This window comes from Serinus canaria, chromosome 2, assembly GCF_022539315.1.
Source record: "Serinus canaria isolate serCan28SL12 chromosome 2, serCan2020, whole genome shotgun sequence".
In the NCBI taxonomy this organism is placed as follows: domain Eukaryota; kingdom Metazoa; phylum Chordata; class Aves; order Passeriformes; family Fringillidae; genus Serinus; species Serinus canaria.
In genome coordinates, this window is record NC_066315.1 from 15,572,299 (window position 1) to 15,628,858 (window position 56,560).

Below are 56,560 nucleotides of genomic sequence, written 5' to 3' on the forward strand. Positions count from 1 at the left end.
ACACTAGGATGCTCAGCCAGGAGTCAGCTGTAGGCCAAGGCTGCAGATTACCTGGAAGTTATAGAGGAATGAGGAACAGTGGCAGCTGCAGTAGAATCTATTCCTGCCCCACTTGTGAGCATCAAACATCTAGGGAAATAAAAATAAAAATCCCTGGCCACAAACGTTAACTTTGAAGTTAATATCCCAAAGCATATTTTCTTGGGACAAGGAACTTCCAAATGTTTTCAGTTTCCCTTACCATTTAAGAGCCAGGAAATATGAAACTTGCACTAAAAAGTATTTCCAGTGAGAGAAAAGGGGCAGAGGGGCAAAACTGTCTTTAATTCACTGGTGTTCCTTACCTGTGACCTCCCAAACAGCCCCCCCATACAATATAGCAGATCAGCACCAGTTTGAGAAGTAACTAAAACTTACTGCCTTGGTCTTGCAGAGACATTGTTTAAAAGTTTCTGGAGCATATGAATGAGCTCTCAAATCTAGATCATAATCATAGTCCTTTCTTGGCATACATCCAGCTCTTTTTTTCCAGTGACAGAACCATATTGATGGTTTCTAAATATCATCAATGTAAGACTGCTGCCCTCAGGAAATGATAATCATACCATCTCTCTTGATCTCATAATACACCCCCTCAAGTCTTGTTTCTCTTCCCACAGGTGGCTTCCGTTTCACTCAGCTCTTCCCCAGTTATAACTCCTACTTTAGGGAAGCTCATGGTCAGCCCCCCACCTCCTCCAGCTACTGCCTCTTCTAGGAAAGCTGCCTGCTGAGCTTATTTACCTCAGCAATGAGAGCTGATACTCACAGCCTCTAGGCTTCAGCTCCCTGGTCACCAGCTCCCTCGACTAGCAGATACCTGAAAAAATAACCTGTGCATTCCACTGCCGCAACTCTGCTTTTGGCTTCTTTCTTGTCTTTTCAGAAATGGGCCTGCAGCCATGACAAGAGTTCAGAACTATTCCCAAAACGGACAGGCAGTCTAAACAGAAAAGTGATGCTGAAAGGCGCTGCATGTACAGTAACCATGGTCTGCCCTGCCTTTTAAGGAATACTGAGCAGCTTGAATACCTACAACCATTTACAAATGAAGCCTGTGTTTCAGCATGGCTCAAGCACATAACCAAAATACAAAATTCACTGTTATTTGTCTACAAGTGTCCTGTACCTGCGTGTCAAAATTCCTATAAAATCTTTCCTACCTATATCAGTGGATCCCTGTGAATATAATGCAATTAGGTACACACTGCCACAGTTCTGCTGCATGCTTCTGTCCCTGGTAACCCATATTCTTATTATTACACTATTACCCATTTAATTAAACTTAAAAAAATTAAATTCTAAAGTATAAAGTACTGTTCTAATCTTCAAAAAGCTACATAGTCTGTTTCTGGGTAAACTGCAGACAATGCACCTCTAGGATCTATAAAGATTAGGGGGCAGCAGGCTCCTTACAGAATCTGTGTCAAGTTTGCTATCAAGCCTTTTTGTTTGCATCAATAGCAAGTTACAATAAACTTTGTACTAGCCTCCAAAAAGAAGTTCTAATATCAGGATTTAGGTAGAAAACTAACTTTCAAAATCAAGGTTCAATCTTGAAGAAGTTAATATGAGACTTAATTCCAGTAACCAAGATAATGAGTATGTGAGTCATTATTTAAGGAAACATTTATGGATCAGAAATGGACACATATAAGTATTATTTTAAACTCTGAATAAACTATTATGGAATTGACTTGAAGGTTTAACCTTTCAGTTTGTCAACTGGTAGAAGATACTTTTCCTTGCCCAGTTTTTACAAGTACTTGGAAGTATGCATTATTACTGCCTACAGTATTTCCAATGAATAATACATCAGAGAAAAGAGAAAACACACTTATAAATTGTTCAGATCACACCATTAGAAAAAAGTCTATACAAGACCATATACCAGTGCAACATTAAAGAGTCTAAAAGTACTGAAAATGAAACAGTAATCATAAAATTGATGTTGCATTTATATGATTATCTCTGAATACAGTAATTTCCTTCATGGAATTTCTGTTAAGATTAAAAAAACACTCTGTGGAATTGATGACAGCATTTAGTCTAATGCATGAGTGGCGCTCAAACTGGACAGGTGAAATACTCACAAATGTACTTTTAAAGTTTGATATTTGCCTGCTCTCCATTTCCCATTTCCTTCCTTCCCTCCCCTCTCCCCCTTCCTCTGAAAAGACTTCTTTTTAAGTAGATGCAGAGAGCACTCAAATGTTTCAAGTCAATAAAAAGCACTGACTCTGCTGGCCCAACTGATCTGGAAGGGGGACCATCGCTGTTCTCCTGAATATGTGAAAACCAAGGCAAGACTGGGATAATTCTCTGGATCTCTGCACAGGACAGATCTCTCTGCAGGAATGCTTTGATGTCACCTGGTAGGCAGCAGCTTTGGGGAGAGTGATGAAGCAAGAAGGGCATTCAAGAACCCCTGCCTGAACCTGAAATACAGGTTTAAAGTGAAGCTGGAGGCAAAATAAGAAACAAGTGTGGGTGGAGACCAGTCCTGAGTAGAGAAAACAAAGGAGAGTTAACTAAAGACATTTTAAATCAGGTGGTAAACACAAGAGCAAACCCAGTTTTCCAACACAAAACAGTGGCACTATCCTTGGAGAGCTGTGGTGGTGCAATGCTTTATGAAACTGCACACCCGACTATCTAATTCCATTCTCTTTATTTTGTCTTGGCACTATCTACATGAATGGAAAACAATTGCAAAAATAGATACATGCACTTCAGTTTTACTGGCTTCCAAAACATGACTGGATTGGAAACAATGGTTCCAACACATTCATCTTCTTTCAGACTGTGGTTTCATGGAAAGGCGGTTGTTTCTTGAGCTTTTAATTAGCATATCATTTGTATGCTAGCCAAGAGAATTCCCAAAGGCTTTTTCCCATACTGCTCCTGTCAGCCTTTTTTACTGAAGAGTGCCCATCCGAAGGCTACTTTCAAAATGCATCTGCAAAACTTACATTTGAATACTCTTCATTCATAAAACAGATGGAAAAGTGAGGAGTAAGGAGGAGAAAAATGTACAGAAAGAATGCAGACCTGTACGAAAATCATTACGATGAAAAACAGAGATTGCTTGATTCTCCATTCCCCATAACAGAAATATTAAAATTAATGTTCTTTGGGCTGTGTGTCACATTCAATTCCTAAAACAGAATATTAGCTATTGTGTTTCTGTGCTTAAAGTCATTTTCCCACTGCTTTTTGTTGACTGCTTGCATTATTTAACTTTAAAGAGTCCAAGAGGCTTCTGATTGTTTCACTTCCTATTCCTTTCATCCTATTCTTCATCTTGCTGGAATTATTTCTTCCAAATGGTATCAGTAGAGCTGCCAGTCCCCAAGGTTCTTTATTGATCATTTGCTGAGTTTTATCTTCCTTCTGTAAAATCCAGGCACTTTCTCTGGCCATAGCTATAAATTTCTCCAGCTGTGGCTGATTAACATTCTTGCTGATATTAAGGTCTTGTTCAAAGGGATTCCAGATATAAAGAGGAGACGACTCAGGCTTATTTACTTCCTTTCCCTGCAGACAGCATAAAGAAAAAGCCAAAGTTGCATATGTACATTATAGGCTGAGCAAATAACAAATCACTTGAGTTATTACATTAGAATTAAAAGTGTTTTGACCTATTAGAGAACATTTCACAAAACACCCAGTCATTATTAATCAAGTTAATTTTCTTGTCAACTTGACTGAGTTATTCCTGTTCTCTGAATCCTCTCAGTGGTGGTTTTCTTTGCCACATTCAACTTAGATTTCCTTCAAGGTAAAGAACACACAACTACAGGCTAACCTATCTTTCTGGCCATTCTCCCACTTGCTATCCAACAAACCTCAGACCTCACCTACTGCAACCTCCTACTCTTAATTCCACTTGTGTATGGGCAGCATCAGGGTGTCATATTAACCTGCACAGCTCAGTTTGATAAAATACTGCATGCACTTAAACTGTTCAAACCATTCCTCCCACACTCTTCAGAGACATCACAGTGCTGGTGTAAGTGAACAAGATTGCTTTGTTGGCTGAAATTCCTCCCAGTTTGGTCTGCTTTTAAGCACAGAGCTATTCAGGTCACGGTCCATTGTTAGGCACCTGGTATAGTACAACACAAATAGCTGACAACTATGTAGTTTGTTATTTAAATGCACTTCCACCTCAGTGCTTATCAGTGTTTCTTAGCGGACTGGTTCTGTATAGCAGAACCTCTGCCCGAGCTCTAGCAGGAATCCACCACCTTCTGTTGGTCCAGGAAGTGTCTGTGTACACCTTACATTCACTTGCCCCAGGGCCAAGAGCACTGTCAGGAAGAGCAGCAGTGCAGATACCTCCCCTGACTAGCTCAGGCTCCAAATGTGTTTTTGCTTGCCTGTTTCATGTTTAACAGCAAACTGAAGTTTTCCACCTAAATAAATCAGTTTCTAGGATTGATCTGCAAAAAGGGCTCTTTAGCCAGTGATCCACAGAGCCCAAATAGGAAAGAGAACAAATGAGCATCCACACAGCAAAGTGGCACTGAAACCCCACTCTGGAAGCAGCCCAGCAGGAACAGGTGTGAGTTACGGAGATTACATTTTCATGTATTTCCATTATACCTGTGTGCACACACAGATCAATAGGATGACTAAAACATATAAAGCAAAGTGCTAGCACAGAATTATCATGCTATGGCATGCCTACTGTAGGCTGATACTAACTGCAGGAGAAAACTGCAGTGTCAAAAGCATACCCAAAACTTAGCTGTAAGTTTTAATGTAGGCTCTGGTTGGGTCTGGACTCCCAGCTTTAAATGCAAATCTTGTCAGCTCACAGGGTTTATCGCAGACTTTTGCTATGACAGACATCAAGACATTTTAAAAGTTTTCCTCCCACAGAAGCAAAAGAGCTTGGACTTTTTAAAACTGCCACTTTTATTACAGGGCTTTTTATTAAAATCACACTAGCTTTGCATCAGTTTCTGCTTTCCAGCGTATCCAAGTAATGACACTGTAAATGTTGTTAATGGTATTGTAAGTTACTGGGCTCCAAGAGGAAAACACTCCTCCTTCACAGAAAGAACTCTGTTTCCATATAAATGTTTTTTAATATATAATAAAGATGACAGAAATTGTTGCTTAGCATATGCAGTTTGTCAAATGGCAGGCAGATAGATTCAATTGATAATGATGAGCAATTAAAATCCATTTACCTTTCGAAGATTTATGGAATTCTTTCTGAAATCAAAGTTTCCAAAATATTCAAAAAACTCAACCAACAATACATCTAAGGGGAAAGAAAAACAAGAGCCATCAGCAACATTAAGGAAAAGTTTGTTTTTAATATGGTCATAGAGTAAACAAAATTTATGAAGATCTACTTACCAAGTGTTTCTGTGTTTTTTGTAGGTTTAATCTTCCTAAAATCACTAACAAATGAGCAATCATATCCTCCAATTATATGTTTGTCTTTTTCACCTGAAAGAAAAAGTTGTGGGCATATTTTGAAGTAATAAACAGTAAAATGCCATTGTATTTATAAAATTCAGATTACAAGCTGAAAGCAATGCTACCATACTACACACATCAAATTAGGAATTCACAAGTGAACTTTTAGGTTAAGATTCAAATTAAGTGGTAAAAGATTTAAAAGAAAAAAGTCCATAGATAGGCAAAGGAAAAGCATCATGAGCAAATGGCACGTTTTTAAAATCCCACAGGATTAAGATAAATGACATCTTTGTATCTCTGAAAATTTCTTATAAGTAACAAGCAGGGTATCTCTGCATAGAGGGCTGTATTACACACTTAACAGCACAACTCTCTGAGGTTACTACCTACACGAGGGTTAAAAAAAAAAATCAGCCCCAGAGCGTTCACTGTCTTCCTCCGAAAAACTTCACAGAATTAGGAACATTGTTGTAAATATCAGAACACATGTTTTATGTATAAACATTTCTACAGAATTCTGATGGAAATGTTTAAAATTATTTTAAAGTAACTGAACACAGACCTCTTCCTCCACTTAAAGCACTCAAAGCTTCCAAGATATCATGTGAATATGCAGAAGACATGAGTAAGGAATCAAGAACTTGGGGTGTCATTCTCAATGCTTTCATACAATTTATTGAAGATAACACACCCTGAATGCTGTGTAAGAAACCTCCAGAACAGCTTGTTTATAGAGATACAAGAACTATTTGCAAAGGGCCTGAACAGTCTCAAGGATATTACAAATTAGGAGGAGAAAACACAGCCTTTCTTTTAAGCATTTGGTAGCTATAAAACAATACATATCATATCATCATATTTTGTGCAGTTAAGTCTGCACAAAATCCTGAACTCCAGAAACGTTTAAGTCCCTACAAGTCTTCTAAATAACAAAATTAAAAAATTCCAGCATAGGAGCACTGAACAAGTAAATTACATTTAATTATCTAAGGGACAGAATAAGTCTACCCCTCTAAATCAAATTAGAATTGTATTGAAAAGTGATTTATTTTGCCTTTAAAATAATATTCACTAGTATTCAAGAGCATAAAGAAATTGCCTGGGTTTATCACTTTAGATAAAACAAATGTGCAATAAACAATCAACTGCAATATACACCAACAGCTGTGCTTACCTGCCAGGTCTTTAAGCTGGTCTAGTGTTGGAATGATAGGTGGCGATCTCCTCTGCAGAAAAAACATGACCATCATGGTCAGGGAGAAGTTTGTAATCCAGGTACCAGGAGCACTGTTTGTGAGCCCATGGACACGGGCCCAGCACCGTATAGTGAACACCAACGCTCGCACACGGGAATCCAGGCAGCCGTAGATATACAGGAGTTCTGAACTTCTTATTGCAATGCTGAAGAGGAAATGGGATGACATGTATATGATTAGAAAATATAAAGTATCAGGTGCAGTATTCATTGTTCATTAAGGAGCCTTTCATGAAAAAAAAATTAACTTTCATACATTTAAAAAATATAGAAGAGAATCATAGAATAGTAGAATGGTTTGGGTAGGAATGCCTCGAATTATCCAGGATTAAATACCTGGTATTTTTTCATAGCAAGAATTAGACAGTTCTGGATAAATAACATGCATTTGCACTGTTTCCTGTTTCCTCAATTCACATCACAGTGGGAAGAAAAAAATTCCCAAAATAAAGAAAACACCATCAAGTAATGTGGAGTCAAACTATGCAGAACTGAGGTGAAAAAATATAATTCAGCCACAATTGCCTTTGGTACGTTAGGTAATATCTCTACCCTAACATATAAAAAAATTCAACTAGAACTTCTTTTACCATTTTTATCTAAAAGGTAGTAAAATGCTGCACTGAAAAATAATCTAAGTGCAGAGACACAATGATATCCGCAAAACAAGTCAGTTTGGTAATTTTCAAATGATTAGTGCTTAGTCGAGCTGAAAAAAACTAATCTGGAAGGATAAAGGTTTTCAGATGGATCAGTTTTTGATCTCCTTTATCACGCTGTTACACAACAATTCATGTATTGCACAAATGGGAGGGCAAGAAAAAGTAGAAAAAAAATGGAAGTACAGCATGAGAGCAAAACTTACTTTGGTTCAGTTTTAGCCTGAAGTGCTAAAAGATGTTCTAAAAATTCAGCATAGCCTTTTGGGGACATTTACTAGGTCAAAATTTTGTAACACCTGGGCTTCTTAAATTTCAGCTGTGAGGTGCCTTATGGTGTCCAGAGAGATGTGTTTCTAGTAAAAATTGTAATAAGACAAGACATGCAGTCCCAACCAGCCAAACTATCAGCTGTGAGTTACAAGGAAGCTTCTACAAAACTACATGCTGACTTTCACTGTGGCTGCATAAAGACAAATAATTTCATTGTAAGAAACTTGTTCAATATTGCCTTAACAACTCCTGCATATTCTGAAACAGAACATTGGGTAATTCAGAGGTGTATCTGATCTGATTGTATCTGATGCAGAGAAGTCTCAAAACTGCACTAACACACGTATCACAGAAACACAAAATAATCTGAGTTGGAAGGGACCCACAAGGATCATCAAAGTCCAACTCCTGGCCCTGTACAGGACAGCCCCAAGAGTCACACCATGTGCTAAGAGCATCGTCAAAAAGCTTCTTGAACTCTGCCAGGCTTGGTGCTGTGACCACTTCCCTGGAGAGCCTGTTCCAGGGCTCAACCACCTTCTGAAAAACCTTTTCCTAATATCCAAGCTGCATCTCCCAGACACAGCTTCAGGCCATTCCCTTGGGTCCTGTCACTTTTATCATGAAGAATAATCACTCATACTTTCATAGTCCCCAACAACAATGAAAAGGGTCAGTAACTCATTTTGGGCTATGTACACTTATGCCAGAGCTGTTCACTGCAGCGAAGGGGGTGTTTCTGACTGAAACACGGGAGGGCAGAACCACAAAGGGGCGGCACGGCCATGTCTGTGTCACCGGGGGGCCCTGGGGGCATTTCTGGGCAGCCAGCGCCCCCTAGCGAGCAGTGTTGCGAGCGGCCCCGCACGTCGGGAACGCCGCAGGCCCTCTTCCCCCGCGGGAATTCCCTCGGCATCCAGGGCATCTTCCCAGCAAACAGCTGTATGCAGGCCTTAAGAAACAGGAAAGGACACCAAAATAACTAGAAGCAAAATCCCTAAAAATTAACATTCTGGAGCTGCTTAATCTGAAAAGTAATCAAGAAAGGTTGTACATATGTCATGGGGAAGTAATGACTAATGAACACTGACTGCCTTCTTTCCCATTTTGTAAGCTAACTTTCTTCCATAGACTGGTTTTTGAGTCTTCAGCTTCAGCTAGCAAGTATTTCCTATGCTGGAGAAAGACAACTTAAGGACATTAAACTCTAACCTCTAGGAGTCAAAAAATATCCTTTTTACTTTCAGAGACAACATTCACATTTGTTAAGAACACAGAAGAGGAAACAGTTGATATTACAGGTTTTCAGAACACAAAGTACACCAGGATTCTTTGCAAACTTTTTGAAACCAGGTCTCACCTGTTGCTCACTGACAGATCACACTGGAATCCTGTTGGCTGATGGGAAAACTTCACCAGAGGGCAGCGGGCATTGAGGATCTTCTGTACATTCCCACACCCAGGACCAAAATTATCAAGGCAGTCACCAATCACAGAAAGAATCCTCTGAGTTGCTAATCTTTCAGATGGTAACCTTTTCATCTGATACTCCATTTCAAAGGGACCTTTTTTCTAACACAGAATTTTAAAAGCAAGCTGTTAGCTCTCAAACAAAAGAGACATTTAAAAATACTTCTAAAAGACCAGTGCAATTTGCAAAGGAGTTTGTACAACTAGAACTGAAAGACAAGAATTATTCAAAGCAGTCCACAGAACTTAAAATAGGTAAAAACATATTGCTCTCTCTTTTACATTCTTTTCTGGTGATTCAATTTTTCCAGGCTAATAGTGATCAACTTACTATAAATCTTCATGTTCAAACAGAAGTGTAATAGTGCTAGATCTCATTACTGGCTAAAAAAGGTTATTCTGGAATTACCAGGAGAGCATAAATGCTCTGACTGTACAGAGGAGCACACAATTACAGAGGGGCAAAACACAAACAAACTACCAATAATTTCAAACTATTGGTAATTCCATGTCAAACCCTCAGAGAACAATGTATTATTAGTAAATCAAGTAGCAGTGTCAGTAAAAATTTCTTTTTCATTTTAAAAAGTTAAAAAAATTAGCATGCAAATTACTTAAATCATTCAAAATTAGGATATGATTCTGGAAGACTTAAAAAAATTACTTAATGTCATTTATACTTTCTCTGAAAGAGAAAAATATTGTGAAGATATATTCTAACATCAGAAATTAACTTCTCTGTAGGTCTTCGTATTTCGATTTGCCATACTTGTAGTTTTTACCTCAATAAAATACCTGTGAAATATCTGTTTTCTTTATAGTCTTGTAAACACAAGACATCAGCTAGTTTTATTTGCTAATCCTGTACTTGACACTGACTTATCCTCCCCCTTGGAACATGTCATGGGTGAATGCATACTGTACAAATAAAATTACAGTGATGTAACAGTGACTGAGATACCAAGTACATAACTTTTGTTGTCCACAAATTAGTGACCTCAGACAGGTGAAACAATTCAGAAGTTATGGACCTTGCAACCTTTCCCCTAAGGCCAGTTCAGGGGCTGAATTTCGGAGTCTCTCTGGCAGTCACGGAGGTGACTGCTCCCGCTCCCCTCCTAGAGTGGCTCTCCAGTCAGCACCATGTGTGGTGGAACATGCCAGGACAGCAGTCCCTAATCCCATCTGGCTGTGAGGCTGCATGCTACATAGGGCTGGCTCTAAGTGAAAGGAGCCTGTAACTATCAACATCGAGGCAGTTAACAGGAAAGATAAAGATGGGTACTCAGCTGACCTGCAGGTGGGCGGGTGTTGATATTAATGTTTGTGAGAAAAACCACAATGGGCCTTTCCAGACAGCAACTCATTATTTCTCAAAAACTGAATGAGGACCGTTTTATAATGATAAAGTAGATATTCTTAGCAATTAAATGAGCCTTCATATACTTATATACCTTCATATAACTTTCGTGCTAGCTAGGGGCTATGAAGTACTGATACACTTGCCCCAACCCTGTCGTTCTTCCTCAATTCTTGTCATGTAGATGGACCCGGCAAATATGAAACTATTACTATTATTAAAAGTAAATAGTTACTTTTTGGCAAACTGATAGAGTAACCTAAGCAAGAAGCACAATAGTTTAACAAAAACTGCTACTCTAAAATATCACAGAGCCCTGTTTAAGGTCATTCACTAATCTCTCAAACTGCCAGGGGTTAAAAATGCCCTATCTGTGGTCTAGCATTCACTCTTAGTAAAGAATGTTCCCACTTCTGCCCCTTTTCTTAAATGACAATTAGTAATTAGCTTGCCATAAGGCTCAAAACCAGTTATTTCATGTAAATAGGTGCTGAAATGTCTGATCCTCCCCATTGCTGGCACCTCCCGAAAGGCTACAGAAGTGAAGAAATCAGAACATATCTTTTCCACTGCTGCTAAATCACCTTGAAACTAAAGCTACCTCCCCCCTTTGTTTCCCCAGAGTGATAAGTCTCTCAGCTATTCACAGGTAATCACAGCTGCTCACTCAGCATCAAATACTCTACATTTCACGACAGAACTTCTATCTCCACACAGGATACATAAAAAATCAAACAGCTAGTTACCAAACATACTTTGAAAACAGACATTTTATACTTAAAAGTTATTCCTTCAAAATTTAAGAGGGAACTTCACTGATTAAGCATAAAAATTTTAACACTTCACACACACATGACAATCCTTCTCTTCAGATGACATATTTGCTTTCATTGTGGTTTATCACTGCAGTAATACTAAAAACTATATACATTTGAAGGATTATTTCTTTAAAAGTAACTTACACAGCAATATACAAACTGTACAGAAAAGCTGAGAGACTTTTCAATCTTCAAAATTTTACGCTCATTGCCTTCTAAGGAAAAAACTTAAAAGACAATGGGCTTAAACTTTCTTCCCAAACTTCAACAGTTTTTCCCAAACTATGTGTCACTACACAACTAAAAAGAAAAGTTTTCATGAGAATCACTTACTTGATTATTCACTCATAATCTGTGACTGTAAGTACTCATCATGACCATCCCATGTCCTGAGCTTTCACACCTGCACACACTCAATATGTGCCTACAGATATATATACAGCCCAGTACATAACCCAGTAACTTCCCTGGAGCATCAAGTCATCTCTTTAAGGTAAGGAACAGAACGTGACAATCCTCCCAAAACACAGATATGCACATCCACAAACTTACTTTGCTTTAGGACATGGAGGACCCTAAATAACAAAAACAAGCTTTAACAGAGCATGGCTGAAGTACAGAAGCTACAGAGAAGAAAACATGACAATAGAATGGGAAGGTCTTTTCAGAAGACTCTGCCGAAACAGTTTTGGAGGATGAGGGTTTTCTTCATTGTGAAATTCATCCTAATAGTGCAAAGTTTATGTAAACACCAAATCATTTTCTTCCTATTGCAAAGAACATCTCATCCACATCACAATTAGTTTTTGAAAGTCTTCAGATCCAAACGTTCAAATAAACTTGTTCACACTCTATATAATATGAACCCATTTAAAATCTAAATAAAAATAAACTCATTCCTGTGTGTGAAACAGCAAATGAGCTGCTCTGTTGAAGAAATCCAACAAACTGAAGACACACAGCACAACCTTACCATTTTTGTAGCATGCTTTCCTGTGTCACCGAAGTCCAAAAACATGTCCACATCAGATCCCAGTTTGCCAAACGTGTTGACTGAAGAACCAAATGGCTTTACTGTGCTGTCAGGGAAATATGCACGTGCAAAATCCCGAACCAAAGAACAGGCCAGAAATCGCAGCTTGATGTTTTCTTCTGTGAGCTGATACTCATTCAATAGAATGTACATCTGACTGCTTATCTAGTTCAGAAAATAAATACCGTAAAAATACAATGACCCAACTTCTATTAACATATATTTTCATCAATTTAATATCAATGCAATTAGGAGGTTATTTTTCAAAACTTCAAAAAGGTTTATTTCATACAGAAAAATTATTTTCATAATTAAAATTAATAATTTCATTTATTTATTTCCATGTAGCAGAACCACTCACATAAAATGCTAATATGTTACCATTTTAATAAAAATAAATAGCTTTATAAGTTTCACATGACCACTTTCAAATCTGAAATGAACATGCCTTATTTTTAATTAAAGAGAGATCTAGAAACCTCTACTTACACTGTCTGCAAGACAAAGCTTTTCAATAAGGTCTTTCACTGGAATGTGACACTGAGGAGAGAGGTGAAGTGGTGTCTCTTCAACGTGTTGACTCACTGGGTTCTTCAGTGTGAAAGTAAAAAGTCTTGATTTAAATGGGACAACATGATGCTCTGAAGCACTTGGGATCCCAACAGCATCCTGCAACGAGGCTATACTGCTCTTCTCTGAAAACTCTATTAAAGCACTAATGCCCTAAAACATTAAGAATGGAAATACAGGGTGAGATAAAAGCATACAATGCTGGAACTCATTGTACTGATACTACTCAGATGCTCCTGGGGCTCTTGAGACAGATTAATATGATAGCCCTGAAGCCAAATGCTAGGTTCCATATCTCGAAACATTTTAGATGCTTTTCCACAAGAGATTAAAAGTATTTAAGATGCACCACTCTTGGAAGCAAGCACTAAACATAAAAGTTCTGAACTATATTCATCTTTGCAATTGGAATACTCAAGAAACACATAAAAAGAGAGCTACCTCTATTGTCAGAACAATGCATGGTGCTCTGTGAAAGTTTTAAAGACTTAGCGCAAAACAGGTTGCTGGCACCTTAGAGGTGTTGCTTGGCTGGCTTATGAATAAAAATCAACTGCTCAGCAACTTGTGAACATTAGCACAGATAAAAACTGATGTAATATACTAAGCATATATAATTTGCTTAACTTACATATGAGGCCTAACCAAATTTTCTTTCTGGTATTTCTTTTCATCTAAGTCTAGATTTTAGCTGACATCATTAATTACTTACACGATTTTCAAAAAAGAAATGACTTTTAATATTCCCATGACTGGCTAAGTACTGCAATAATTTTTTTTCATTAAGTTTTGATGGGCACTTAATTAAAACAGTCCGTTCAGCTTGATCCAGTCGCTCTGTCTGGACTTCAGCAAATGTCTTCTTTCTGGTACTGACTTCAGCATCTGTGAGAAGAAACAAGAATCAAGGCTTTTCTATGTAAACAGAAAGATGTGTGGCTGGTTTTAGTACACTTAATCTCTTCCTCTGGATTGAACAAAGGTTTGTCCTGGCTCTCCAAGATCATGACAGCAAAAATGAAAAGAATGAAGAAGGAATGAAGGACAATGAAGAATGAATGAAAGAAAGAAATGTATTTCTCTCATAAATGCATACATTTGCAATAACAAGGAGAAGGTAGGAAGAAAACAATACTGACTTCCTTTGGTGCACTGGAAGCTTCATAATACAAGGAATCTTTTGTTCTTTAATTTGCTGCTCACCATCAAAAAACTTAACACACCCATAAGAGATAGGAAATGCCAGCTAGGCAGTGAGGCAGGTCTAGACCTTTGGCAAGCTTCACTGAAATGAGAGTCTCTCTTAACTACCACAAAACCAGCACTTTGGAACAATGCAACACTTGCTATTTTTACAACTCAGCACCTTCCTTTACGGTAAACGCCTACTCAAAATTTTCACTTAATAATACACTTTCATCTACTCCAGTACAATAAACCCACAGAGCAGTCATATCTCATCCCACTACTGGCAATCTGTACTGCTGCTGACAGCCTCCAGAATTCACATGGAATGGAGACATGCTCAACATCCAGAAACATGGAACTTTTTTCCCCTCTTTGCATACAAAGGCGCCATCTCCCAAATCTGAAATCATGATCACTCCCCTGCATAGCTTTCAAACTAATCCACTGACGACATCACATCAGCAGAGCCTGTGAAGCTGTTGCCTGACAATATTTCCCTTTTGTCATTTGGACTGGGAAGCTGGGGGGCATTTCCCAGCAGCTACCATCTGCCACGGGGATATTCAGCAGAGAGATCTTTATCTGTTTTTGGTTTTGAAGAACCCAGGAGATTTCGTGGCCTCAAGAAAACCTTTAAGCATCATTACATGATAGTTGTTAGTATTACTTGATACTATTTATTTTTAAAAAACCTTTCATTTTACAACTTTACTGAGCTCTCACAGTATTATTTACTGTTGTAAATAATAACCAGAGCAGCTCTTTCAACAGCCAATTTTTATACTAGCGTTTTTTATCCGAAAACTAAGGAAACATTTTATGAAGATGATAAATATCACAGTTTCGATGGAAAGAGAAGGATGAAGTGACCAAGATGCAGAAAAGACAAGTCCCATGGATGGGTAACATGGACCTGCATTAGGCCAGAACGGCTGTGATTTTACCTGATTTAGTACAGGTTTAGCCACTACAGAGATGTGATCTCACAACTTCTCGCTCTGCTGTCCTTTGCACAGTCTGAGCATGGCACTGATGCTCACTAGTTCTCGGCTTGTACTAAGGACACAATGCCAGTCACACGTTTCCTATGCCCTTTTGAGGGGGTCTCTCGGGATGATTCACCGTCACTTGATTCACCTCTAGCTGGTATTTAGTTTAACAAGCTGCGTCCCGGGCACTGACAGCGGACTCTGGCCTCCTCTGCTGCAGCCCCAGACGGCACAGGCCGACCTCACCGCCCGGCCGAGCTGCCCGGGCCCTGCGGGGCTCCTCACGCCCAGGACGCGGGCGCTGCCCCGGCGCCTCCGGTGGGCCGAGCGGGACAGGCAGCCGCTCCCCTCCCCACGCCCTCGGGCACAGCTGTGCGGCACCGAGGCCCGCGGCGAACGCAGCGAGGCCCGGCGAGCCGTTCCTACCTTCCCCCGGCTCCTCGGCAGCCGGCTGCGCGGCGGCGCCGGAGCGGCCGAACCGGGCGTGCCCGCGGGTGCCGGGCCTGGGGAGGCGCAGGCGGCCCCGCAGCAGCGCCAGCGCCGGGCCTCCCGCGCGGAACGCCATGGCCGGCACGGCCGCGCCGGCTCTGCGCAGGCGCCGCGTTCCACGGCGGCCGGCGGGGCTCAGCCCGCTCCGTGCGCGCCGGGAAGGGCCGGGGTGTTTGGGCGCTCTCGGGGGAGGGAGCAACGCTCCCGGCCGACCCAGGGTGCGGGCAGTGCCTGCTCCGGGCGCACGGAACGAACAGCTGTCAGCAGTGTGCCCTGGGGCCAGGAGGGCCAACCATGTCCTGGGGGCATCAGGCACAGCATGGTCAGCAGGGCAAGGGAGGGGATTGTCCCGCTCTGCTCGGGGCTGGAGCAGCCTCGCCTTGAGGCCTGTGTGCAGTTTTGGGCACCACAATGTAAGAAGGATATAAGGCTTTTAGTGAGCATCCAAAGGAGGGCAGCGAAGGTGATGAAGGGCCTTGAGGGGAAGACTTAAAACGAGCACTTGAGGTCACTTTGCCTTGTCTCAGCCTGGAGGAGATGGAGGGGAGACCTCATGAAACTCAACAATCTCCTCATGAGAAGAGGAGGGGTGGGCACTGATCTGTGTGGTGTGCAGTGACAGAACCCGAGAGAATGGCCTGTAGTTTTGTCAGGGGCGGTTTGGGTTGAATATTAGGAAAAGATTCTCCACCCAGAGGGTGGTTTGGCACTGGAACAGGCTCTCTATGGAAGTGTTCATAGCAGGAAGACTGAGAGTTCAAAAAACTTTTGGACAATGCTTTCAGGCTCATGATGTGATTCTTGGTGTAGTCCTGTGCAGAGGGCCAGGAGCTGGACTTCAATGACCCTTGTGAGTCCCTTTAAACTCAGTGTATTCTGTGATTTTATGAGCTTCTCAGGTCAGGCTTGAACCGTGGGTGTGAGCAACTGCCTTCCCTGTGTGAGGAAGCACCAGCAGCCCAGGCCAGGGCTGGGCATCAACCCTTGCATGAGCCCTGCCAGCCAAGGGCAGGAGGGTGGTGGTGGGTGTGGGGGTGAACCTGAAGGGTCAGATGGCCAAGGTGATGGGGGTCTAATATAGGTTTTGGCAGACTCACTTGAAAAAGGGAAGTAAAACCTTTGGCCTTTATCAGCAATGTTGTCCAGTGGGGCTAGGGAAATGTACTTGGCACACCTTGAGTATGCCTCAGTGTGTCCAGTTCTGGGCCCCTCAATTCAGGAATGACACTGAGGTGCTGGAGTGAGTCCAGAGAAGGGCAACAGAGCTGAGAAGGGGTCTGGAGAATGAGCCATTTGAGGAATGGATGAGGGAGCTGGGTTGTTTAGCATGAAGAAAAGGAGGTTGTAACCAGGTGAGGGCCAGCCTCTTCTCTCAGGTAACCAGTGACAGAATGAGAGGACATAGTCTTGGGCCAGGATAGTTTTAGATTGGACATTAGGAAGAATTTCTTCACAGAAGGAGGGATTAGACATTGTAATGGGCTGCCCAGGGAGATGGTGGTGTCACCGTACCTGGAGGTATTTAAGGAAAATCTGGACATGGCACTCAGTGCCATGGTCTAGTCAACGTGGTAGTGCTTGGTTATAGATTGGACTTGATGATCTCAGAGGTCTTTGCCAACCTAATTGATTTTGTGATTTCTGTTTGTCTGGTCCTGGGCCAGGGCTGTGACGGCAGAGATACTGCAGTGAAGGCAGCCTGTGGGATCAGAAATGAGGTGGTTGGGGCAGAGAGCTGCAGGGCACCCAGCAAGCAGTCAGTGGTCTGCAGCATGGTTCCCCAGGCATGTACTGAAGAAAATGTTGTTTTCTTTGGTTTTTAAAAACGTTTATGTAAAACTTATGGGTACTTCTGTAGTGTGTGTTAGGGCACTTTGTGTGTTAGTAGGTCTTCAGTGCAGTGCTGTATATATTTGTGGCAGCCTCCCAGTAAGTCAGGGTCTGGAAGTAATTGCTTTGACCTAATTATTTTGGTTTTGTATTCTAGGATGATCATTAAGACAGAGAATAGATTGCTTTTAAAATAGAGCATTTCAATTTATATCCTACTTATGCATGCCATGGAGTACAAACTTCTGTTTCCTCCATCTCTCCATGGCGAGTTTCCTCTGGAATCCTAAGACTTGTCCTGCCTAAATTCATTGATGTGCAGAGAGGACCTCCTCCTCTTTCCCTCTTTGAAGTTGGTCTAAAAATAGAAAAGGGTTTCATTAAAATTAATTGTGGGGTTGGAAAAACTAATAGCACAAGCAAGTTCCTGAAAGAGGATACCCAAAGTACCCTAGCGTGAGAGCTGCTGCACGTTAAGGATGTGTTACTCAGCCTCCTTAACCTCCCACTTTCGAGGTGCTGCCAATTCCACCCTCTCCTTGGTCTGGCCTCTCCTATAGCCTAATTTATTCTTCAGTCCTTCCTCTCTTTTTTCTTTCTATAATCATCTTCAGCTTTCTTGCCTTTTTTTTTTCCACAGGTTTTGTTTTGTTTTGTTTTTTTAGCAAATGCACTGGGTGGTGCAATTGAACAAAATCAAACTCAACAAAGAAGACACTTCTTCTTTCCTTATGGAGGCTTGCCAATGTGTTTAACGTCTGTGTAGTCTGGAAAAGAAACCGTGTATGAGCAAAGGTTAACCCTGCTAGCTGAGTTCCATATACATAGTTATGGTGCTAAGGAAGAGAAAATCCTATAGTGAGTCTAAACCCTTGCACATTTCAGAATGTGACATACTTTGGACAATTGTGAATGTCCCAGGAGAGGTAGCAAACATAAACCATTTAAACAAGGGAGTCACAGTATCTTGATAATATAAAGAGAAAAGGAGTTGTATGAACTACTAATAAACACTGAAGCCTAAGGTGAATGTTTGTCCTGAAACTTTATAGTGATGGTTTTGCCATTGACTTCAGTAAGCAAATAATCATTACACTGCAGATAATGAACCAAAATTCCATCTTGAGTCCCTTGATAAGTTGAATCTTGAGACAGAAACAACTCATCAGCTCCTAGTGGTGTGGCAGCTGGTTTTGTTAAAAATGCTACTTGTCTCCTTAAAAACGAACTGACTGAAGAGGAGCTATTGGGCAGCACAGTTCTGCAAGAATTTCTTCCTTATGGATAAGAAATAAAAAGTAGTCGCAGCCAATTTTAGCAATTACCCAACTCACACTAGTGTGTCCCGGAGTATTTTAATAATACTGCCACTAACAAATTCCTCACGTTGTTGTCCTAAATTCCACCCGCGAGTCAGCTGAAGTTTAATTCAGATAATGTTTAAACTCGTAGGACGCTGGTGGACGCCCTCTAGGTGCGCATGGAAACATGAGGTGGTAGGAAAGGGGTTTCCCGATGCCACCGCCGGGGACAAGCCATTGCCGATGCCGCCGCTGGAGCAGGAGGCGGTCGCTGGCCGGGCTTGAGGCCGGGCTGGGACAGCGCAGCGCTTGCTCCTGCCGGGAAACCGAAATAGAAACCGGCGCCGGGGCCGCCCCGGTCCCCCGCCCTCGGCAGGGGCGGGCGGTGCTACCTGCGCCTTGCCCGCCCCGGAGTTCCCCGCGGCACCGGCGGAGCGGCGCAGGCTGCGGGCGGACGGGCGGACGGGCGGCGCGGCTCTCCCGGCGCCCCGCGGGTGAGCGGGGACGGGGCTGCGGGGTAGGGGGAGCCCTGGCGGGATGGAGCGGAGCGGGACGGGGCTGCGCTGCCGGGTGGAGGCGGCTCGGGCCCCCGGCTGCCCTCGGCCTCCCGAGCCGCGTCGTCGGGGGAGCCGGCGGGGCTGCGGCACCTGCGCTGTCCCCGGGGGCTGCAGGGCAGGAAGGGGCTGGGGCTGCGCTCTGCTGCTGTTGCCGGCGCTGGGAGAGTCGCGGGTTTTCTTATTCCAAGTGAATATGTGAAATGTTGTTGAAATTGAAATTGTTGATATTTCTTGTTCCTTAACAGTAGAAGTTGGTTTTTTTTCAGAGGGATTGTGTTTTTCAAGTTCTGTCGATAAGTTTTCTTAAAAGTAAATAAGGACTTTCTTCATTTTTAGTGGTCAGTCACTTGTCACTTAAACCAGAAAATTATTCTCTAAAAGCAGCACAAGAGATCTTTATTATGGGTGTATGATTGTCTTGAGCCAGTCTATGCAGTAAGGGGCTTGCTTTTTTGAGGAGAGGAAAGTGTGTTGAGGATTTTTGTCTGTGTGGTCTTGGTTTTTAAATTTTATATTTATTGTAGATTTTGTTCAATTTTTTCCACCATTGACCCATGACACACTAAAGTCTCACAGGGGCTCAGAAGTCTGGTATCCAGTTACTCTTATTTAATATGATGGATATAAGAGTGGTCTCTGGCAGCACACTTCTTAGGCAAAAGGGGTTGAAAAGCTATGCAGAGAATAGAGAAATAAACCTTTGACTTACAAATTACTCATGTGATGATGTTGAAATATTGGCAAAACTGGAGAAAGAGTCTTGTGCTTTAGCAACTGACTTAAGTGCTTGCATGCAGTTTTATTTTTCTACTGCAGGTAAACCCAGTTTTTTAGCTGAGAATCTAAGTAAAGCATACTCAGTGATGTCATTTCTTCATTAATCTAGATTATATAGGATGATTTAGAATACTACATGAATGCCTACCACTGATACTAGTACAGGATTTTAGGGATAAATAGGAGGAGTGAATTCCTCATTGGAAAATGGACCTTTTTTTTGTCTGTAGGGGAAGTATAGTACTAAATTGCTGCATAATCTAAAAAAACAGCTTTTATAGTCTAGACACTGCTTTTATTGTGTAAACATTTAGAGATTAGAATTTGATAGATATAGGGGAAAATAAAATCATTTAGGTTGGAAAAGATCTGTAAAATCATCAAGTCCAAGCCAGCACTATCAAGCCCACCACTAAACAGTCATGTCTACATGTATGTCTTCTAAATCTCCCCTGGGATGCTGATTCCACCACTTTCCTGGGCAGCCTGTTCCAGTGTTTGACAGCTCTTTCAGTGAAGAAATTTTTCCTAATATCCAACCTCCCCTGGCACAACTTGAAGCCATTTCCCCTTGTTCCATCATTTGTTATTTGAGATAAGTGACCAGCTCCCACCTCCCTACCTCTTCCTTTCAGGTAGTTGTAAGGGTGTAGGTGTAAGGGTTGTAAGGGTGAAGGGTTTGCAGCTTTTCTCAAGCACTAAAATAACTGAGAATATGCAGGTTATAGTCACTTCTTCATGTTATTCAGAACTTTTTGGGTAATTGTGAAACTGCCAAGAGTATTATTAGTATTGTGCTGAAGTTTGGGAACATTTTGAGGAATGAAGCAGAGCTGGCACTTCCAGAATGCTACATTTGGTCTAATCTGTGCAGATGCTTTGTGCATGAAAATGCTGTCAGAGAGTAAATTAGTTTAACTGTGGCACATATTTATCTTTATCCACAAATGACTAGAGCATCTAGAGGCTCATGTTTTTCTTCAGAAAGTCCCTCAGGACTAGTTTGTAACTTTACCTGACTTTACACATGAGGTCTCTTGGTTCCCTTTATGACAGCACTGTTTCTTTTCATTTGAACCCCACTAATTCACCACCACCCCCCCCCAAAAAAAAACCAAAAAAAAACCAAAAAAAAAACCAAAAAAAAAACAACAGACAAAAGAAGAACACTAAAAACTGACAAACCAATGAATAGAAATCCTGCTCTGGGGAAAAATAGAAATCTCATTTCTACTGAAAAATAACCATGTTCAGGCTTTGTTAACAGCCTATAGCTTGGTCATGGAGCAAGTTGAGGTGATAGGGGCTAGAAAACACCCACAGCATCTTTTCCTTTTTGTGATCTCTCTGAGTACCCGGGATAAAAGCCCGGGGCCTCCCCGATCAAGTAGTGCCAGTGACCACAAAGTTTCCAACCTGGTTGCCCTAATGCTGGGGGTGTGGGTTGATTAGGGCTGGGTGAACTGGTGTAGAGTTCTGGTGAAAGTCACTATGCCCATCTTGGGGAATGGGGGCTGGCAGAGCACTGCTCTGCCACCATCACTCTCAGGGTTTGGTCTAAGTTTGAAAAGGAACAGGCACTCTGTTTCCCTTTTCTGATGCTGCATCTGCTGTCCTGTCCTGCCTTTTGAATTTTCAGCACGTGGTCTGGCTTCTTTGCCATCTCAGACACGTCATTTTACTTGGTTTTCTTCTCATTAGAGCTGACGTAAATACTCTAACCCATGAGAAATATGTGCCACAAAGCTTCTACGTCCTTGTGGTGAGGGTAAGAAAGATAGTGATCATTACCTGAAACTGTACCTGGGTAAACACATTGCTCCATGGCCTCAGGGGACCGAGTCTGGTGCTTGTCCTTGAGATAAGGTTTTGTTTGCTGCTTTTCATTTTTCCCCCCCCTTTTTTTTTTTTAAGTTTCTTTTTGCCTAGCTGTTATCTTTTGCCCAAAATAGATAGTGCAGTGGATTACGAAAAAGGGAAGTGAGAGCTCTCTAAAGAGGGCATGCTGTAGTCAGTTCTGCTAAAGGAAAAGGAGGTCCTTCTCTTTGCTTAAGCAAGCATGAGACAGAGAGAATAAAACTCAGGACCTAGCCATGGAAAAACTATTTTTCACTACTACTTGGAAATCTGGATGATACAGTAGCTTGATTCTTTCTTGAGTTGTCATTTTTTTCTGCAGAAAAAATCCCCTGTTATCTCAGCCTTGTGATTACTAGCTCTTCTTTCCATGAAGCAAATGATCTATATGAGTACAAACCAGTCCTTCTGCTTGAGCTGGTATGCAATGGCTTTATTTGTTTTGCTTTTTTTAATAGACTGCCACAGAACACTGTGAAATTATCATCAGTGGTAAATACTGGCTCAGAAAAACGTGATGACTTCAGGGATTCTATTGAGACATTTTTAAATGGTTTTGAGTGATGTAATCAGGTTAAATACAAGGTAAGTGCTCTTGACATTTATGTGTTGGAAACTATTTGTGTCAGTATTTTAATGACTGACCGTGCATACATTTTTAACTTGAATATGTAACTCTCTGGAATAGAAAGGGACTTTCTGGGAAGTTGAACCCAGGTTGCTGTAAATCCATTCCAGCAAAATAGTTGCAATAGTAACATAAAAGTTATTGTTAGGATTAGTGGGAACAGAACAAACTGTTGGAAACCACTTCAAAAGCTCATTGCTTTTATGATAGCTCAGTTTCTGACTTTCTTCTGAAAGTCAGGGTGAAAATTTCAGTTCAAGTCTAGTTCTGATCAGTTAATTGCAAAAAGGAATACGGATTTTGTGTCTCAGGTGGTGACAGTTGTGCTTTGTACAATGATACTAAGAGATGCCTGTTACTAGTGGAATGACCTTGCTTTGTGACCTTTCCTTCTTTCTGGATGCATCACATAAATTGTCAATACAAACTTAGACATAAACTAATTGAGAATGTTAAGATCTCTCTTTGTCATTCTTTTCCAAACAATTAATTCCTTTGTTTGTATTGAGGGTGCTCCTTCATTTTTGCATATCTATCACAATGGTGTTTTCTTACTGTACCTGTTCCTCTTAGGGAAAGCTTTATCATGATAAATTCCAAGAGTGAATGACAGGGGAGGTTAACTAGTAACTTCTAAATAAATTTTACTAGCAAATACTTCTCTATTTTGTCTTCACTCAGGATCCTTATTATGGTTTTCTTCATAATACAAGTTTTTAATGTTAAATCTGTATAATGATGAGCTGCTGATTCCTTCTGATAACTCCTTTTCATTCTTACTTTGCTAAATCAAATTTAGGTGAAAAGTGGTTTCAAGTTTGTTTCTTTTTTTTTCCAGGAGTGATTTTGCAAAGTGGACAGTAATGGAGTATATGAGCACGGGTAGTGATAGCAAAGAAGAGATTGACTTGTTGCTAGCTGATCTAAATATGTCTGAGGTGATAGCCATCATGGAAAACCATTATCCAGGTGAAGACATTGCAGTCTATGAAGACAGCTTAATTACCATGTGTGAAGAGGCAAATCAAAATGATGAACGTGCAGAATCATTACTGTTTTGTGAAGGGGAGGTCTCTTTGATGTCCTCTGTCAAATACGGGACTGTGGAAGACCTGCTTGCTTTTGCCAATCAGGTGTCTAACACTGCAAAGCAATTTAAAGGATGCAGACAACAGGAATCTGGAATCCTCTTGAATATGGTACGTACATCTGTTTTCCTTTTACTTGGCATTTCATAGACCATAGGGATTAGAAGTTTTTAATGATTCTAAATAAAGCTCAGTTCGAGAAGTAACAGGCTGTGGTTTCCTGTGCAACCCTGGGGCTGGAAAGGGTGTCTGAGCCTATCAAGTCTAGCCCCTGCAGTCTCAGGCAGCTATGGAGAAAAGTCTGTTGTTCAGAAGGATCCACTCTGTTATCTCCTAGTATCCCTGGAGGTTAGAAAACATTTCCCAGTATTGAATACAAACTTGAGACCAGCAGTCAAAAAGCAAAATCTACAACTTATTTTGTCCTTTCAGTACTTAAATGTGGCTTATAAAATCCACAACTTGCAAAAAAAAGAGGGAGAGTGACTTTTTAGAAGGGTGTGTAGTGATAGGACAAGGAGGAATGATTTTAAACTTTTAAAAGTGTAGAGATTTCTTTACTCTGAGGGTGGTAAGGCTCTGGAGCAGACTGTTCAGAGAAACTGTGGATACCCCCTCTCTGGAAGTGTTCAAGGCAAGGCTGGATGGGGCCCTGAGCAACCTGACCTCGTGGGGGACATCCCTTCCCATAGTAGGGGAGTTACAGCTAGATGGTCTTTAAGATCCCTTCCAACCAAGCCAATCTATGATTCTATGGACTATGATGGTTTACAGGTCTGGGAGACAGTAAGAGTCTTCTAGTGCCTTGTGTTCATGAAGTAAAACATTCATTTTGCAAACTCCCAAAAATAAAGATTTAGGATCTGACAATATAGTTCCTTAATTTGCTCTATCTGCACAAATGTCAATAGTAGTAATATAAGGAGAAAAAGCACATACTATCAAGTGTGATTTTAAGAGTTACAATATTATGTAATATCTCACACTAAATTCAAGTATATAGATGTGTTGGTTTAAGATGTTATTTTTTTCCCTAAAATTGTTTGTGTTCTTCAAGCATCTCTGGATATTAGTGTCATTAAACTTTTGTTTAATGCTCTGGAAACAATCAGTGTTGCAATGGAATTCTGTTCATGCAGGCTGGTGTTGCTGCTGTATTTACCTAAGATACTCTACATCTATATCTATCTTCTTAAATATTCTGCATATCATATATTTTATATGTGAAACACTGGTTGCTTGAGGCTTACTGGTTACTTAGGTGCAAAATACCACAGGGTATTGCTTTATTCTGATTTGGAGGGAGCATTGCAATATTGCAAAACAATCACTTTTCAACTCTGTAACATTTAAATGACATTAGTAATATTAAATGTTTCCTATGCTTGGGGTAGACCCTGCTCTACATACTCGTGGTTGTTTTGCTTGCATATTGTTTCTACAGATGCATACAATCGGTATGAACCAAGTACTATTAGGTGCACGTGATCCCATTATGCAACTGAGGGTTGGAGGCAGAGTATTACCTGTGCATGCATTTCAGCAAGGACACTGCTCCATAAATATCTACAGCATTTTTTGGGGGTCAGGAGTTGTTTCTGATTGCCTGGTGACCCTCACTGGCTGCACCATGGCTTGCATCACAAAGGGTCTTGAAGTGCACAAGCTGGATTTCTTTTAGTTAAACTGAACTGAAAGATGCATTGCAGCCACAGACAAATATTCACAGGGTCAGGCTAGGAACTAGTCCTAAAAGTCTCCTGAAAAAATGAGTAGTGTGGTGGTCGTCGCTATCTTGCTCTCCAGATCAGCTCTGCTCTAAGGTGTAACCCATATGGATTAGTCTCAACCCTTTGAAATGCAGAAGTAGGCAAGCAAGATGTACAGATTGTTAGACAGGTACAGATTGCTTTACCCTGGCTCTAATAAGTAGAGGGAAGACTTGTTCTCTCTATCCTAAGCAGAATACTTTTTATTGAAGGACAGCCCCTTGTGCCCTCTTGGCCCAAGGTTAAGAATTATCCTCCCCAGATTTAGGAACTTAGAAGAATTAATTTATTTCATGTAGGTACAAATCATAAATGATAATTTTAGCAGTCAGGAAGGAACTTTCCTAATTGAAAAGCATGCAGGTAGATTAAGAGTGAAATATCATATGTTACATCTTAAATAGAAATCTAAACCAAATAATCTTCCTGGTATGCAGTTATCTTAAAGAGAGTTGCTGAAGAGCTGAGTATTTGAGGCCCTGTGACAGACATGAAATTATAAATATCCTTGATGTGATTTTACATCTTTTCAAGAATCTTGATAAAGTAGCAGTAAGGAGATTAATGATATTCTAGATACTGGCTGAAATAATTAGAAGCATATTAATAGGAAATATTATTAATTTTGTAGCTGAGAGACTGAAGAAGCAACATGAGGGATCAGGCAATACTCAGATGGCTGTAGTTGGGCGTTTGGTCTCTCTCTGTCACGTGCAGAGGGAGGGAACTGTTTGGGGAAAAGATTTAGAGCAAGATACTGACTTAGATGCCCTGAATCCCCTCCTTGCCTAGCTGGTAATACAGAAGATGCAAAGCTCCCAGCATTACCCACCTAAAGGAGGCAATGTTACTCCCACTCTTCTTTTTTAAACTATGGTATAAAACTAGAGGAAAGTGGCTGGTAAAATCAAGGCAGACTTCTCTGACCTTTTACTGAGCAGCAGAAACTCCAGTACAAGATGGGAAATTAAACTCCTAGCAGTACATGTGATATTAGGAAATGCTGAAACTCTTGCTCACATTGTATAAGATAACCTATGAGTAACAGGTATGTGGCATAACAAGTTAACAGATTACAGGAAGGACAAACATGTGCAGGTAAATCTAATAACAAGAGGTGGGTAATTTCATTAACCCAGCTGCTGTTGTTGTTGTTTCAAGACAATTAATTGCAACTTACACTTCATAAGTTAGTCACTGGAGGGAAACGTGGATGCCTAGGCTGTGAATGAATGCCACACCTCACATGCTGTTCCCATTTAGTGTTACTAAATAAAGACTGCTAAGCAGATTGTGTGCATCATACACATAAGTGATATGAGGTTTTTCCCACTATATATATAAAATTAATTAGATTTGTAGTGGTTTTAACTTCACTGTGCTTTTTGCTATTTATTTAACTCCACAGATCACACCCAAGAACGGGCGCTATCAAATTGACTCAGATGTGCTCCTGTTTCCATGGAAGCTGACTTACAGGAATATTGGTTCTGATTTCATTCCTCGGGGAGCTTTTGGGAAAGTGTACTTAGCCCAAGACAGAGAAACCAAGAAACGAATGGCATGCAAATTGGTATGTTAGTTCAGTGGTTTTATCTCTGAGCAAATATTGTATAATACACTACTTACAGTCTATTTTCAAATATGTCTGCATCAAATCCCACTGTTGGCTGATGATCATCTTGGTTTTGTTGGTCTAAACAAGGTGGGGAAAATGTACACTTCTGTTAGCTTGTTTAAATTTTTTTGCTCTAAAGCTGCAAATGTTTCAGCATTTTGAAAGTATCTAGAAGTGTATGGAACTGGCACATGGCCTTTTGTGCAGAGTGGATTTTCTAGTTGTCCTGCTGGGGTGAAATATCAGAGTGAGATCCTGTCCCTGCTGAAGGAGGTAGTAAAACCCTGCTGCTGAAGAAGTTTTAGGCTCTTGTCCTTTTACTGAGGTGCTTAGGCTTCAGTTTTCTTTACTCCAGTGCCATTAAAGTTCCTGAGAATTCAGGATGTGCAACTCTTAGTGTGTTTTGGGCACTGATGGGGTTAAGGTTGTGAGATGCCTCAAAAGAACTACTGAGCGCTGTCCTACTTTTATGCAAGCCAACATTTTCTTTCAGCTGTGCCTTTTAACATACTATTTGGAATTGAGCAGTAAATACTCAGGGCCAGTAAAAGCTTAGTTGGGAGTTAGCTCTATATCCCCCAGCTCATGAATAAGTACCTGTATTAATTCTGCGTGTCAAAGAGTTGGGCAGGCAGCTGTGTGTCCTTGCCCTGCAGCCTGTGTGTCCACGTAGGGACAGATTGTTAGCTGCTCCTGTATAGCTCACAGCAGAATTAAAGTATCCTAATATTTCTGAAAATACAAACAGTATTTCTCCTTGTTCACAGACAGGAGTCCAAGGGAGGAAAACTAAACAGAGCAGTAGTAGCTTTTCTGTGTGTAAGCAAACACTGCTTTTATTGTCTCAGCAATCTGCTGTCAGTACTTTTTAAAGAAATATCATGCTGCTGGCACTCCCTTCAAAGCAGCTTTCATTTCTTGTAAGCCATAAACCAGTGCTGATAAGGACTGAATTGAGGTCAGTAATGGGCCTGAGCACTGCAAGCACTGATCCACCTGTCAGGTGGGTGTGCAATTCTGGTAGTGCAGATGAGTGCACAAAGCTAGTGGAAAAAGCAGTGGGAATTTTATCTCCTTTACCAGGAAGTTTGCATAAAGCTTTTGCGTAATCACTGGATTTTGACGGGAATAACTCTTGCTACACTGCTTTTTCTGGAAGATTGCACTTTTTATTTGGGCATGGTTCCAAAATGTCTTTCAACTTTTAACAGGATGTCTCTCAGCTGCAAAGGAAGAAAAGTCACAGGAGCAAAGTAAAGCTCTGTATTTTAACAAGTGGATACAAGTGCTATACTTCCTTTTCTGTTAATTTGTAGGATAATTAGCGTCCACGTGGATAACTTGTTTTTGTTATGATAACTGTGGTTTTGTTTCAACGTCCTAGGTCCCAGTGGAGCAGTTCAAACCATCAGATGTTGAAATACAGGCATGTTTCCGTCATGAAAACATTGCTGAATTATACGGCGCTATTTTGTGGGATGAGACAATCCATCTCTTCATGGAAGCTGGAGAGGGAGGTTCTGTCATGGAAAAGCTGGAGAGCTGTGGTCCTATGAGAGAGTTTGAAATAATTTGGGTGACAAAGCATATTCTGAAAGGACTTGACTTTCTCCACTCGAAGAGGATTATCCACCATGATATCAAACGTACGTCTGTGTGGCTCCTTGGGGTGCTTTCTGGTCCTGGCTGGGCTGGGGCCTGATGGAAGAGTCCCTGGGACCGAGCTGGGGCACACAGCCTTACATCTCTGAGTGGGAGGGATGGATAATGCCTAGCAAATGGCAAGGTCAGGTTCTGGAGGTAATAGTTACTTAAACTATTTATTAATTCACTCCAGCAGAGAAGGTAATTAGAAAGTCATAGATCCCATGCCATTGATGAGCAACTCAATTTAAATAAAAACCTAAAGAGTGAAGTTATCAGTCTCTGTTTAGCCGGAAGTTTCCTGCTTTTAATATAAATTCATCCTGAATGTTTCCATGCTCACCTTCATCTTGCACTGTCTTTTTGGTTTTACATTTCTACACTGCTATTCCTCAATTTGAGACACTTTATAAGTAAATACATAATTTGTGCTAGTTTTTTTCTTTCAACAAGTACAGCAAATTTTAATATATGTTTGTTTTTAAAAAACTGGATATTACATCTATAAATAATCAAATATATTGATATTAAGTCAAAATTAAATACACTGGTATTGAAATGCTTTAAAATTCAATTGTAATGCATTGCATTTAAATTAGTATTAAATGCTGTTTCTCCCAGTATCATCTTGGCCCACAGATAGATGCATCTCTGTAAGTTTATTTAGCTAAACTTGGGGGTTTGAAGTAGAGATATTCAGACTGAAGCATTACAATAGTTCACAGAAGTGAACTATTAGGAATTGCTGAATTTTTATCTCAGTTTTGTATTTTTGGTTTTTAAGTTTTTTTGATTTAGTATGAGTCAGTACTTTAGATGTGAGCCTTTGAGATTCTGACCACTACAAAATTGCTTATTTTTTCCCCTTATTTTTCTTTCTCATTCATAGTAAGAGTCTTTCCTATGGGTTTATTTCAGTTGGGCAAAGACATTATTAAACAATCTAAAAACAAACCAGCCCAAAGCCTACTACATCTAGGTAGTGAATAGGAGAACCAGCCCATTGTGAATGTGGTGGATATCAGTGTGTTTTGCTTTTTCCAGCCTTTCCCTGTGTTGGTGGATGCAGGGCAGATGACGAGGCAGAGGTTGGCTGGGGCAGATGTGGCTGCCCAGAGGTGCCTGGGGTGAGCCCTGGCCATGCTCCTGCCTGTTTGGTGCCAGGGTGAGCTGGGTACATCCAGCCTGAGGTGGAGCCATGCCCACTGCCTGGCAAGGCAGCCTCCACGCAGGGAGCAGTGTTTGTTTTCCCTCCCCAGGCAGAATTCATAGAAAAGACTCTTTCCCAAAACCTCTGATCTTTTCCTCACTTTATCTGCTGCTTTTGAGCTGCAATTGAGTCTGTTCTGCTGATACAGAAGATGGGGATTTTATTGAAAGGAAAAAATGCCCTGAGCAAGGAAGGGGAGTAAGACATTCTGGTTCTTGGGAGGTGTTCAGTGCTGCCACTCATTTTAACCCTTGGTTGGAGAGCAGTGAAACCATCAGGATCTTTGGTTGGGGGAGTTTCAGTCCAAAATCAGCTGCAGCTAGGGCTGGGTATGGTCCCAGGCACCATGACAGTGTGGCCCTTTGGATGATCGATTATGGGGTGTTTCAAATCCATATCTTCAAAGTTATCCCTAAAATGACAGATTTACGTAGTCTATAGTGCTGGTAAGGAGGCAGCTTTGTGAAGCATTGCTCCAGGAATCAGTACTGCTGAAATCAAGTCTGCCCTCCCACTGGGTGGTCATGGTAGGCACTATCAAGACAGAAAATGGCCCACAGTTTCCTGTAAGGGAAATGTGTTTCAGCTGTGTAACTTGGATGCTTCATTTTATCACATCTTCTGAAACAGCAAACGAGAATTTCTCAAGGCTCGCACTGAGCACTACATTCTTAAATATTTGATCAGAAATACAGCTGCAAACAAAGCCTCTGAGCATAAAGTTGTGCCTTTGGCAGAGTTTTATCAAGGAAAGTAAATTAAGCTCCTAGATACTGCTGCAGTTCTGAGGGAGTTTGAAATGCTCAGTCTTCTATTAATTTTACAGCCATTGTCTGTCCATTGTCCACTGCTCTGTTGTCATGCTGAGCTGCTCTCATGGAGCAGTGCAGGTGACTGGTGTGGTTGCTGTGGAGGGGTCCTGGTTACTCTCTGTTTCTCTCTTCACTTAAATTGTTACTCTAGAAAAACCTCTTGGTGAGCAACAGTTGTGCTGTTTCTAGCCTGAGCTGCACAGCAGGATCTCTACCTTGGAGACCCTTAAACATCCTCAGAGCACCTCTACCCTCAGCTATTTTCTCTCTTTGTCTTTTTTTAAATTTTAAGCTAAGGAAATGACAAAACATTGGTTCTTTTACATAAACCAGACCAGTTTGTTTTTCAAGATATGATTTAAAATTGAACCAAATCATTACCAGACCTATTTTGGCTAGAGGGATATTGGCTGTAGAGAGTGGTTGTGCTAATTTCTCTCTCTTTTCAGTCAGGCATCTGAATGAAACAGGAGTGTGTAAAATAAATACTAAACATGCAAAACACCTAAATGATGTAATTTTTGGTTTTCTTTTAGCAAGCAACATTGTCTTTATGTCAACTAAGGCTGTTTTGGTGGATTTTGGCCTAAGTGTTCAAATGACTGAAGACATTTACTATCCCAAAGATCTTAGAGGAACAGAGGTAAGAAGCTGAAGAGACAAAAGCCCTTATATTGCATTAGTCCTATGGTTGTGGTGTTTAGGCTCAAGTTGGAAGCTGGAGGGTTAAAAGCATGGGTAAAATAGTTTCTATAAAACCTATAAAAACTTACAAACAGTAATAGAGTCTCATTATATTTTTAATTTCAACTTGCTGAATGGAATGCTTTGAAAGCCACATCACTTTCTCTGCAGTCTCAAATGTTAGCAATTGTTCACTGAAGTCAGTACTCTGAGGAAGGTTGTTTGCAGTGTTTCAGCTGCTGATCAGATACACTTCAAACAGGAATTTGTTCTTTGGTCTAGCAGTGTTTTCTTCTGAGATACTCACTGTGGACTGGGGTGACCTGTTCAACACCATACTGGGATTCCTCCTTAAAAACCACAGAACTTGCAGATGTTTGGGTTTCATCTCTTAGCCCTTCTAAGCTCTGTTTCCCATCTACATGTAACCCTTTGGTTCTTCAGAGGTTGTGCATGGCAAGGTTCATGATTATCTTGTAAAATTGCTGCGACATTACAGTGATGGAGATGGGGTCCTTTTAAATGGTCACAGTGACTTTGAGATTCAGCACACCACTTGGGCTACTCCTGCTGAGGTGTTTCCAGGGCTGGAATTTTAGCAAACAACCAAGCAGCAACAATTAGCTTGGATAGCTGCTGCAGATGTGGCATTTGTGCTCTCTGTTGCTGGAGGAGATTGTTTAAAGGAAATGCTTTAGCTGAGATGTTGGCACTTACCCTTTTAATAGTCTTCCAGATGTGTAAAGAGGAAATCCCTGTGTAACTAACAAAAAACATTTCACTTTTTAGAAGGGGAGGATAAATCAAGATTTCAGAGAAGGTCGGGTTTGTTTGTTTTTTTTTTTTCAAGATGATTGAGAAAGCACTTGAATATTTGTTTTCACTGTCTTTCTAGTCAGGGCAGTTAAGAGCTTAAAATGCTTGCTGACCTGGAAGCAGCATGCTATCTAGCCCTTCATGCATGGGCTTTGTGGGGTTTTTACTTTGGTTTGGGGCTTTTTGTTTGTTCAAGGGGGTTTTGTGTGCTGTTAATAAGAACAGTGGTGGGTATGAGTTGGTAGGGTATTTCCCAGTGATGGAGATGTGTGTAAACAGGACATTTCCATGATTGTAGAGCAGACTAGTGAGGATCCACTTCTGGGTCTTGAAGGACAGGCCAAGGTTGGGTTAGTAAGAACAAGTGAAAAGTGAAAACATTTCAGTGTTTGCCAAGTGAAAAACACTTAGTTCTTCATTTAATAGAAGGAAAATTCCATGAACTTTAACACCTGCAGTCCTGTTCTCAGAAAGCTGATAATCCCCCCAACCCTGAAATACAGCCATGTTTGGTGTTTGCTGTCTCAGGGGAGTAGTAATCCTGATGCAGCATTGCAGCCAGAAATGAGGTTGGAAAGACAGCACTGGGAAAGGAGATTTTCAGATACTAGTGAAAGACTTACAGGCTAATGTTTCTGATGCTTCTATAGGTTTTTCTGCTCACAGTGCTCATTCTAGGCATCTTCCTCTCCACAGTGCCTAATCCTGTCACTCTCAAGTGCCCTCTGTAGTCTGGCTTTCTTGATGACTTTTTTTTCCAAAGTAAGATCTTAACTCTCCAAAGTTCTCTTGAGTTTTGCACGCTGTATTATTCAGCCTTAAGAAGTGGTGCAGTTGTCCTGCTGTTCCTGCATGTAGCTGTGCAACCCCTGGTTGGGGCTCTGTCACTGCCAAGCAGCATTGTGCCAGTGAGCTGGCTGGTTTCTCTTACATCTGCAATTGGCAGGGACTTGTGTCCTTGAGGGAAGTGGCAGGGGGAGTAGTAACCTTTGTCCCGTGCATGTTCTCTGGGAGTTAGGATTTTTATTCACTTCTGCAGCACAGGAAGCCTGAATGTAGTGAATCTTCTTTGTGTTTATAAAAAATGAGTAGTTACAATTCTGGGCAATGGGATTGAAAGATAGTTAAATTTTGTTTAGATGGTGTAGTGTGAAAAAACTGGTGTTCCTGCTTTTGTGTACAAGTCATGCAGAACATTCAGCTGTGGTTGTCATGAAACTGCTCTGCAGGAAGTACTTTTTCTAGGCAGTTGCTACACTTCTGTTATGCTTCTGTCACTTGTTAAAATATGTAAGCTTCAGTTACAACCATTTGAGGGTAAAAAGTTGTCTGCTAAAGTTTATTGAGTGTGGAAGGTATGATTCATTTTCAGGAATGCTAAACTAAAACTAGTGCAGCATGAAGAAAGGACTGGTTTTTAGCTGGGCTGTGACTGGTCTGACTGGCAGGCAAGTGCCAGCCCACCAGTCAGAAGGAATGAGAATGGAAAGTTATTAATGGCTTGAGCTGTCTGCTTTGGTGACAGCAGACTCTTAGACCAGTCTGAAATCAGAGCTTTGGAGCTCATTTTTGATTTTTGTCACTGTGCAGTCAAGGTGCATCTTGACCATTTTCTCACCTTAACTGCAGACAGGATCTTGTACCAGCATTCTTTTTTGAAGGCAGCTGCTTCTTGCTTATGTAAATTTCACTCAAGTTGCACTGTATTTGCCAAAGACTTGTTTTTACAAAATCAGAACTTCTTTTCTCCTTATGAGACTTAAAAGTGGAGGGTGCAGATGAACTGATTCTCTCGCAGCCCTGAGGAAAACAGTGGATAAGTCAGTAGCAGCTGCAGACACCTGCTGAGGCTGTGCACACACTTCCAGTCACAAGTTCTGTTTGCAGATAGGGAATGTAATTTACTGGGAATTTTTCCTTGGAATTTGGTGAGCCCTACAGCCGTTCTCAATCTGTGGTAATAAGCAGTCACACCATGTGGTGATGACTTAACTTCCTGCTCTTGTATCAGTTAATGGCTTTTAATGTGATTCTTTGTGTCAGGATGACTGGAACTAATTTGTTTGAATCCTTTAGAGGGAAATTGGGTGAGGGAAAAGTAGGAACCAGAAGCAAATATGGTAGCTTGCTAACCCAGTGTGCTGTGGGCTGTGCCCATGCATGTGGTGTTGAAACCTGCTTCCCAGGCCAGTGGCAGTGGCAGAGCTGTGCAGGGTGTGCCTCCTGCATCCTGCCTGTCTGGTTCTCCTCCAGCTGCAGTCTGAGCTGTCTGTTGCTGGCAGGAGCTTCCAAGATCCTTCTTTAGACTCTTGGAAAATTCAAATATTTCAGTGAAATGTTTGAATGGAAACTCTTTTGGTTTCTATCAAGAAAGATTCGAAATTTTGGTTTGGAAAAAGGTTGGAAGAGGGATTTTTGTCTTCATAGCTGCTCTGGGGGTAATCTGGTGGAAAGGGCACCTAGCTTTTAATTTATGCATTGCCTAGATCTGGCTTGTTCTTCATCAACCCATTTCTCAGGATAATGCTCCATCGTGCAGGTTAGTGGATAAGAAGGAGGAGTAAAGAAGACAGGAAGGTATATATCTGTCAGTTCTGCTCAGAATGGTTGTGTAGTATTCTGTGTAACAGGGACCTGAGGGGAGGACTCCTACCCCCATCTGGGTGGCTGTCAGTACAGTTCACCCTCTCTCTTTAGCTCTTGCCCAGCCATTGTTCAAGCAGGATGGAGCAGTCCCAGCAGTGCCCCACAAAACAAACTATCAATTCAGACACCTCCTTTTGCTGTGGAGGGATGAGGCTACTGCTACTCATCTGAACAAGGCAGAGCCATGGCTTGAACCTCATCTTCTCACAGCTCAGCTAAGGCCCATAGCTACTGACCTATGGCCTGTCTGAGGAGGGCAAACCTGGAATATGAGTTTGTCCAGGTACTGTCCAGGCTGTACTCATATGCAGAGCAGAACAATCTTATTTCCCAAATGCTGCTTACAGGTACACTACTATGCATCCCTTCAGAGCGGGGTTTCCAGGATCACAAAATGCCATTGAGTCATTTTTGGTTGTTGTTTTCCCATGTTGAGTAATCTTTTTTTTTTTTTTTTTTAACTATTTTTCACAGATTTACATGAGTCCTGAAGTTATCCTTTGCAGAGGCCACACGACAAAAGCAGATATCTACAGCATGGGAGCTACTATTATTCATATGCAAACGGGCATCCCGCCCTGGGTGAACAGATACCCTCGTTCTGCATATCCCTCCTACCTCTACATTGTGAGTGTCCTTAGCAGAGCTCAGTATCAGTTGGAGGGTTTACTGTACTCTTGTTGAGGAAGCTCCAGTAGTATAAAAACTATCAAAATATTTGTCAGAGAGATGATATCATCCTTTTTGCTTCAGGGGTGGGAGGGAGGGAGAGAAGAAGTGAGTTTTGATCTCTTAGGGGAAGACAGAGACTGAACTGGAGTTGTCTCTGTGATTTGTGTTTCAATTTGCTGGCCTTGGGTTTACTGGAAGGACAGGGTTAGATCAGTGAGACTTGGTTGAAACAAGCCCATTTGTCTGTTTTCCTTAGAAACTACAGATAAAAACTGGAGCTTGGCAGATTTGATTCCCTGACTCTTCCGGTGTTGTATAGAAATCTGGTGAATTTGCATTGCACTGGATTTCAGGCTTACTCTAAGTTTCTTTGAGTTTTTAAATTTATTATAAAATCTGATTATTAAAAAGTGGATGTTGTGTAGTTGCATGTTCTGTTCTAGTTGATCAGTCCTACTTAGGGAGGTGATGAGTCCTAATTGGGGAATTCCCAGACCACTCATGTGGTTATCCATGACTTCCTCTTTCACTGTTTTCGGAATAACTGTTTCCATGGTCTTTTTTCATTCCAACAGATACACAAACAAGCTCCCCCCTTAGAGGATATTGCTGAGGACTGCAGCACTTCCATGAGAGAGTTGCTAGAAGCAGCTCTGGACAGGAACCCTAATCACAGGCTGTCTGCAGCAGACCTACTGAAGCACGAGGCCTTACACCCACCCCCAGAAGAGCAGCCGCGGTGCCAGAGCCTGGACTCGGCGTTGTTTGAAAGGAAAAGACTGCTTGCCAGGAAGGATCTGCAGCTGCCAGAAAATATCACAGGTAATGGGATCAGCCTCCCCTGCCTTGGACTTTGTAGACTTTACTTTGTGTCTAATCGTGATTTGAGTGAGTGGTAAGGAACCAAGGAAACTCACAGCACATCTGGAAAGTGACCATGAAAATCCCAGTCAGATGAGATCAGACCCCGAGGTCATGAAGTGATCTGTAAAACGCCCATTGACTTCAGTGGGGAGGAACCTCGCCTGACTCTGTGAGCTCCTGAAGGACTGGCTCTTGGAAAAGCCATGGCAATCATTCAGGGCACTTCATGAAGTATAGATTGCTGTCCCAAACAGACTCAATTTGCCACTGTACTAGAGATGTTTTATTGACACTCTTGATTTGTAAACAATGACAAAGTCCATCAACCACCAGCAAATCCAATACTTTTTTGCCTTTTTAAGGAAAACACACACACAAAACTATACTAATGTTGCTGAGTGTCAGCAGTACGAGCCCTTTGTTTTAAAACTAAAAATGACTGTGGGATAGAATGCTGTTACCCTTGTGCATTAGTCAGTGCTTAATGAAGGATAATACCCAAACTAGGTAGGAAACAGCCCTTTCAAGCTCAAGCGAGATTTAGTGCCAACAACCTGCCAACAGGCTTCAAAATGCTTTTCTTCTACTTACTAAATACATTAGGAGGGTTCTGACAAAAGGCATTGAAAGACTCTCCCCAGACAAGTGGTTTATTTAACTGAAATAAATATTTTGAAAGGTATCTGTGCAAAGTTTTGGGTACTGTAATGCATAATTGTTGCAACAAATTAACTGAAAAAATCACAGTTTTTGAATTTAGAATGGCATTGTACTGTCTGGATTTTGCCTTGGGGTTGCATAGTCCTTTGACCAGTTCAGACCATCTGAATCAATTCTTTTGAAAATGAAGAGAATATTGAACCATTAAACTTGGACTTTATTATAGCTTAAATTTCAAGACACTCATTATACAAGTGTTCAGGAGAATTCTGCCATTTCGAACCCAATCTGTCTTTTCAGACCTTGATTTAAAAGAAATAAAAAATCTGAAATGGATGGTCCTGTATTTGTTCTCTGTTGTCACATCCAGACAAAGATGATGTCCTGTGTTGAGATGAAAATTTCCCTATGAGGAAGCAGAATTCTCAGATGACAGAAACTAAACTCTCCTTTAGCACTATAGCTCAGAGGATGAGAAAGCTCTGCCTAACTGTCCCAGCTGATGGAGACTTTTTTTCAAGTAGTTGAACACACTTTCTGTTTGCAGTTGCAAACTGCTTCCCTTTCTTTGTGGGTTGGTTTGTTAGATTTTATTTTATTTGAGGTTTGACTTATGTTGTACTGAAAAAAATTTCTAAACCACAGATTAATAAGATCAAATAATAGGCAAAATATTCCTATAATACCAACAAATACAAAAATTAACTGATACAGCTATTTTTACAGTAATTACATGGTTTCTCTATTTTCTTTTTAGATTCCTCATTGTGTAATGGGAGCATGGAAGAGTCAGACCTGCTAAAGAGACAAAGATCACTCTACATAGACCTTGGAGCTCTAGCTGGTTACTTCAATATTGTTAGGGGACCACCAGCCTTAGAATATGACTGACTCAGTAACATTTTCTATCTGAGTAAGAAATGGACCTCTACCTCTTAAAACTTTATTTGAAGACTTGATTTTCCAGTTTGTACATAAAACTATTGCCATTATAGGCTGTCAAATGTGAATAGTGTTTAATTGCACAGATGATTAAGCTAAACCCTTAGGGACTCTGATAAGCTGATCCCAAGCAGTGATGTTTGTGTGTCTGCTGGTTGACCAACAAGAAGATGGCAAAAGATCACTGCTGCTGGGGATGTCTTAATCCAGGATATCTTCCTGTGCTGGGCCTTGCACTTTTGTAAAACTTGTATTATATGCTTGCAAATAATGTCAGGAAAAAATATAATATAATTTAGCATGTAGGCTGTAAGATTCAGTCTCTCTGAGCTGTCCTTAGAAGAAACATTCCTGCCACCCCCCACCTCCAAAAAAAAGGAAAAAAGAAGTCCTTGATTTAACCAGTTAAAAACTGGTTCAGTCTTTTTCTGTCTTTAAGACTTGGTCATTCTTGATCTTTAAGATTTGGTCAGCCTCTAGCCAATCTTAATGAAAATTAAGAATGTCTGTGGAGTCAGATTATCACTTGTTTGCAGATGTATTTTAACTTTGCATCTTCCCTGGGCAGTGGGAGTTAAGAAGGCGGCTGTCCCCTTGTCTGTGGGTCAAGGGAATCTTTCAATGGCAGTATCAGTTTGGGATTTGCACAGCAAGTTGCCCCTGACAAAGTATGACAGTGACTTCAACTCCTTCATATGTTACATCTACTGCAAGGGTATCTATGATCATTTTCAAGGGTAGATCAAATGTTAATGCTCTATTGGTAACAGTGGGCAGGCTCCAAACTCTTGCTTTTTAATACTTTAAAATTGTGCACATGTATAATTGCTGTGAGTGCTATGGTTTGGAAAGCGTGTCATTAGTGACAAGCAGTGTTTATGTTCCTATGGAAATAGAATTATATTGTTCTTGCTGTGCCTCATACATTTGAAACATGATGTTTTGGATGATAGTAAAACTATGTAAACTGCATAGTTCTGTACATCCCATGGGATGAGAACGTAAACTTTTATAAAACTCTTTCTGATGCTTAGGATGACTCTTTATAAGCATTTTTGTTAAATGGCATACTGTGTATGTTGTACACTGAATCTTTTCTGAAGCACAGTCTCTTTTTCATGTCTGTTATTTAATGCTGCTCCTCTCTCACACATGGTCTTAAACAGATGATTTATAGTTTGATACTGATATGGTGAAATTAATAAATCCAGCTCAGTGCTTTGAGATGTGGTCATTCTTCCTTCATCTTCAAACACAGCATGGGGCTGCAGCTGCATTTGGGCCAAGACCCCCTACCATGGCCCAGGTGCACTACAGGCATCACCCCGCTTGTTGGGAAGTAGGGTGAAGGTGATTGCTGATGGATTTTGGACTCTGGTAATAGATGGTAAGTGTTTCTGGCAAAATCTCCTTCTCACACCCCAACATTGCTTGTGGACTGCCTGGATGATACACAGTGGTTATGTACAACATGGAGCACTTCAGTCCTGATGTAAATTGCTGCCAAAAATGCTGTTGGGAGGAACCCACTTGCTCTAGTGCTTTGTGCAAAATCTCTAGATAGCAAGTTGCTTGGAGGAGAGCTGTGTGAGGGAGCCCTCTTAGTATTTATACTGACTGTAGTGATCAGGATATTCAGGGATCAGACTTTCCCTGTTCTCCTTGAGGAAAACATGACCTAATGGTTTGGATGGTCACCTTTGGTTTCAGAGACCTGTGTTCAATTTTATGATCTTTTGCTGATAGCTTTTGATCTTTAAGGAGATAATTAGAGTTAGTAGGAAGCAGCTTTTCACAAAACTGGAGGTGAGTTTATAATCTCTCCCCCAGTTTCCCTTCTATAAAATTAAGGTGTTTATTCTCACCAGACAATGGCTAGGGGTAATGCAAATGCTTATCAAATGCCTGTATACTTCAACAATGAGATCCACTTCAAAATTGCAGCCTGCTAGGGGTCTTTTACCTTTGCTTTAAAAATAGTTACACTGACTTTGTTCTATTTTTTTCTGTAATGCCATTCTCCTTTCCCCCACCAGTTAAATGCTTCAGCATGGAAATCTGCATATGGAGACACTATTTAATGTAGGCTTGCTATTTCATATTTGGGTTTAGTTATGGCTGTTATATATCTTCTTGCTAAGAAAGTAGTAAGTGACCAGGTTATCCAAAATAATTACAGTGTATGTATTGCCAGACATAAGTAATAAGGTTTGGCTGGGTGAACCAATAGCTCTTTATAGATACATCCACCTGTCTGAACAGTATGAGGGCTTCAGGATAATTATCACTTCAGAGGACTGGTGCACAACCAACAAGCAGCTGTTCAGGTATGCTGAACACCAAGCATTGCTTCCAGCTCTGTCAGCTTTCTAATAGCTGGAGACTATTTCTCAGGTGAGCCTCAGGCTGCAGCATAGCAGGAATTTCTCTCTGGAGCAATACATCACATCCCAAACATCCCACATCCCACAAGCATATCCCACAGTAGTGATCCCTGCATTGTGTACGTCCACTTGTTTATACCAGCACCTGGGGAATGAGGTCAGGGAAATGAACTGGGTTAGAAATATCCTGGGTGGGGGAAGATTACTCCTCTAATCTGGTTGCCTGAGCAGCTGTGTACTCACAGCAGCTGAGACTGAAGGTGAGGGAATGAAAATGGAGGGTGGGAAAGCCCCGTACTAGTAGCACAAGTCCCAGGATCTGGCTGGTCAGTGCTGAGCCATGGGATTTTGCAAAGGGTTTGCCCCTGTTTATGTTGATTTCGGGTGTGTAGTTTCATTTTCTCTTGAGGGAGTACTGAGACTCTTGCTAAACTGCAAAGGAAAACACAATTGCACAGGGAAACCCACTGCTCACAATAACTGTTTGTGCTGGTTTTGGCTGGGGTAGAGATAATTTCCTTCACAGTAACCAGCTCAGGGCTGTTTCAGCATTGTGCTGAGAACGGTGTTGATAACAAGGGATGTTCCTGTTATTGCTGAGTGGGGCTCACAGTGTCAAGGCCTTTTCTGCTTCTCTCAGTCTCTTGCCAGGGGGGAGGCTGGGGGTGCAGCAGGAACTGGGAGGGGACACAGCTGGGACAGCTGATCCCTCCTGACCCAAGGGATATTCCAGGCCATACAATGTCATGCTCAGTGGATAAAGCTGGGGGAAGGAGGAAGAAGGGGGAACATTGTGAGTGATGGTGTTTGACTTCCCAAGTCACTATCACATATATAATGGAGCTCTGTTGTTCTGGAGATGGCCGAACACCTTTCAGCCCATGGAAAGTGGTTAATTAATTCCTTGTTTTGCTTTGCTCATGTGCACAGCATTTGTTTTGCCCTTTGGACTGCGTTTATCTAATCCATGAGTTTTCTCACTTGTTTTCAGTCCTCTCCCTCATCCCACCAGAAGGGAGTGAGTGAGTGGCTGTGCAGGATTAGGTTGCCTGCTGAGGGTAAATCACAACACTGATGAAATTAGGGAGTCAAATGTGCCCTTTATTCTCCTGGGTTTAGCAGGCTTTTTATCTCAGCTGTGACCCTGGGACTGAGATCACTATGATGCTCCTCAGCAAGGCTTCCTGATGTTTGGAAGTTTGACAGAAGCTGGAGGAGATGTACAGAGCAGTTTGCCAGTGCTCCCTATGTGCAGAGCTGATGGGAATGGGGAAGGAGGCTCCTGGCCAAGCATTAATCTCTTTGGGGACCTTGGGGAAAACAGTGCATTGCTCTGGCTAATTGGCAGAAGCAAAGAAGCAGCTGGGGAAGAGCCACTGGTGGTGTGACTCTGCCACAGCTGGGAAGGCCAGACTGGTCGTTTGGGAAGGACTGGGATGTAGGGAGATGCCTGGTGCTGTGCATGGCCAAAACTGGGAATATTGGCATGGCTGGGAACAGCTTCTCTTGGTACTAGTGTCCAAGACAGGCTCAGACACTATGATGGCTTTCTTTGCTTCCTATGCTTTGCTTTGCATCCCATGCCCAGGGACTTTGCAAATTCCCAGCACAAGGGCACCAAATCACTGTTTGGAGCCCAAGCATCTTACGGGAAGGGCCCAGCAACATCCATTTCTAAAACTGTTACCATCTAAAGCAAACAATTTGGTCAAGGTGAAAACAAGTCTTTATAAATTGTGCACTGACCGAACTCAGCAACACCCAAAAAAATTCCAGCCAGACTTTGGGAGTGGCTGGTTACAGTGCCATGGGTGCACCCGTGCTGCTTCAGGCTGGTCACCAGACACAGCCATGCTGACAGATACTGGGGCGTGGTGACTCACCAGGAAGGAGGTGAGCTGCTGTGACAGCTTTGCTCACCTGCACCCACACCTCCTGGCAAGGCAGCAGCACGTGGCACTTGAGCACGGAGGTAGCATGGACACAGGGACAGCCTGAGTGTGTCCAGGGGCAGGTGGGTTGGTCCAGAGAGGGGCTGTGAGGGGGAGGATGCTCCCAGAGTGAGGTGTGCCAGAGAAAATGGCTGTATCTGAACCTCATCAAAGCCACATGCAATGGCAGCCTCAAATCTGGTCTCGAGTGTGACCCCTGCTCCTGTAGGAGCATTGTCAGAGGAGAGATGCTACCATGGTGTCCATGCACAGAGACCATGCCCCACTTGCAGGCTGTGACATTAGGCATAGATTTGTCACTGTGAAGAAGTCAAATAATTAGTGATGTTTGCAAAGTTTAAATCCTTCCTGGTGCTCATAGCAAGTCACATGCTGAAGTGTCAGGCAGCCAAAGAAGGGTGAAAGATGGAAATGAGAGAAGGCAGGGAGGGACTCCACGAGGTGTATGTGAAGCCCAGGAGGACAGGGTGGCAGGAAGGTGTCCATCAAACCTCCAGAGCTGAAGTGCCACAGAGTCAGGGCTCAGCCCAGGGCCTTATCAAGGCTGCTGGCAGTGCAAAGGCTTGCCTTCTCTGCCTCTCACAGAAAGTCAAGGTCAAATTTCTTCCCCTTCCCTAATTGTTTAACCACAGCTGGCACCCAAGTATTGTGCAGCTGCTTGCTCAACCCCTCCCCATCCCTGGAGGGAAAGGACAAACACAAGGGACTCAGAAAAGAAAAAGGAAAAGAAAACAAAACTTGTGGGCTGAGACAAGAACAGTGTAATAATTGAAGAAAAGTAAAATGGGATAATAATGACAATTTTAATTAAAAAAAAAAAAAAGTAAATATAAAACAAAGAAAAAATTAGTACAACTCAATTGCTGATCACACGCTGGCCAATGTCCAGCCCATCCCTGACCATGAATTGTCACCTTCTGACCAGCTCACCCAGTTTATATACTAAGCATGATTTTCTGTGGTGTGGAGCATCCCTTGGCCCAGTTTGGGTCAACTCCCTCCCAGCTTTTTGTGCTCCTCCTCACTTGCAGAGCATGAGACACTGGAAAGTCCTTGACTTTGTGTAGGCACTACTTAGCAACAGCCAAAACATCAGTGTGTTATCAACACCAGTTTCATTTTAAATCCAAAACATGGCACTAAAAAGAACTTAGCAGTACCAGTTTTCTTCTACTAAGAAGAAAAATAATTCTGTTCCAATTGAAACAAGAACACCTCCCCATTAAAAAAAAAAAAAAAAAAAAAAAAAAAAAAGGAGAAAAGCAAACACAGTTTGCCCAAAGAGGAAGTCTACAAAACCTGTGTGAATTTCCAGTGTGAGTCTTTTCCCTTTGTCAACTCCTCTCTTGCCTGTTCAAATGGCAAGTGAGCAGGAGCTGCTGCATGTGGTTCTGGTACAGGTAAGCTCATGGCAATGCTGGCCCTGAGCAGAGCCTGTGCCTGTATCCCACCATCCCTGCAGATGCTCCTTCACAAAGTGGGACAGAGATCCCCTCAAACAAATTAACTATTTCTCCTTAGTTTTGTGCACATTGATAGTTTCCAAGCCTGAGCTGGTGTCCCCATCAGCCGTGCAGCTTCCCTCCCATCTCACAGTGCTTGCTCTCTGGCTGCAGCTCTGCCTGGTCCCCACTGCACATCCTGCACTGCCAGCCAGCCTGGTGGCCCTCAGGCACAGATGCAGAGGGACTTGTGGGAGGCTGGCACATGGATCTGCCTCTGCACTGGGCCACCAGCCCCTCAGATGGCATCTGCCAGAAGTGGCACAGGTGGAGGTTTCAGGGACCCCTGGCTCCTGCTCCCAATGAGCTCCTGGCACAGAGCCTGGAAGTGGCTGGTTCCAGCTGTTGTCCTGAGCAGAGCCAGAAGCATGGCCATGCTCCAAGGATGACAGGAGCCCAGTGACACTGTGCTGCCATCCCCCTGATGCTGGTGGCCCAGGGGCCATCTGGACCCCTGGGGGCACTGGGACGCTGGGCTGGGCACTATGAGGACCATGGCTGTGCTTTCTGGCATACAGAGATGGTGAGAAGCCAGCAAAAGCTTCCACTAAGGGATGTGTTTGAAAAGTGGTCTAAAGACCCCATGGGATGGCTGGTCTAACTGGCTCCCTGCCCACCTTGCAGACCCTCTGAGGAGGGACACATATGGTGCATCCTGTGGGTTTGAGTGGAGGTGTTTTGAAAGAACAGAAGACCAGATATCACTGTCTCAGGCAGGGCTGGCCAAACACCATGGCATTTCCAAGTACACACTGAGCTGCCTCAGGGAAAATCAGATCATTTTCTGCATAAGAAGGGATATTTTAAAGCAAGCAACAAGTACCATTTGAGGTTAAGTTGGTTCTTCCTTAGAAATATGAAAACATCTTTGGCTACAACATATCAGCAACTCATTTTGCCAAAAGAGCAACATTTCTAGGAAGGGAAATAAGCCAAATAATGTCAAAAATGGTCGGGAAGATCTGTCTCCCTTTCTGCACTGTTTTAGGCCAGCAGTACCCCAGCCTTGTAGCCAGACTTTAGTATGAACTGTGGCATCTTCTCTTGGCCTTCTCTGTAGTATGTGTGGGTGAGTGCAGGTGTGATAAGAAGTCAGAAATTACCTGGAAGGAGGAGGCCTCAAGGTGTGTCTCTGAGCACACATATCTCAAAAAGAGGTATGGTATTTCTTTCTGCACCCATGAAATTTGTAAATGGGGTAGAAGCATTCCCTCTTCCAAAGGTAATTTGTCAGGTGTTTCCTGGGGCAGCATTGCACGTTCAGAGCCCTGAAGCCAGAATTAGTGCACGTGCCTGTCCCTGCCCACCCCCTGTTCTGGCATGCCAGAGGACAGGAGGGACACCTGGCAAACCCCTCCATAGGCAGGTCTTGGGCCAGAGCCACTTTTATTTTATTTCCTCCAGACCACTTGTTAGGACACGTGGGAAACCGAGCCAGCATGTTGGGAAGGCTGCTGGAGATGGGCAGCAATAGAGACCTTTCATCATTTAGCTCCCTGGGGAAAGGAGGAAAATTCTGTATTTATACCAGGAAATACAGTGCTCCTTCCAAACTTCAGCTCCTTGCAACCTTCAGCTAACTCCAGCTGTTGTATGCTGGAATTTTGCCTTCCCTTAGACTCCAATGTCAGTAGATACTATTCCAGATTTTGCAATAATTCTGGTTACGGGACTTCATTGTGCCTTTTTTATCAGAAAGGCTCTTACTCATATTTAGGAAGTGTTTTACTGAACTGGATAGGGCTGCCATAAGAAAAGTCATCATGTCTGGGTCAAGCTTCTCATAGGAGTAATTAGTACCAGAAGCCATGAAGATAGATCATCTCTGAAATGATACTCTTGGTGTTGTGTTTGTAAATGTTGTCCCAGCATGAACACCTCTGCCCCTGAAAGATTAAGCAACGAGGCAGAGGTTAGACACCAGGGAAACATGGGCAGCTCTTAAATATGGGCCTGCTGAGGATGACTCCTCTCCTGAACATTCCCAGATGGACGGGTGCTCCTCTCCCAAGTCCCTTGAGGGATTATTCAGCTGAAGTCATGCACTGACAGTGACACAACAGTTTCAGAACAGAGTTTTGAAAATGCAAACAAACAACTGGGTGCATAAGATTGCAAACACAAATTCGAGCCTAATTTATAAGGTTGCTTTAAGTTTGGAAATCTTTATTTTTACAGACATGGGGATGTATTTTCAAAGCTTGAATGGAATAGCCCCAATAACTGAGTGTGACCTTGCAGCCTGCCCCGTGTGGAGCAGGGGCTGGACTGAGACACTTCCTGATCCATGTGGACCCAAACCCTGAGGGGAAGCAGAAGAAAGCTGGGCCACTTTGCACCCTGTTGCCTACTGACCCATGTTTTGGAGACAGAGAAGAGGCTGGCACACAAAAAAAGCAGGACAAAAAGGCAAACCTTGTCTCCCTTCAGCATTTGCTTGCAACCTTGCCTCTAATGTCCCTTCCTCTTCCATTCTTGGTTACCTCAGCTTCCTACCCGACCTTGCAAGATCTCAGGAATGGATTTTATAAATTTCACCTTCTCAAGACACAGTGTTTTTAATTCTCTGTCCCTACAATTCTCCCAGGATTTCCCTTGTTCCTGGATGAAGCTGCAGAAGGAGAATTGTTTCCCCCACTCAGGAAAGTTTTGACATGCTGTGGGGCATTGCTCCCTGTGCTTTCCTCTGCATGACTCTGTCACCTTCTGTCCCCTCTCCCCTAAAGTCTCTGGGACCTCAGTGCCTTTTTCAGTAGTAAAGCCCACATCATAGCTCTGTGGTAGGAAAGCCACTCTCCTCTCTCTGCAGGGTTTTCCTGGGAGAGGAGGCAGACAGAAGGCCTGGAGGGGTACAAGCCCTAGGTAGAGGTACAGTCCTTGGCAGAGGTGCACTGTGTACCAAAATGTGCTGAAGAGCAGAAGTGCCCTGTGCTTGCCCTGAGGCAGCTGCCCTGACAGTGCTGGGCTTGGATGTCAGATCCTTTGGGAATCCAATGGTTTTGGGATCGGTCCTGGGCTACCCTCCAGCTGGTGCTGAGTGCTGCTCCCAGCGTGTCCCCGGTGGGAGCACCAGCACATGGCTGTAATTCAGAGTAGAATGATTAAAGATTAGTTCCACTTTCCAAGCCATGTCAGTGTCCCCACATCATTTCCTCTCAGGACACGAGACAGTACATCCAAAGCTGTTCCAGTGCCAGCATGTGAGTCAGAGCCATCGGGTGATGCATGCACCAAAAGGAAATGGGGATGCAGAAGCTGACCAGAGACACAGGATGTAGTTTGAGTCTGTTTATTTGCCTGGTGCATTTGCTAATAATATCCACATAAGTTTCTTTTTTATTTGAAATATGACTTTTTCAGGCCTTTAGTTAGCACTGCCCACTTTTCAGGACACCAGCCAGCAGGTCTCTGTGCCGTGCTGAGCAGGCTGGTGTTCCTCACTTTAAAGCCCTCTCTTCTCTAAGGAAAGGAACAGTGCACTTTGTGCCACCGTGCCCTCAGGTACCCTGAGACATATACCTTTGTTAGGCGATGATCCTTTCATGTCCCTTACCTTGCAGCTGCCCACATCCCACCAGTCTGTATGGAGCAGTCTAGGCAGCAGAGCAGGCAAGCTGCCTGCTTTCAGTGAGCCTGCTCCTGCCCCAGCCCAGCCGAGCTGTCTCCTGTCTCAGCCACTTCAGCCCTGGGTCACCCATGGACAGCAGCAGCCTCAGGGTGACCTCCTCCCCAGCCCTGGGCACCTCAGACCCCCTCAGCCACAGAGCCCCCTGCCCCCTGTCTGCTGGGGCAGCAGGCAGCCACATGCACTGAAGGAGTGCTGCTGCTGCTGGTGAGCTTCACACAGCTTCCCATCCTGGATGGAATGCAGGACTATTCCCAACCTCCACAGCTCCCACGGGCTCGCTCCTGGTGCACCCCTGACTCCCTGTGCCACACCACTGAGTGCACAGGCCTGCTGCCAGGAACAGGACATCTTCCTGCATTTGTCCTGCTTGCTAAAAGGTCTCCCCCACTGGGAGGAAAGCTCTGGCCCTCAGGACTGCAGAGGGAATGTAGCTCTCCCCAGTTTGGGCTGAGTATTTCAGCAATGGCATATTCCCTGTCTTGTTCCTCCCCCCAGTGTGGATCCCCAGCCTCTGAGGGACTTTCCACAGCGAGGTTTTGGGGAGTCCCTGAGGGGTGGTGGAGATATCCTGGGGATCAGGCCTTGCTGCAGCTTGGACAGAAGAGAAAGCTCTGGTGTGGGGCAAAATGAATGGAATAGTTGTGTGAGATAGACAAGAAATGGTTCAGTACCCTTAAAGACGAAAGGAATAATTATCATTTTGTCTAACCTGCTGCATAAAACAAGCTAAAAGACTCCTTGCAGAAACTCCTTCAGCTCCCTGCCCCCAGAGCAGGAGGGAAGGAGAGCAGTGGATGAAGTACTTCAGAAATGCAAGAAGACCCAAATGCCACGGCTGAGGGATCCCAGCTGTAAGGACTGGCCTCACTGACATGGATTTCTGCCGACACAGGAATGCAGGAGGACTTGCCCTGAGCAGGGCTGGGCACTGTGGGCACTGTGAGCACCCCTGGGCTGGGGCAGGAGCAGCAGAAGTTCCTCTCCTGCCTCTGTGGGTGGGCAGTGGGAAGTGCTCTGTTGGAAGGACTCAGGAGCTGCCTGTGTCAGGTCCACTCCATGCTCCTCCCAGCAGGGCTCTGGCCACTCTAGGAACCACATCCCTGTCTATGGCTTCATCTGCCTCGTGTCTCCATGGCTTTGGAGTCCCAGATCCCATCTGCTCTTATCCTTCTCCTGTATGGAGCAGTGAGGTCCAGGCTTTGCCTTCTCTCCCAGGCTGCTGCTTGATGCCCCAAAGGTTTTGGTGTACTTGCAGCAGCTGGGGTGAGCACCGATGGGCTCCAAAGTGTTAGTACTCCCCTGGCCACCTTCCCACCCTGTGACATGCCCACCCTGACCACCAACATTTCTTGGTCAAGGTGGGCCCACGTGAAGGAAGAAAAGGAGGTGACCCCTCAGCAAGGGGTTGCTTTCATTTTGCACCTCTTTGACAATTTTCTTGGAAAAGCCTCTTTCAGGCTGATGTTTTCTTATGCATGAGATGAATGCAGAAATGAGGTGGCAATGAGGAAAGTTTGCTTTAAAAACCACTTTCAGACTTAGCTGAATGCAGAGAAAAGGTTTTTTCATGTTATATTTTCAAGTGTCCTTCTGTACTCTGGTAAATCTAGGCTAGTTTTATTTTCAACCCTTACAGCCTGGGGATTTCCTGACAGCTCAAAGGAGGAAGGTGTCTGAAGCCAGATCCTGGACATAGGAACTGGTGTCCAGCACCTGATCAGCTGATGCCAGCCCTTGATCATGTCTAAATGATGTCTATTTTTTCTTTATGCCCAGACTTCCCTAGAAACTGGAGGAAATCTAGAACTACAGAGAAACTAAGAGGATGTAGTGAAAATATTGTCAGGGAAAATGTCTGTGCAGTAGTGCTGGTTTTATGCAACACCCCCGGCACTGCTGCACCACACAGCAACCCCTGCACAAAAGAGGAAGAGTTCCCATCAGGGAGTTCTTTCTCCACTCCATTTAACCCATCCTTTGCTGTTTGTTTTGATCTTGCATGCCTCACAACCTCTCTCTTTCCCTTTGCCCTGTGAGGTGCCCAAAGCATGAACTCGTCTGCTCAGAGCCTTTTCCTTGTCTCTATATGCTCCTGCTTACACCTGAAACTCTCACTCAGCTACCAGCTCATCCCATTAGGGCTGGAATCTTTCCACACCTTCTTATTTCTCTAAAGAGGTGCTTCTCCAAACAGCTTCTGCATGCTCTGCTTGCTGGAGGTTTGGATAGCAAATAGCCTGCAAGCTCGTCAACACTTCCACCTGCACAGGGAATTGCCCTGCCAGCCCACAGCCCATTCTCTGCTGCTCTGGCTGCCAAGGGCTCTGTGCTTTTTCTCTCCTGCATGATCTGTGAGCATCTGTGATGAAACCAAAGAGACACCTCTTGGGCATGGAACAGCTTCCCCCTAGAAGAAGGGGGGAACTGTGGCAGTGACAAATCTGGTTCCCCAGCAGGGATGGATGTCACACACTGGCCCTGCACCTTGGCACATCCAGCACACGAGGGAAAAAAACCTGCTGGTCTCCAAAATTGTCACTGTTGCCCCTTCTTGGGAGAGTTCTGTCACAAAGCAAATTTAACCTTAAGAAATTTATAACAGATTCCTAACACTGCCCTGCTAGAACTTCTTTATGACCAGTGCAGCAAAATTTTTATACACGTCAAAAAAGTTTCTTTTCCATTCCCAAAGTGTTGAAATCTTTCCATCCCTTCCCCTGTACTGTTCTCTTCCCTGCTCAATACTGACTCTAGAGCTTCAAGTCACATTTCTGCTGCTGTTATCTCTGCACTAGCTGATTTCATGCCTTTCACTGGAAGATCAAGATACTCCTGTTTTATTACCTGGGCTGACTGCATGTATGTATGATTGATTCTTTTCTTTCTTTCTTTCTTTCTTTCTTTCTTTCTTTCTTTCTTTCTTTCTTTCTTTCTTTCTTTCTTTCTTTCTTTGTTTCTTACTTTCTTTCTGTATTTCTTCTTCTTCTTTCTTTACTTTCTTTCTTTTCTTTCTTTCTTATTTCTTTCTTTCTTTCTTTTTCTTCTTTCTTTCTTCTTTCTTCGTTCTTTCTTCTCTTATTCTTCCTTTCTTTCTTCCTTTCTTCCTTTCTTCTCTTTCTTCTTCTTTCTTTTCCTTTCTTTCTTCCTTCTTCTTCTTCCTTTCTTCCTTTCTTCTTTCTTCCTTTCTTCCTTTCTTCCTTCTTTCTCTTCTTCTCTTTCTCTCTCACTTTCTCTATTTCTCTTTTTCTTTCTCTCTCCTTCTCTCCTTCTTTCATTCATCTTAATGGAAACAGGCACAATTTTCTCATTTACTGTTACATTTCCTTAATAGTTGTCCTTATCAGCAAGACTACTTCCTTTCTCTTTGATGCACATTCTCTCACCCTCTATACTTTTTATATATCCTACTCCTCCATCTTACTATTCTCTTCCTGTCTAATAAGAGTAGGCATAGCAAATTAAGTTTTTCAGCACTTGAAATTTGGAGCTGAATGGAAAGTTCCTCTGATGATATGTCAGAGGCTGCAAGAATAATTCCCTGTCCAGGTCTAAGTTTTGAAGTTTACTTTTTTTTTTTTTAATTGAAGTATCAACTAGAATCAGCTAGGACAGACCCAGCCCTAAAGTTTAGTCTTTCAGCTACACAGATTTCATGCTGTGAATATCTTTTAAGTTCTCACATTGCCAAAATGTCTTACAGCATGAAGTATTGAAATATCTCTTTGTTTTCACTTTGAAGTCAGGGCTTCACTCCTTTCTGTGGCCAGAAAACTCCACTGGACATCACCTAGAATTCTTTGCTGTGAGTCTGCTGTAGTTGTGCTGACCTACTCCAGTATGAACAGTCATTTGGTCTAACAAAGAAAACCCTCAGGCTTTCACTGCTCTCTGATGATCTTTGCACTTCCAAATCTTCTCTTGGTGTCATTCCTCTTGCCAAACATGCTTGCTCTGCACAGAAACTTGTCATCCTCCCTCATAAGAAGTGTACAGGCAGATACATGGTTCTGGGTATCATGTCTCCATCCTGACCAGCTGTTCTTTTGGGCTTTTTTTCCTGAAACCTCTTTGATTTCTGGGTCCAAGCCATCATCACTGCATGACAGCATTTTACACTGGGCTAATTTAGAACAACAGCAAAATTCAGGGCCTTTCTGATCTATTCCAACACTTCTCATGACATTTGAGTGACGGAAATTTCCAGAGGCTGTATCAAGACTTGGTCCCCCTGTGCATCTTTGGTCTGTAATAGGAGGACAACAGGGAGGACAGCTGGCTGAAGTGCTGAAGCACAGCTGTGCCTCTAGCTGAGGCACTTCAGCATTGTTTTCATCTCTGCCATTGCAGCTCTGGGTGGCCAACACAAATCAATACAAAAGAGTGACTCTGTTGTTACTCAGCTCTTACTTTGGCAAAATTTAAATTTTGCAGTCCTTTTGAGATCTTCAGACAGATATTCTGGCTGAAGAGCAGAATATGATTATTCATAAACACCTGATAGGCAAAACTGGGACTGAGCTGTGGATGCTGAGATGGAGCAGGTATTCGAGAGGGAGGAGAATTTGTGGCTAGTTCACAGGATAGGCAAGCGTCAAAGTTTGATTTGCCTTTAGCCAAGCACAAACCAAATTATCTCATAGTGCCCCTGTTTTGTTTCTAAAACCTCCTGACTTTGCTTGAACCTAAAATACCCTGAGAAGAGCTTTTCTTTCTGTTTTTCACTTCTGCTTTCAGTGGTAACTGGAAACCAGAAGCTCTGGCACACACGAAAATGGCAGTGACAGGAGAAAGAGAATTACGTTCACTCCTTTGAACTACCAATGGAAAAAAAAATCCTGAAACTTCCTGGACTGGCCTGAGCTTTTGGTGGAGCCTGAAGGGAGGAGGCTGGTGTCACTGCAGTTATTTCTGCCAGTGTATGGGGTGAGAGACAGGTTATTTGCCTCCAGTGTGGCTGGAGAGTGCCCACCTAGATCCAGGGTTCATCTGAGTGACCGACATTGACTGTGAATGGCATAAACACAGCTTTGGAGCTTGAGGGAGTTTCCTTTTCCCTTTTTTCCTAGGTACACATGTCCTTCAGAGAGGAATTCTCAGGATCCTGCCTTGGTCCAAAGCCCTTGGTTTTGGCAGAACACTGCTTGCTAAGTCAGCCTGAGTCCTGCCAGGGTAAGCAGGGGTTTCTGAGAGGTTTCCACTGGTATGAAAAGCAGGTGCTGCAATTCCAACCTTCCCTCAGACAACCCTCTAGAACCATGGGAAGCACATCCTTGGCCCTGGCAGGACCCCATCCCAGACAGTGGGTGTGTTTTTGGGGCACCAGCCCCTGCCTTTCGAGGTACCATTCTGCCCTTTCACCTACACCAGCTGGGCCCTGAGGGTTCTGCCCTCTGTCTCCTCAGTGCTCCCCTCCAAGGGCTCCTCTGCTGCACCCAGCCCTCCCATCACTGGGCTGTGCCTCTTCTCACTCCCCTCTCAGGTTGTTCCTGCTCCTGTTCTCAGGTTGTTTCAGCTCCCATTACCAGTTTGAGGAGCAGGTCAGGAATGACACAACATGATTGCATTCTCTTTTCATAAACAACCATAGAAACATAGAAATGTGGTTTCAATGCTTCTGGGATGTTCCAGGATTTCCAATACTTAACTATATCACAGTTAGATGCTTGGTGGGTACTAACAAACCTGGATTACCACAAGAGGTGAGAAACAGTACCAGAAAAACCCATAAAATTCTCTCAAACAGTCCAACAACATGTTTTCTAAAAAACCACCTGGCCTATGAACAGTGACTGAGAGTGGGGGAGTATGTGGTTTGGGTTTCCACTTCTGGGGAAAAACAGAGCAACTATTTGGGCTGTCACCTGTGAGCACCATCCTGACAAAAAAAGCCCTGCTGATACCAGCCTGGCACATGCCAGGCTGTCTGCCCCAGCACAGCAGATGCTCACTGATGCATTTCCTGCAGGGCAGTGTCCTGCCTGCTGGGCTTTGCAGTGGCTGAGCCACTTTGGCAGGGGCAATTATCTTCTCTGTTCTCAGTGCCACCAAAAGACTGTTTCTCCTGAAAATGTCCCAGCCATGGCTGAAAGGGTGGCTCAGCACCTGGTGCAACTCTGCAGCAGGTTCTCAGGACACTGCTGAGTCACTTCTGCTCCCAATACCTTGGTGTCCATCTGCACTTCCCTGCTTATGAAGCCATTGAGAAGATAACAACTTGGAAGTCTAAGCAGACATACTCTCTGGCTGAGACCTGGCACTTATAAACCAAAAGACTGTCATCTAGAGCATGATGTCTTCTTTCTGTCTAGATCACTGGGTCTAATTTCATCCAGACCCACCTGTGTGATGTGGGGATTCAGGGTGTATAAAACAGACAGGGCACTTAGAAGGTGGTACAAGAACACGAAGCCCCTAGGAAATGACTTTTGTCCTTGGATTCACCCTGGCACTGAAAGGACACATTTCCATGCTGCAGAGGCCACCAGACCCTCCCTGTCCCTACATCCCACCTGGACTCCCAGGAAGAGACAATCTGCTCTGGAGGGGGGCAGTTATTTCCTGAGCTTCCTGGGGAAATCTGGAGCAAGAGCACATATACAGGCTGTCAAAATATGTCCCTGCAGGTCTGCGAATATCATGTTGAAGATGATATGATGAATATAATGATGAAGATGCTAGGGAGACTGGAGGAGCAGGGGTCAAGTTCCAGTGCCTCAACAGGTCCTGCTGTCCCTGCTCTGAGGTGGTGACCTGCCATCACTCAAAGATGCTACTTCTGCTCCCATAGCAGAGCACAGCAAGCAGCAGTAATATAACAACTTCTGTAATATTCAAAAGTTGTTTCAAAAATCAACCCTTTTGTGACTTTACAGTTTTGCCTCATGGGCCAGAAAACACCTACAATTTGCTCAACCCATTTTTTTAAATTCAGTTGGAACTGAAACTCTCAGCAGGTTGTCTGACAGCAATGAATCACAAGGTTCATTTATACAAAAAAGCAAATTAATCCTGTTTACAGCATATAATAAGGAGATATGCTTCCCACAGCTTCCTCAGAGAGTAGTTTAACACCCAGAATGGCAAGAGACTTCCCTGAAGATGGCTTTTATTTTATATAAAATTAAATTTAATATTTCTTGGCTTCTCCTCTTTTGACTTAATTTTTTCTTTTTTTTTCTCCTCACCATTTTTGCATTAAACTAAGTAATTAAGCTAAGAATTATATAATTAATTAAGCTAGGAATTAAACTAAGCCTAAGCCTGAGCACAGGATGGAGATGCACTATGGGGAAGGCTGGCTGGTGAGCCCCACGACTGACATTCCCCAATGACAAGGCAGATGCCGCTCTGGGCACCTCAGCATTATTATTCTGGGCTCTGACCAAGCTCAGGTTACTCAGCCAAGCTCAGGAGCAGCAGCAGCTGTAATGGGATGTGATTGCCTTGCATTGCCTCGCTGGCACACGAGGCCCTCCCGTACTCTGCATCTCCAGCCCAGCGCGCTGGATCCCTGCCTGGGAGCAAAGGCACAGCATAGCGCGGCGTTGTGGCTCCCTAGGAAGGAAAGGGGAGATGGCCAGAGCCAAAGAGACCCCTCAGCAGCCCAGGCTGCCGGTCCTGCCCCTTTAGGGTCCGGCTAAAGCCTGACCCGCAGCCTTGGGCGAGCCCTCAGCTCCGACTCAGTTTTACACCTTCTGTCGCCACCTAGCGCTGTCCTTGCGGGAGCCGAGCCGCTCCTCCGGCACCGGAGCGCCGCAGTCGGAGCCCGGCATTCCCCGGGAGCAGCTGGAGCGGGGCGGGCGGCTCTGCCCAGCTGCCTGCTTTCCCCCGGGAATGCTGCGCCCCCAGGCTGTGCCCGAGCCCGTACGGGTGACAGGGACCGCACAGGGCCGTGCTGCCAGCGGGGAGCTGCAGCTGAAGCTGTCGCTCTCTGCTCTGCTGGCAGCAGCCGAGGGACGCGAATCAGAGATCCCCCGCCAAGGGCTGCAGAGCGCTCGGTTTGAACCCCAAGAGAAGCATGGTCTCCTTTGTGTTTCATGGATTAAATTAGGCATTTGAATATCCTGGCAATTTGGTGTTACAAGGATTGTATGTGCATTACTGCTGCAAAATGGAGAACAAACTTCAGATGCTAGAATTAATGTGACCCAAAGAGGAAAGATGAACTGTGAAGCACATAAATATCCTCTATGAAAAAAGAACTCTTTAAGCTGTTAATTAGAAAATGACAAACACTTCTCAACTCACCAGTAATGTAAATTTAATCCACTACAACTGTAAATTTAATCCACTTCATTAAACAGAAAACTCTTAAGAGATGACCCAAGACATTTGTGCAGAAGAAGCAAGAGAATCTAGATTCACAGGATGAAAAAAACAAATATACAAAACCTTCAAGAAAAGCATCATTGTTATGTCCTTCCATGCTACCTCACCTGGTGCTGTTCACACAGTGAGTGTCAGTACACCCCTGCTACAAAGCTCCAACAAGGAGCTCCTGGCCCTGCTCCTGGCAATTGTCCCCATCCCCTTGCACACTGTGTCTCCCTCTTTCCTGGGACTAGATCTGATTTTAAAATGCCATCGCAATAAAACTGAATGAATATGAGAACAAACAGCAAGGATAGGGAACTGGAGAGCTTTCTGCTGCACTGCTGCTGAGCTTCCAATCCCAGCCCTGCAGGTTCAATGTGTCTTGGAAGGACACTCTGAAAACTGTGGCTTGCTTTCCATCCCATTTTTGAGCCCAATTCCATTTTCTTTTGAATCATCTTTTGCATTCCAGTCTCTTCCTTCATCTACTTCCCCATGGGGTACCCAAGTGCATCTCTGAGCTCTCGCTGGTGCTGCTGGCTGGGGGGCACTGAGAGGTTTCCAGGCAGGGCCCTGATGCTGATTCATGCACTGCTGTGCAAATCCAACCAGCACTCTCTACACCTTCTGCACCTCTGCTGATAGGCAGCATTTTACTTCTCCCTTGAGTTTTTGCTCTCACTTTCCTCCAAATGACTTTTGCCCTATAACAACACCGCCCAGAGTTTCACCAGATGTGACTCAGCCCCAGTTGGTTCTCTCTGCACAGCACAGGAGGAAGCAGATATTTGCTTCTGTAGGTTGAGATCAGATTGGCCACAGCA

At 43.1% G+C, this 56,560-nt stretch overlaps 2 protein-coding genes across 2 annotated transcripts; one reads left to right on the forward strand and one right to left on the reverse strand.

The window, feature by feature from the left end:
* Positions 1–2,693: 2,693 nt before the first annotated feature.
* MTPAP (mitochondrial poly(A) polymerase) lies at positions 2,694–15,671 on the reverse strand. The gene is given in 10 exon segments (XM_030228854.2): positions 2,694–3,270; positions 3,273–3,576; positions 5,241–5,314; positions 5,413–5,505; positions 6,653–6,879; positions 9,026–9,237; positions 12,287–12,511; positions 12,836–13,069; positions 13,629–13,801; positions 15,520–15,671. Coding segments are annotated over 10 exon segments (1,737 nt in total). The 5' UTR covers positions 15,659–15,671; the 3' UTR covers positions 2,694–3,214.
* A 3,408-nt stretch (positions 15,672–19,079) lies between these two features.
* On the forward strand, positions 19,080–39,181 carry MAP3K8 (mitogen-activated protein kinase kinase kinase 8). Its single transcript, XM_009085856.4, has 9 exons — positions 19,080–19,207; positions 22,363–22,489; positions 23,371–23,731; positions 26,798–26,962; positions 28,392–28,653; positions 31,210–31,316; positions 35,294–35,446; positions 36,067–36,313; positions 37,773–39,181. Exons 2-9 carry the CDS (start codon positions 22,455–22,457, stop codon positions 37,904–37,906), a joined length of 1,464 nt encoding a protein of 487 aa, XP_009084104.1. The 5' UTR covers positions 19,080–19,207; positions 22,363–22,454; the 3' UTR covers positions 37,907–39,181.
* The last annotated feature ends 17,379 nt before the right edge of the window (positions 39,182–56,560 follow it).

Bases quoted from the DNA above. Each gene is read 5' to 3' on its own strand.
- MAP3K8 (XM_009085856.4), top strand. From the start codon at position 22,455: ATGGTTTTGAGTGATGTAATCAGGTTAAATACAAG. The intron at 31,317-35,293 runs GTAAGAAGCTGA...TATTTTTCACAG, and splicing joins AAGATCTTAGAGGAACAGAG to ATTTACATGAGTCCTGAAGT. The intron at 35,447-36,066 runs GTGAGTGTCCTT...TCATTCCAACAG, and splicing joins ATCCCTCCTACCTCTACATT to ATACACAAACAAGCTCCCCC.